Consider the following 72,089-nt stretch of genomic DNA (forward strand, 5'->3'; position numbering starts at 1 on the left):
CTCAAACATCCCCTTAGTAGAGATGACTATTTCTTTCGAATATATGCTTTCCTCCCCTAGAGGGTTCGCTGACGATCCCAACTTGAAGAGTGAAAAAATGACGAAAAACATAGTTTATACCGTCCTTTCTTCGCCAGAGGCATCCACTCAAGTTGTAAAAATGAACACGGGTGAAAGCTCCAAAGGTCCAGAACAAGAATATGTTAAACCGAAAAGAAAATTCAGAAGAAAGATTTTAGCACAATCGATTATTCTTCCTATTCAAATTCGGATTATCCGATACTGAATGAGAAATGCGCTGAGAGAAAATGAGCCAACAACTTTCCGAGAATTCTCGTCTGAAAAGAATCCAAATTCCGATTGTGGAAGATTCTTATTTTGCTGGGAACGTCCCAGGCCTATTGAGTGACCGACCTTCAAGAACCTGTTGCAAAAAAGCTGAAGAAATATAAAGAGGGAAGAGCTCGGATTGAGAGCAAGTCAAAAATATTCCTTGCCTCCTACAGTGAATCCAGAGATTATAAATCAAGTCACCGAAGTCGTTGATTCAGAAACATTAGAAAAGTTTGCCGAGTATGACAGGCCAGAGGTATAACCACCTGCCCTATTTTTTTTATCTTGGCACCTTGTGATTTGTATTTCATTTTCCTAACTTAAATTTTGATTATGCAATTGAGGGAAGCCATCTTTGGGGGTCATTTATCTCTTCGAATCTTAGGAATAACCGAAGACACCGCTCGTTTAGTAGTGATGCCAAATGATGCTAAATACTTCAACCACCTGAATGCCTACGAAGCTGCTCGAGAAACTCTCGAAAGAAAAGTTTTGTAAGTTTGACTCGTTGAGCCAATTTTCTCTTTTTGATTTATTCGCTTGCCCTTTAATCGAAGCTTCATGCTTTTCAAGACTAGTACCACCATAACCACGTTCCATGATTCTGCGATGTTTGTGGTCATAATGTTATATCGACGGGTATGAAACATGACCATTTCTAGATACCGGCTTACTCTAGATATTCTGTGGGACCATGTAGTTGCCGAAGTCGACAAAATACCTCATTAAAATAAAAAAAAAAACTCTATAAGCTTTAGTAGCTCTCCAATACACCTCATTTATCTTTCTAATTTTCTGGAATTTAGCTTTCATGTTCATTCTCGGATGTTGACAACAATATCCATGGATCGTATTTGGAAACACTAAATTCACGACATAATCAATTCCCTTGTGCCTATCCGAGATTATGGCAAAATTCTCTACATCCCCAATACATTCTTTAAGCTTGGTCATAAACCAAGTCCATGCCTCGTTGCTCTCGTTTGGTCCAACCCCAAAAAGCAATAGGATAAATCTGGTTATTACAATCTTTGCCACCTGCAATGTATAATTAGCCGGGATATTTACCTTTTAAAAATGCTCCGTCAACACAAAGAATAGGTTGAATATGTTCTTTAAATGCTCTAAGTGAAAGACCAAAAGTCAGAAAGAAGTACTTGAAGTGATCATCATCGTCAGTTTCAATATGTGTCACCATACCTGGATTGCATTTTTTTAAGGTCTCGCAGTAGTCCGATAACAACATAAATGACTCTTCCGGTGAACCCTCCCCCCCCCCCCCCCCGCACCTTCTAATGCCCAACATTTTTCTCCCCGCGCTTGCATGTAAGACATGTTGATTTTATACACTTTCTCAAAATATTTCACAATGTCTTTGGTCTATACACTCTATCCTCGAGATCAAACTTATCCACAAGTAGTGTGTCGGCAACTTGTTTCCCCGCTTACCTGTGATGTGGTAACATTTGATCTCTGGCACATGTGTGTTTGTTCATTTCATCCATTCTTCGGAGCCTGAACATATCAGAATTTGATATAACAATACCTCTAGTACGCCATTTACATGTCTTATTATGCTTACATATAACTTCAAACATGGACTGTTCTTAACTGCGTATTTTCCAAGAGCATCTTGCAGTTCTCGTTTGTTTGAGAATATATCATGCACCTTTAAACCAACAATCCCTTTTGATGCACTAGATTCAATAGGAGGAACATGTGCATCATGGACCTCTGGGATCCATCGAAATGGATTAGCCCTCTTTTTTCTTCTTTCTTCATCATCCGGCTCATAGATACTTACTGATTGTTTCCGGGGGATAGGTTGTTCATCATATACCGTTTTTTCATTTCTCGTTTCTTCGGGGTCAAAATGACCCCAAATATCTTCATTATAATTTGTTTCTTCCAGAATATAAAACAGATTCGAGCTAATATTATCTAAACCAGGGTTGGATGCGAGGTTGAAATCATTGTTTGGACAATGAGTTTCGACTTCAACGGTTGTGTCCACCTCAATAGTGACATCACAACTTGATTGAATAACATTCTCTATCATCATAGTTCGCGGTAGTTGTGGATTTATTATTCGTGATTCAAAATTAACATATAGTGGGATAACAATGCTTGGATTCATCCGGCAATACTCTATGAAGCATTCAATATCACTTGAATCAACAATCGGAACTACTAAGCCAAGAACTTTGTTTGGAATGTATGTAATTTGCATAGTCATATGTACGTCAAATGATGTTGAATCAATAAGGGCAGAAGTGTAGACTCTTTTTTGAAGCATTTCCAAGTTGATTTTCGTTGAAAGCCGAATCAACTTCGATCCACCCCCTACATATGTCATGGCTTTTTCCATAGTTTTCCATTGGTCGTTCCACATGATCACACACAAACAATGGTCGGTTAACATACCGCTACTGTTAACAAACAAGGACAACACAAGTTAGTGTAAATAATGTACTAAAAGAAGAAAGAAAATATGCTTCGCAGATCATGAAACTGCGAAGCAAAATACTAAACTGCAAATTTGCAGCTCTTCACAGATTATGAATCTGCGAAGTATGTGTGTGTTCTGGCTTCACGGTTTTATATGATCCCCGAAGCTTATAAGGCTTCGCAATTTGTGATTTTGTGAAGTAAAATCGCAAACTGCGAAGCTGTCGCGGAAAATCTTAAAACTCCAAATATAGGTTCAATACACAAAACTAACTTCAAATACATAAAACATATAGTTCCAAAATAATTTATGAATGTAAAATGAATATAATACTTACATGAAGACATTGAAGAGCTTAGATCTTGGATTGATGTATGAAAAATGAGGATTCCTAATGAATGGGGTCTCAATGAATAGTACTATTTTTTGAAGCTTGGATTTCTAATAAAGAAAGGAAGAGAATGTCTGAGTTGTTATATATGAAGGGTATTATGGATAATTTCTAAATGAAATAGTTTAGATATGTAATGTGTTTTATAATGAGTTTAAATATATAAATAGACCTCCAATTTGACTCACTTTTGTATTAGTCACCTGATGTCAATCAGCTTACACCAACATTAAATATCAAACAACTTAATCATACAACCCATTAAATATAGTGCAAGGGCCACAAGGCCCATCTTGAAGAAATTTGTAATTGCGAGGGATTAAATGCACCACTAGTCACACAACTTTAGGATTTGTTTCAAAAAGGTCATTCAAGTTTAATTCCTTTCCACAAAGTAATAAAGTTTTCTTTTTATCTCAATAAAGTTACTCGAATGACTTTATATGGATAGAGACACCAAAAATGTGACGTGACTTCCATATCAAGCAAAGTCAATTCTAACGTATGACACATGCTTGCTAACATGTGGTAGACATATTTTGAAAATTACAAAAAAAATCTTAACTCAACCTAACCCAATTGATAACAACCCAAATTATTCTAGAAGGAAAATTAATAGAAATAATGGCAAACCATTATTCCTTACAAAAGTGGGATTTATGCATGATTAATATGGAATTAATGATAATTAATGCAAGATTAATCCAAGGGTCTCTAAACCGTTATCAAGGAGAAACCTCCGACATTGATGATACTAACAACTCCATTAATACTGAAACCATCGAGTATAACTAAAGTAACATCGAACCCCACATTCAAAGACAATAAAGGGGATTAATGCGATTGTTACATAATTACATATAATACCCCAGCTTCCTGGGATCAAAGGTACACAATATTCTAACCCTACTTTATGATTACAGATTATTCTCTCAAGAATATTACTGACTTAGGCATCGGAGTGTCCCCGGCCGATCCCAACGGCGCCTCACAGGGAAGGGTTCCGATCAAGGATTTTTCACAAGTTATCAATTGGTGCGGTGAAGGTGGAATTCCTAAGATTAATAGGATTTACACGACGAACATAGAATGTCTGCGGAGTTTCACAAAGAACAAAACAATGGAATCAACGAAACAAAAATTCTAATCTCAAACTTTGGCTCAATCAGTACAAACAAATCTATCCAAAGATAGGGTTCTCTATATATTGGTGGGAAATAGTTTTCTACATTAAATCTGAAATTTCATGATAAACAAGATAAGTTTCCTCCCTTTACTTGTTCCATTTTTAATTAAAGAAGTTTGAGATTCCCCACCCTTATGAAGTGCTATGAATATCGTTACATATTATGATAAATCTAATAAACTATGAAAGATGAAGTCATAAAGATAGATCTTTCATTAAATCTTGCATGCTTAATATGTCACATATGTATCCTTAATTTTAATTATTATACCTTAATATCAGGTTATATTATAGTTAATTATTCATTGAAGAGTTAATTGAGCATAATGGATATAGTTTGGAGACTAATTTCATATTTTAAGTGTAAAATTAAAAATTTAGAGTAAGTTTTAAAAGAAGTTAAATTTTAGAGGGACCAAAATAGACTATTTCTCTTATTGGAAAGATCAATAACACAAATCAAGATTTGTGTTCTCTAAGTTAACTTACATGGTTGGAAATAATGGGAAAAATAATTACAAAAATGTCATATTACTTTTATAATACAAAAAAAAATGTAAAATAAAAATTCAATATGTACATAGACTTGACAAGTGTTTACCATGCATTTTTTCTAAGGAAAAGTACAAAAATAAACTTGTGATTTGGCCTATTTTCGAACTGCACCCCTGTGGTTTAAAAGTTTGCAAACTGATACCATTTACTTCAATCCGTTAGCAAACATAAGCATTTCTGTCTAACGGTGTTAAAAATGATGAGGTGGCAGTCAAAGTCAAAAAGTGTGAGGGGTAATTTTATCATCTCAAATACTTTATATTTTATAATTTATTCTACTTTTAAATTTTTAAAACTCCCCCAATCCACAATTAACACCTCATCTCCCCCCTTTCTCTGCTATCTCTCCTATTCCCCGTCTTCTGTTCTTTCTTCATCATCTTTCTTTCTCTCTTTTTTATTTTTTTACCAACTCCATACTCTCTCTCTCTCTCTCTCTCTTCTCTTGCTTTTTGGAGTTATCAATGGTGGGTAATGGAGGAACGGAAGAAATAGTTGCAGGGGACACGTTGAAGAAGAAGTTTCAATGGTGGGTAATGGAGGAAATCAACAGTAAACGTTGAAGAAGAAGTTTCAATGGTGGGTAATGGAGGAACGGAAGAAATAGTTGCAGAAGAATGAAGAAAACGTAATCGAATGCGAGGGAACGTATTTCTAATGAAATTAGTAGCCATTTTTTGAAGTTAATGAGAATTCAGAAGTGGATCGAAGGGGGAGAACATAGACTGGATGAGAATCGTACGGAATCCATAAATTAGGTCTTAGAAAAGGGCAAAATCTGGAATGTAAAATAAGAGATTAATCCTTATTCTTCTCAGCTGTGTTCATCTTCTCAGCAGTCTATGGAGTATGGAGTTGGTAAAAAAAAATAAGAAGAAAGAAAGAAAGAATTTCACCAGTGCTTTGCCATTGCAAGATAAATCAAAGGGTGAAGATGAAGAAGAGAAGATAAGGAAGACGTTGAGGAGAGAGATAAGAGAAAGAGGAGTGTTGAGTTGTCAATTGAGGATTGGAGGAGTTTTAAAATTTTAAAAAATATAATAATTATAAAATATAATAATAATGGAAGGACAAAAATACCCCTCTATTAATTTGACTTTGACTGCCAAGTCAGCTTTTTTAACACCGTTAGTGGTTTTAGACCATATTTGCTAACGGAATGAACCTCAATGTACCAGTTTGCAAACTTTTAAACCACAGGGGTGCAGTTCGAAAATGGGCCAAACCACAAGGTTTATTTTTGTACTTTCCCCTTTTTTCTATTATGCATGCTTTCCATATATGCCTAAAGTTGCCACATGTAAATAAGTGTCATTATTATTATCCATTTAAGTATTTAGTTACTTTTAATCTATTATTTATTTAATATATATATATATATTTATATTTATTTATTTATTTTCATTGAAATAGTGATTTTGATTTAAGATATTAGATTATGTTATTTTTCTCTAGCAATATTTTACTTTAGAATTTTATATTATGAAAATGAAAAGAAAATCTAGTAAGTTTTAATTTATATTTCAAAAATAAATAATTACTAAAAATGACTTTTCACAAATTGTTATTGTGAATATACATTTTAAATAAATGAGGTGCATGCATAATTTTTTAATAATAAGAATAAAATAAAAATAAATGTCATTCATAATGAAATGTGTCATGCATATGCAAATTTGGAAGAAAAAAAATATGTCATGCATGATGAGATGTGGCATTCATGCAAACATGGTATATATAGAAATCTATTTGAAAGAAAAAGGATATTCACATATCTAATTATTTCATCCAGGAACAAAAAGAAAAGAGAGAGAGAGAGAAATTAAGAGTGGGAATAAGAGAAAGTTAGTAGTAAATTGAGTTAAGTGAGAATGTCAAGACACTTCAATTCATAGTTTAAGTGATGAAGATTGGAGTGCAAAGTCTTTAAGACGAGTTTGGGTACATTAGACAGATTTTGAGACTCGGGTTGTGTCTTTCATCGATTAATTACCGAAGTAAGTAATTTATCAACTACCTTTTTATGATTTTGATTATCTATACATATATGTTAAGTGATCTTTATAAATTTTATGTCTTAAGCTAATATTTAATTTTAAGATGGTTAAAATATTGTTTTTGATAACTTATGATTTATGAATAAAGTTTTTATATAAGATGATTTATGTGCTTATTTTTAAGAAATTAAAGTTAGTATTCATAATATATTTTTAAATTATTTGTTGGTGATTTTAGTACAATTATGGTTTATGATTGAATATTTTGGAAATTGATTGAGAAAAGTACTTGGAAACTTTATGATGTTGATTTATGATATATTTCTGATTTTAAGCTATATTATGAAATTATAATGTTTTTAGTATCCATCAAGAGTAATCCGGATAGGTGGCATTAATTAAAGTCCGTATTTAGTGAGAAATACGGCCTGTGTACACAGTTGAAAGACCTATCGGGTATGGCAAAGAAGTGTTGAGTAAGACCATGCGGGCTAGGCAAATTATGAGATATCTCGATTCTATTATATTATGGGGGTTGATACATACGGGGATTATCTCTCGGATGGATACTGTTTATGAAATATTTATTGATCTACGGTTTCTGAAATATTTATTGATATACAGTTGATGAAGTATTTATTGAGATACAGTTTATGGAGTATTTATCAAAATACGATTTATCAAGTATTTATTGATTTACGGTTGATTTGAGCAAATGGTTAATTGCAAACCAAATTATTTTGTATAGTTGGGATTTTAAACAAATAAAATATATATAGCTATTTTGGATATGAGTTTTATATTAAGTGTTTTAATACAGTGATTTACGTTTTGACTATGTGTGGTATTTTGAGAAATGATAGCAAACTTGATATTTTAAATTGAATATTTGGTTAAAGGTACTATTTTGAGTATTTTCTTATGGTTTAATCCATAAAAAGATCATTTTTAAGAATATGAATTTTTTTTTTGATGCATTTTGAGAATTTAAAATATATATATAGTTATTTTGAGTATAAGTACTTTATGTAGTTGATAATTGCTTACTGAGATTTCTGTCTCACGTTTTCAAATGTTTTAATGTTTTTAGATAAGAAAGTACAGGATATAGAGAAGGTTACCCCCGATTAGGCGAGGATCGGAAGTTGTTGCTTATTGCTAGAATTATAATTAGAACTTTAGTATTTAATTGTAATATGATAAAGTTGGTAAATATGTTGAGGTTTTAATGTAATAGGAATATGAATTTGTTTAGAATATATCTAAGAGGAAGTTTTGGAAAATGTGATATTTATGACATTTTTTATAATTTGGAGACTATTAGGTGTTGATTGTGATCTTTCTATATCACGCCCGATGCCGATTGAGGTCGTTCTGGGTCGGGTGTGACATAATATGCCTCATATTTTTATGCATGACAAGTGTAATAGGCTATTATCATTGAATTAGTACAAAATATATGTATAAGATCCGTAATCTTGGGATTTTATAAAAAAAATCTCATCCATTCAAGATGATTTTGTCATTTGATATTAAAATATCATAAAAGGACTCGTGTAATTACAGATGATTTAGGTCTGATCAGTTTTTTGGATGAATATGCATATAATTATTAGAAGAAATTACAAAGAATATCATATTTGTTTTTTTTTTTTACAATTCATCATCATCTATTTATGGCTTTTATCATATATGGTATTTTTAATTTAAAATATCAGAAATTCATGTTTCTAATTATTGTTTTGTCAAACAGTTAATTCATCAATTTTTTACAAGGATATATCTATTCATATAAAAACTGTTTATTTGACATTGTTAGAATTTCTTTTACCAACATAAAGGGACTTATAAATATTGAGTCTATTTATGATTATCCTATAACTGTCCCTAACTATTAAGACCATTATGAGCTGATGAATTACCAAATTGGATAAACAAAACTTTCATGTAACTACAAAAGAGTGCAAGTGTCAGTTTCGAATTAGAACATTAATTGATACAAAGTTCTTAGGATATACATGAGAGTTCTTTAGAGATTGTTTGTATGATGGCATTTGAAGGTTGGTGATGGTGAATTTTGGGTAATTTTCTTTACACCCCGAATTGAAGGAGAATCATGGTACATGTCTTTTTCTTCCAAAATTACCATTTGTCTTTTATTTTATTTATACAAATAAAATAATATAAGAGTAATTTTATATATAAAGCTACATTATTAAACCATCACTTGTCTTACTTTAATTGCACTTCCTCCAAACGAGGCTTTAATGATCTATGAATTCCATTAATGCATGATAGCATAATATTAGTTACAAGTAAATAATAACTACATCTTACCCAATATTGCAGGTTATAATTCTTATGCTATTTAAAATAAATTTATTATCTCGAGTGATAATGTGCATTAAAATACAAAAAGACATTAATTTTTACCATTGTCATTTATGGTTATTCATTATTAAAAATTCATTATGATATTTATGTGCAATAGTAACCTTTATGGTTATGACTGTTATATATGGTATTATTAAAGCAAACACGATTAAAATTCTATTATGAATTTGTTTGGCATATAAAATTTACTTGGTTTTATCCTTTGACTAAGTTCATTCTAGAGTCAGGGACTAATGTGAAGGAATTATTAAGTTGATTCCAAGATGAACTAAAAATTTCATAAAGAGTCATTGCATCATACATGATATTTGCAAACAAGGCCAATGCAAACAGTCTTTCGCCATTAAGTCTGTTCCATGGATTAAGCCATTAACCCCTAAGGTAAGTGAATATAGCTTTTATGCCTTACCACAATCTTTTAATAATGGACAGGGTATGCCCCCACTTCTGGAGTTCTTTTAATACTAACCCACAAAGTACAAAGGAATCGCTAATACCAACGCCAGACACTGGCATGAAAAATAAAGCTCAATTCAGAGAAGTGTACATTCGGAGCCACTTTAGAAAAAATCATTGGCTATGTCATTAGCCAAAAAGGAGGTAGAGCAAATCCAGATAAAGTAAAAGTTGTGCTAGATATGAAAGCCTCACAAAATGCGAGAAAGATCCAGAGGTTGAACAGGCAGATCAGCCACCTCAAAGATAGGACAAAGTGATCCCCCATCTAGGACGGGTCCACTTACCACAAAGGACAAAGTGATCCCCCATCAAGGGCGGGTTTTAACGAGGCTCTCAGAAAGACCGGTATCCATTATAATAAAGGCAATACCATTGCCTTATTAAATAAACTAATCTTTGTTATCAAACGTGTTTATCATTTTGTTTGCAGAGTTCACAGACAGCATAAATGTCTCCATACATCGGGAGGGGAAACAACAAAGTAAAAGTCCCATCAAGGGCAGATTCTCTTTCCAGTGAAAGAAATCCATAAAGCTTATCATAAGCTTCTAGGGGACGGTTGACCACCTACCCTAGTAATTCAGAGAAAATCTAAGGTGAATTGAGAGCGTATCATATCATATATGATCCCATATAGGGTGGGTCTTATCCATAAGATCTTACATAAAAGTCCCACCACGGGCAACTTCCCTGAAAGCTCAAAACTCTTTTCATAAGAGAACACAAAGTCCTACCACGGGCAGCTTCTCTGAAAGCTTAAAAATACAAAGTCCCGTCAAGGGCAGACAAAGTCCCTTCAAATGGCAGATTTTCTTGCTCATTAAATAAATTACTCTTGATTATTAGTTTTGTATAACATTTCTTTTCGGAGTGCTAGCATACATAAATGTCTTCTTACTAAAACAAGGGGGCATGGATTCAGATTCTCTTTCCCATGAAGAAATCTTACACAAAGTCCCTTCGAAGGGCAGATTCTCTTCCCCGTGAAGAAATCTTACACAAAGTCCCTTCCAAATGGCGGATCTAAAATCAAAGGTCCCATTACGGATAGATTCACTTCCCAGAGAAGTGGTCAATAAAAATCCTATCAAGGGTCGATACATCTTTCTCAAAGAAAGAAACCCTTAAAGCTTATCGCAAGCTTCCTGGGGGACGGCTGGCCACCTACCTTAGTGATTTGGTGGAATGAGTTTAAACACTTAAAAAATATTCTCAAGTTCAAACATGCAAATAAAAGAAGAAACAACGAAACTCTTCACAAAATGCAAAATATGGCGAATGAAGGAAAAAGCCCCACAAGGCGAATGCCTAGATGGCAAAAGTAAAACCTATCGAATGGCTCAAAGAACGTCCAAATAAAGCTACAATTTGCGAATCTTCTTCATCAAAAGCAATGAAGCCTCGTCTTCATCCAAGATAATGAAGCCTCGTCTTCATCAAAGATAATGAAGTCTCGCTTTCATAAAAACAAAGTAAAAACACTTTGGAAAATAAGTAAAGACTAAAAAGGCAAGTGCCTAGAGTGCCAAAACCCTAAAAAAGCGAATAAAGCTTAAAATGGGGAACAAAGCTAGAGTGGTGAATGTCTAGAATGACGATAGAACTATTTGGCTTTGATTCCCAAAAATTAATGGGGTACATAGGAAGCTTGACAAAATAAGAAATTATCAAGTCCAAGCAAAAAAGATTGGTATATTTTGATAAGTCGAGAAAGGAATTTTTTGAGTTGCACTCCCGAGCACTTTCATTGGCTTATCTGATGCTTAGAAAATTTAAATGACGTGTCCCATTCCTATTGGTCTGGGAAAGTATGTTTAATGGAAAAGCATTAAATATAAAACACGCTTTAAACAACCCTAAAAAGCTTTTTATATCTTTAGGGGGCTTCTGATAACAACCCAATTTATTCTAGAATGAGGAATAAAGGGAAATTAATAGAAATAATGGCAAACCATTATTTCTTATAAAAGTAGGATTTATGCATGATTAATATGGAATTAATGATAATTAATACAAGATTAATCCAGGGGTCTCTAAACCGTTATCAACGAGAAACCTCCGACATTGATGATACTAACAACTCCATTAATACTGAAACCATCGAGTATAATAACATCGAAACCCACATTTAAGGACAATAAATGTGATTAATGCGATTGTTACAGAATTGCATACAAATACCACAGCTTCCTGGGATCAAAGGTACACAATATTCTAACCCTACTTTGTAATTACAGATTATTCTCTCAAGAATATTACTGACTTAGGCATCGGAGTGTCCTCCGGCCGATCCCAACGGCGCCTCACAAGGAATGGTTCCGATCAAGGATTTTTTCACAAGTTATCACCAATTTATCTAACCCTGGTTTGAAATTATTTCATAGATTTTCGATTTCAAATCACATTGTCGTATTTTATCTAATGCTATTCCATTTCCACATTTTCAATCTCAATTTAAGTGACCGTTTGTTTTCAATTTTTGGAACTGTTGGTTGTCTTCTAAATCTAAACATGAGACAAAAGGCTGTTTGGTAGAAATTTGAAACAACTGCTTACCAGTAACAGCAGCAGCAAACAGGAACAGATGAAACAAACAGGTCCTAAATTTCATTTTTGTTTTTTTTTTTCAATGGATAATGTGATTTGATTCAATTTATGTTAGTTTTTTCGGATTTGATTTTAGTTGATTTTTTGGTTATTGGGTTGGTTGGGCGAACTTTATTTTTGAATGGCCTAATACACAAATAACCCTCAAAAGTTGTCTAAATGTTGCAACTGCCCCCTCAACTTTTAATTGTAACAATTTACCCCTTAAACTTGTCCAATTGTAAAACATAACTCCAAATTGAGAATTTTTTTACCTCGTACTTGAAGCAATCGTAAAAACGTTTCCCTGGATTCGTATCACACCAAAGATCTGACTATCACACTTCACGAGGGTTGCAGATTTTGTATTTCATGTGTTTCTTCAATTGTAGTCCATGTCAGCAATTTGATGTTATGTTTTACAATTGGACAAATTTGAGGGGTTATGTTTTACAATTGGACAAGTTTGAGGGGTAAGTTGTTACAATTGAAAGTTTGAGGGGGCAGTTGCAACATTTGGACAAGTTCAGAGGGTTATTTGTTTATTATGCCTTTTTGAATTTGGAGGTTTTGCTTAATTTTTAGGGTTTGAAAGGATGGGTTGTTTAGTTGCTAAAGTTGCACTTCAGAGGGATGATATTGAAGTCATTATCGTTAACAATCCATTCATTTCTACAAAAAATGGGAAATCACCAGCATTCGAAAAAAATTAAGAAACTCAAACTTGAATTCGGACATAGTAGACAAAATTACTTTCTAGCAGTTCATTCTGCGTTGAGGTTTGAAGTTGTCATATGAATAGTGGGTTAAATTTAAACTAGGGTTAGATAATAAAGTTAAGTTATTAAAAAATTAATTTTTTATTTTTCAAAAACATCCACCACTTTAGACTTCAAGTTTCAGATGTCTCTATGCGTCTTTATTGAAAGAAATTGAAGTTGAGGGGATGAATACTCTTGCTAGATGTTCCAGAACAAAATAAGATCCTCATTTCTTCTAATTTAGGAGAATCCACCAAGAATCAAAATGAGGTTTGAACGATCACAAGGCCAAAATCAATATTTAAAAAGGTTTAAGTAAATGTTACATCCATCTCATGAAACCATAAAAAACTCATCATCAGTATTTGGGAACAGACATCAAGCAACTGATTGCACTGCTCTTTCAAAGCTATCTTCAGCAGATGACCCACGTCTAACAAGCATGTGCTCTGGATGAGAAAGTTTCAATTGGCTGCAAAAACACAAATGTATGCATGTGTCCCCAATTTCAAAACACAAATCATTGATTGCATTAATAATCAAATAACCTCAGCTTAAGCAACAAACGTCAACAACCTACTACTACCTGATGCAACCAGCTTCTCCTAATCTCATGCAAACTCGGGCTACTATTCTATTAGGTATGCAAAGAGCCTCCCATGATGCAAATTACAATTCATAGCTTAAAATGGGACCTTTATTTAGCATATGACCAAGACAACCAAAATTTTCCAACTCAAATAAAATATCACACTCCTTGTAACCCACATAAAAGAAAATTCCACCCTGTTCATTTCTACTTCTTAGATTATCTTTGCCTCCTTGCTATGCCCCAAACACCATTTTCAAATATATTTCTATCCCCAACTATTTATGTATTACTTTCAGAAAGCAGACGGCCAACTGATTTTATAATTCTTTGAACAAGTTACTGATTTTGCAGGAACAAAAAAATTCTAGAACTATAAACCATTCAACTTTCTGAGCATACAAATTTACCAGGCAACAGACATGCAAATGAGATAGATCTAGTGAAGAATAGCTAGCATAGTTGCCAAAGGCGACCCAGGCGTTCAAGCCCCCACCTTCCATACTGGAAGGCGGGCGATTTTCCAAAGGCGACCGCCGCAGGCGAGAGGCGGTCCCCTTCGGAACTAAGGCGGAAATTTGTTGATTTTGCGGGGTTAAAAAAAATAGAATAAATAAATATATATAAGAATAAGTTTTAGTTTTAGGTTAGAAATCAGACAGACGTTCGAAAAGCTTCTGCTGATAGAAAAGTTTCCTGTTCTGCAACTTCCTCTTCGACAACTTCCTTCCTGTTCTGTCATCGCCGATCTCCTCCACATCCACCCAACAGCACCACTGCCGATCACAGACTTCGTTCCTCCTCTCTGCCAATCGAACAGGTACGGTCTCTTCTCCGTTCTATTTCTCATCTTCATATTTTCTTCATTTGTCTCTTCTTCTGTTCTCATTTCTTTATAGGCCTCTTTTCTTCATCTGTCTCTTCTTCTCTTACTCTTTATTATGACTTGTTCTAAGTGTTATGCTGCCCAAATTTGTATGACTTGTTCGTTATGCTGCCCAAATTTTGTGATTCGTGTGCAAGTTATGGAAGTTTCAAGTTTATGAAAGTTTATTATTAGTTGTGTTGTTTGTGAAGTTTATGAAAGTTTATTATTAGTAATTAGTTCTAAGTTGTTATGCTGCCCAAATTTTGTAGGCTTTTGATCATGAGTATTAGTAATTCTAATACATCAAAAGCTACAAAAAAAAGTACAGATCCTTGTTGGAAGTATGTGCAAGAGGTCAAGGCACGGAACTCAAAATATCTTAGATGTACTTTTTGTGATTTTATCTCAAAAGGAGGGATATGTAGAGCTAAACATCATATTGAAGCACGTGAAATGTCCACCTCGTGTACGCCAAGAAATTCTAGATTATATGGCATCGAAAAAGGCAAGTAAGATTGTTGATGAGCATATTGATATTGATATTATTAATCCAGATAGTTTTGATGATGATGAGACTGAGGTTGATGATCTTGGAGAGTCTAATAGTGGAAGTACTAAATCAGCGCATATGCCAAAAAAAACAAAGCTAAAGGGCCCAATAGATGTGTTTTTTACTCCTGATGTTGAAAAAGCCCTCAAAGATAGAAAGTTGAGGCAAACAACCATCAATGAAGCATGCAAAAAAGAGCTTCGAGGAAAAGCTTGTGTGGATGTATGATGCAGCAATTCCATGAAGTTCGATTACCTCTTTTGAAACAAGAAGTTAATAAAGTGAAGGCTGAAATGAAATCATATGAAGAAGAATGGGGGATGGTTGGACAGACAAGAGGCAAAGAACTTTGATTAATTTCTTAGTTAATTCTCATAAAGAGACTATTTTTATTGAATCTGTTGATGTTTCTAAGTATTCTAAGACCGGTGAGAAATTGTATGTACTATTTGATCGGATGGTGCTCAAAGTTGGGGAGAAAAATGTGATTGAGTGCATCATCAAATGTGTTTGTATTGGACTCCATGTGCAGCTCACTGCATTGATTTGATGTTGAAAGATATTGGCAAGTTGGAAGTTGTTAGTAAAATGGTAAAGAGAGCCATTCAGTTGAATGGTTATATTTATACACGTCCCGATATAGTAAATTTGTTCAGAAGTTTCACTATGTGAACTAGAGCTTGTAAGGCCCGGCATCACAAGATTTGTTATTGCTTATCTCACACTTCAACGCATGCATAAGTTGAAGGCTAAATTGGAAGAATGTTTTTATTTGATGAGTGGACCAAAAGCAAGTGGTAAAAAGAAACTAGTGGGAAAAATGTGTCTAGTATGTGAGCTTCAATTGGTGGATGGTGAGAAAAACGGATATATCTATGAGACCATGAATAGACTAAAGAGGCGATAGCAAAAGCCTTCGACTTCAAGAAAGAAAGTTATGCAAATATATTATGATATCATTGATCATAGATGCGATAGGCAACTCCATCAGCCATTGCATGCAGCTGGATTCCTTTTAAATCCAGAATTCTTTGATACACAAGATGCAAATGATGAGATTAAAAAAAAAAAAGTCTATTTAAAAGCGCTAGAAAGATTGGTAGAAAGTGAAAATGAACAAGACAAGATCGGTGAGCAACTGATTTTGTAAATGAAGATGGTAGTTAGGCATAGAAAGACAACGAGTCCAAATATATAACTTTTAACTTTCTATGTTTAAGTTCCTAAGCATTTACACATTCATATTTATTACTCCCTCTGTCCCATATTATTAGACGCTTTAAGGTGCTTTTTATTTTCCAAATTAATAGACATTTTACAATATCAATGTAATTTTATCCATTTTTTTCCTTTTATACCCTTTACTCCATTAGCTGTTCAATTACCTTATTAAATGTAACTTTTAGTTTCCAAGTATACTTTCTTAATTAACCTTTCCATTTCCAATTAATTATAATTTTAAATTTTAGTTCCCAATGAATCTACTCCATTTATGCCCTTTATTTAGTTAGTATATTCGTATTTGACAAAAACAAGTCCATAAATGGAGTAGATCCATTTCCAATACTAAGATTAACAAAGCAAATGCATCAATGGCGTAGATCAAAAATTAAAAAGCAATTAATTCACAATAAATATTAATTAGAATTGATTAAAGGGTAATTTAGTCATTGTTGGCTCTATTGATAAATTTCTTAATTCGTGTGAAATCCTCAAAAACGTCTAATAATATGGAACGGAGGGAGTATTTAACAACTTGATTGCATTTTAATTCTTGTTTGTAATTTTCTTTGTACTCCACAATTACAAGAAAATGTTTAGTCTCACTTGTAGTGCATCGGCTTGTGAGAGAAATTTGAGTATCTTTGAACATGTAAGTTTTTAAATATACTTGTTCACTTATTTGATCACTTCAAATTTTCAGATTGATTAAGGTGTAGTTGTTAATAAAATGTTATTTTTTTAATTATTGTTTTGTTGTTCATAGCAAAAAGAGAAATCGACTAGCTCAAACACGCTTGAATGATTTAGTTTATATGAAGTATAATTGAGCGTTGAGACATCATCGAGGTCGCATTGATCCTATTTCTTTGGAAGATATTGATGCTAGTAATGAGTGGTTGATGGCATAGTTGTGAAAGGCGTTCGCCTGGGTCGCCTGAGGCGAGAGGCGACCCAGGCGATCCTTCCAGCGCCTCTGGTGCTGGAAGGCGGGCGATATACAAGAGGCGACTGCCTCTCCAACTCAGGCGAGGGGCGTTCGGAGGCGAGAGGCGGTCGCCTCTTGTCGTTAAGGCGGCAGGACCTCTTTTATCTCTGTTTGGTGGAAAAAAAATAGAAAAAAAATGTTGTTTTAGGTCAGATATGTAAGTTAAAGATAGAAAGAAAAGAAAAAGAAGGAAAGGAACTTCTCCTCGACAGAAATCTCACTCATCACCACAGCCACCGCCAATCTTCTTCAACCGGCCAACCATCAGCACCGATCTACTTCTTTGCACTCTAAGGTACTGTTCTTTTTTACTTTTCTCTACTCTTCTCCTTTGTTTTTTGTTTTTATTTTCTTCATCCTACTGATGCTTCCGTTATGCTCCCAAATTTCTACTCTTCTACTTTCTTCTTTATTTTTCTGTTATTATGACTGGCGATACTGTTATGCTGCCCAATTTTTGGGATTTTTTATGAAAGTTATGTTGATTATGCTACTGTTAGTGATGAAACTGTTTATGAAAGTTATGTGGATGATTTATGGAGGTTATAAGTTTATGCATGTTTATGAAAGTGTGTGAAATAGTATGAAAGTTTGTGAAATAGTGTCTTACTAGTGTCTAATTTTCCAAATTTTGCAGGCTTTTGGACATGAGTATTAGTAATACTAATTCTAATACATCGAAAGCGACAACAAGAACGGATCCTTGTTGGATGTATGTGCAAGAGGTCAAGGCAGGGAAGTATTAGTAATTCTGATGATGATTTTTGATATGTTATTAGGAATTAGGATCTTATTATTAGACTAGAAGTTTTATTTTGTTTCATAACTTTACAAGTTAAACTAGTCAATTTGAGTTATGGTTTTATTTTCTATGTTTTTCTAAGTTGTGTGTCGCCTCACATGCAAGAGGCGGTCACCTCGCCTTGAGGCGATATTTTGCCCTTATCGCCTCGGCTCGCCTTTCGCCTTTCACAACTATGGTTGATGGGTACAATGGAAGAAGAGGGTGGTGGTGGTGACGACTTTGTATTTAAGGATGATGATTTGAGATGGGTTGTCGTTGCTAGAGCTAGTGGAGTGGAAGAATATGCCTATAGTATTTTAGGGCAAAAGATAAAAGTGTTGTGTCTATATCCGCCCCAAGTACTAGACCTACAAAGACATGCGAGAGGAAACACATCTTCTAAGACAAAAAGAGTCAATCCTCCTCTAGTTATTAGAGATGAGAAAGAAAATGATGATAAGAAAATGATGATAAGAAAATGATGATAATGATTATGACGAGGAGTATGAGTATATAGATGAAGATGAATACAAGGATGAAGAAGTGGAAAACCTTGATGATGACATGAAGCTTAATGATGAGGATTTGGTTTAATGATGATGTTTGTTTGATATGTTATTAGAAATTAGGTTTTATTTTCGAATTAGGTGTTATTAGGATTAGCATTGATGATGATGTTTGTTTGATATGTTATTAGGATTTGGAGTTTTATTTTGTTTACAACTTTAGAAGTTAAACTAGTCAACTTGAGTTATGGTTTTATTTTTTGTGTTTTTCTAATTTTTGTCGCGATCGCCGCCTCAAGGCGATATTTTGCGCTTATCGTCTCGGCTCGCCTTTCGAATTTCACAACTATGATAGCTAGGGATCCCACCACAAACCTACAACATTACTTCCATAAACAGACGGACAAAGAACAATCATAAGTTTTACTCTCACCTCTTGAGGAAGCGACATTGACCCCCTTAAGGACAGTAGGCTAACAAGGAACAACTAATAAATAATAGTTTGTCATATTCAGTACTAATTGTAAGGTTTTTATAAGTACACGCAGACAAACATTAAACTATTATCTTTCTTGCCAATGTCATGAAATTATCTACCGTTACTAGCAAGAAAGGCAAAGCTAACTATGTTTCTAAATGCCTAACGTCAAATGCTAAATTTCACTCAGAAACACAATAAAGCTTAGGGAGTGAATATCTTTCTAATTTTTCTGCAGATAATCTCAGCTTAATTAAGAAGTAAGAAAAATGGTTAATGAAGCAGATACTTTACCTGAGATAACGTGAAGAGGGTTTACCAAGGTGAAGACTACATACTACCAGATTGGCTAAAGTCTCTGGATCCTTTGCATCCTGTGCCAATCACAAAATACAAATCTAGTCACTCAAATCATTAAAAAGAGTCTAACCAATCCAAAGCACATGCTTCATCATAAAATCAAGATTTAGAGATAGGTACCAAAGCAATGGAGAGTGAAGTTTCAAAAGCAGTTCAAAGGGATAGTTTAAGTATAAATATATGCTGTAATTTGATAAGGACCAGCTTAAATAAGCTTTCACATTTGCAGTACCTATTATGAAAACAAATAGTATGTGTATATTCTATAAAATCACAGCTAACAAGCAGCTTTCTCAAATGGGAGGAAAATAAACAAGACACAGAATTACCATCTATACTCTATAGCCTCAATAAGCAAAAGAAAGAAAGATTAATTTTAACTTGCCTTATTTAGTGCTTCGAGCAACAATGTTTCAGCTTCATCAAAGTTGCCCATGTGCATACAACATACAGCCCTCCCATTCAAGATCAAACTAGTCATTGGATATTTTTCAGCGAAATCTTGAAAGATGAGATAAGCTTCCTGAATCTTAGAACCACCCTGGTTTATGTAGCAACATGTAATTAACATATATTAAAAAAGACTTCTAATAGTAATAATAATATTAATATTAATATAAACAACACCACATACAACTGCCAGATTCAACCAGGCATTAGAAAGTTGGGTTAGTGTGTGGTCCTCATCAATCTGCTGCATGACTCTCAGCTGTTTCTCTGCAAAATCTGACCTGTGCATCTTGAGGAATATTTGAACATTCAATGCATGCCTGGAAAATCAGAAGCAATTTCTTTTATATTAAAAACAGAAGAAATTTCTGTAAAGGTTTTTCCAACCTAATTTATTTGTGAATAGTGCCAGAGAAATTAAAGGTTCTAACTCCACAAGTTATTCAACAACAATCCCATGTTCAACCTAAGCATCTTTTTGCATATTTTGGACATAGGCCAAATCCAATATCTCAACAAACTTATGCTAAAGCTGAAGAAAATGTCCTCCTAGTGTAGTTCTGTGCTGATGGTATTTTAGAACAAGGAAAGTGGGATGGAACCTCTGCTATTTTGAAGTTAGTATATACCACCAAGACATTGTAATTCAGAAATTTTATATGTGTATATATTGGTTGAGAGATGATGTTGTGAAAGTGATAGAGAATGGCCTGGCCCATTGGTAGGAATGTTCTGGAAGGGATAAGCTGCAAGGAACGAGCTAGCTGGCAGCAGAAGTTAGTTATTTGGGAATATGAGCTGGAGGATAATTTGGGTAGGCTGAGTATAAGTAGGTTTGGTTATTATGTTTTGGGGATTAATCATTTGTTAAGATTTCTGTTTGGCTGCTTTAGAAGAGGCTCTACCTTTTGGTACAGAAGGGGATTGAGCTAGAGCTAGAGCTCGATCCATTTATCCTATTTCCATTACTGCAATTCCTAAGTTCTATGGTTCTACTATGAATCCAGTATCACAGTCCATTCCTACTCTTCTTTGTGTGTTTGTGTTCATTTTCTGTTACTAACCCGTTGGGTGAGTTTTGGGTATCGATTCTCTATTAGAAAGCAAAACAACAAAATCATAATTGGAATCAGGAATAGGTCTTTTCTTTTCTGTACGACTACATGGTTGAGAAAATGATTTTCATGTATCTTTGTTTTCAGTTGGCGAGAAAATAACTTATGAATTCTTAAGAAGAAAAACCATTCAGCGTTTGTAGTTTAAAGTCCAAAGTTGACTCACTTACACATGCATTATAAATAGAACCATACAGGTACAAATGGAAGAAGAAATCTTCTGCCTTTGCACCTATGATCCAAGCAGTTTTATTTTACATTCATTGCCAGTATAAAATAACAAATCAAACAATCAACCACAGAAGAAACAATATTTAATGGACTCAAATCACAAATTACAACTTCTATGAATGAATAACCGAAGAGCAAGGTAAAATGTCGTAAGGAAATACCTGCAACAACTGCAGAATTACAAAATCTAAAAGTCACATTGCACTTACAATTCCATGGTTCCCCCAGCGTTGGTGTGTTTTAAAGCCTCATTGTAATCCTCTTCATGCATGAAAATGATCCCAGCAATAAGTCTCAAAGTAGCATTGTTTCCAACTGCTGAATCAGCAAGCCATTCTTTCAAGCTTGAAATAGTGGATTCCTGAATGATCCAAATAAAGAGAAGAATTTGTTCATGAAAAATTTAAAAGCATTTATTGGAGTGAAATTTTTTTGCATCTATCTGAATTTCAATTAAGTGAAAGTTCACAGTTGTAATTCAAGCTTCTTTTCTCTATCTTGAACGATGTACAATAAGAAAAAAAACAGCAGAGTAGCTTTCAGGCAGCAGCCACGCATTCATACATTAGAGCAAGCAAAACTAGAAAAGATTACAGATACACAGTTTAGTAATCAATTAGGTCGCATTTGGAAGGCAACATAAGTATGACAGATTTTTCAAAGTGACAAATCCAAACATCTTTGTATACAGTAAAGCAAAACCACGCCTCCAAAAAATTCTTTCAAAAGAGAATGCAACAATAAGCAATTTTTTCAAGCTCACACTCCCAAGCTATTATGCAGGAATGCCACTTGAATCCAAAGCCTCCAATTTCACAAACGCAAAGCCAATACCACTTTAAACCGATCATAGACCAGGGAACATCCACGGAAAACTATATCGAACTCAGATCGCACACAAACACGCAACTAATCTTAAATGAATCATCAAAGAAACTAATCACAGTACATAGGATCTAACGAATTAAACCTTGGTTTCAGGGCTGGAGAGATACAAGGCCAGCAATTTCACCGCCTGGAGAGGTGTGGGCGCCGAGTCATCGATCTCATTGATCACCAGCTATAACAATAAATCGGAATATAAGATAACGACATAATTGATAGTGAAAAACGATAAGCAAAGAAGAAATCAATTTTTTTTTTAAAAACGACGGGACCTGGTAGCTGCCGAGGGCAATGTAAGAGCGGTGGACGAGGCAATCACGCTCGACGGAGTCATCTGAAGAGAGATGAGGTAGATCGCTGTTGTTAATGGCAGCCTGATAAGCTCCCAAGTAGAAGTTGTTACGCAGAGTGAAGAGATGGTCTGGGGTTGCCATTGCTTTGCTTCTTCTTCTTCTTCTTCTTCCTTTCAATCCTCTGACTTGTAATCGATATTTGGTAGATCTCAAGATTCGGACTCTTTTCACAACAGAACGGTTCACAACAGAACGGTCGTTTTCACAGCAGTCTCGATCACAATGTAAAATTTGCTCATTCACTTTTGATCTAGGTTTATTAGATTTAAAATATATTGACGCTTAGATTTAATAAACAATGAACAATCAAATTCACTTATTCATTAAAATTTAAAACATATTAAGACTTAGATTTAATAAACTAACAAGCAAAAAATGCACGTGAAAATTCCTATTTCCACCATCATATTATTATTATATTTTATCATTTTTTTATAATTTGATTTCTCTATTAAAGTCTAATTGTCTCTCATCTTTACTATATATATATATATATATATAAAATAGCGGAAGCAGAAAGAATTTACAAGAAGTGTTTTAAAGTCTTTTTTAGCTTAGTTGGCATCGTAAGAACAAAAGCAAAAAGAATAAATGAGTTTTGTTTTAAAAAAAAGAATTAATGAATTAATGAACTTTTTTTTATCTCTATATTATAAGTATTTTATTATCAATTATTAGCACATTAAGCAAAGTAATAAAAAAAAGTATGAGTTACAAGAAGATGAAAAAACACTAAGCGAAAGAAATCCAAAAGTCACAAATAAACATATATATATATATAAAGCATGATATATAATATTTCATCATTATATTCATTTGCCACCGAAAATCAAAGATCTCCTTTAATTTTGATTATGTATTAGTTTTGTTCTTAATCTTATAAGTTTATTCTTATTTTAAATAATATAGTCTTATAATTTTTTCTTACTTCATTAAGAGATTCAGTTAATAGATTTTTTTCAGGAATTGGGAGAATTTAGACTTTGATATCTCCAATTGAAGAAATCAAATGGAAATAGAAGAGGCATAGACAACTGAAATCGAGAAAAGCAAATGTATCAGAAATTACAGGAAATCGTTATGTTTCCGAAGATAATTATTTGATTTTTTTCATGTGTAGTAGTTATTTTGTTCTCAATTGTGTTGTTCCACACCTCTCACTGCCTTATATATGTTTTCTTTTTTATTTGTCTTTTTTTTTCAAAATGACTAAATAAATATTTGTATTTTTTCATTTTTGTTAGTATAAGTTGCTAGGTGTAATCATTTCGATTGTGATCTCTAACTAAAATATGGATATGAACTCAATTGTTATGTTTAATTGGAGTTAGATTAATCTTCCAAATTCAGAACCTGGTAAAGTCCACTGATTTTTTTAATTTGGGTTTATCTAACTCATATTGATTGAATTTTTTATTTTTATGCATTTTTGGTATAAAAGATATAAAATTTCACAAAATAATTGTTTATTGAAGTTGGAGACATATTGAAGAAATTAATTAAAGAGGTATTGAAACATTATACTTATAATGAAATTTATTTCAATTATAAATCATGTTTTGTCATGATTACCATTATAAGTTTCTTTGCCATTTTCAGTGATGAATTTTATATCTATATCTATACTATATATATATATATATATATATATATAAAATAGCGGAAGTAGATAGAATTTGCAAGAAGTGTTTTAGAGACTTTTTGGCTTAGTTGGCACCGTAGGAGCAAAGAGAATAAATGATGTAATTATTCGATTTTTTTTCATATGTAATAGTTATTTTGTTCTCAATTGTGTTGTTTCGATTGTTAACTCTTAACTAAAATTGAGATTTTCGGCTTTATATGAACTCCATTGTTAGCTTTAATTGGAGTTAGATTAATTTTTTAAATTCAGAACATGGTGAAGTCCGCTGGTTTTTTTAATTTGGGTTTATCTAACTTATATGGAGTGAATTTTTTTTATTTTTATGTATTTTTTGTACGAATGGATATAAAGTTTCACACAATAGTTGTTTATTGAAGTTTAAGACATATTAACGAAAATAATTAAAGAGGTATTGAAACATTATAATTACAATGAAATTTATTTCAATTATAAGGAAATCATTATGTTTCCCAAGGTAATTATTCGATTTTTGTTTTCATATGTAGTAGTTATTTTGTTCTCAATTGTGTTGTTTCGATTGTTAACTCTTAACTAAAATTGAAATTTTCGGCTTTATATGAACTCAATTGTTAGCTTTAATTGGAGTTGGATGAATTTTTCAAATTCAGAACCTGGTGAAGTCACGCTGATTTTTTTTTCTTAATTTGGGTCTATCTAACTCATATGAATTGATTTTTTTTTATTTTTATGCATTTTTTGTACGAATAAATATAAAGTTTCACATAATAGTTGTTTATTGAAGTTTGAGACATATTGAAACATTATGCTTACAATGAAATTTATTTCAATTATAAGTCATGTTTTGCCATAATTACTATTCTAAGTTTCGTTCTCATTTTTAGCGATGGATTATATATCTATATCCATATTATATATAACAGTAGAAGCAGAGAGAAATTAATGAGAGTTTCATAGGCCTTTTTGATTAGTTACCAAAATAAATAACAAAAGAAAATTATAAATATTATATCTAATCTCATTTATATTTAATAGATATAATAAAATAACTTACAAAATATCGAAACGAAAAAAATTATATGATGCTTTTCAAAAAAAAAATTATATGATGACAAAATATATGTAAGAGTCCATTCAAATTTCATTCATTTAACTTTAATAAATAGCATTAAAACCAATATTACTGAAAAAATTTATATTTATATTTAATAAATATAATAAAATAATTAATAAAATATCTCAACGAAAAAATATAACGACAAAAAAAATATGTAAATCCATTTATTTTTTTATTTAACTTTAATAAATAACATTAGAACCAATATAACTGGAAAAAAATTATAACACATTGACAAAAAATATGTAAGGATCCATTCAAATTCAATTCATTTAACTTTAATAAATAACATTAAAACCAATATAACTGGAAAAAAAAATTATATTTATATTTAATAGATATAATAAATTCCCTTACCGTTCCCCCTATCGCTCTTTCTCCTCTTCTTTTAGTGGATAGGATTGGGGTTAGCTTTCCTAGGCTAATCCCGGTGTAGTTGCTTGTTTTGCTTTGCTTTCCTTTCCTTTTCTACCAAAAAAAAATAGATATAATAAATTACCTTACGAAGAGAAAATAAAGAGATATTTGGGTCAATTACGGAGAGATAGAGAAAAGAGAAAGGCAAATGGCGATCTAGGGTTTTCCGCCGCTGCTTCAATTTTCTGCCGCCACCGATCAATTCTGCCACCACCGATCACCGCTGATCTCTTCTAAGGTTGCTGCCGCCGCCAAACTTCGATCCTGATGGTGCCTTCGCGTTCGACCTAGAAAGAGAAAAGGGCATGTTTTGCTTTAATGGAGTTTCCGCCACCGCTGATAAGGGTTCCGCTGCTTGGGGTGCCATCGCCGATCTCTGCTAAGGCTTCCGTCACCTTCGATCCGCCGCCGATCTATGCTAAAGTGTTCCGCTGACCTAGAAAATTAAGAAAAAAATGAACAGAAATTATGCTATTATTTCTTTCCTAAATTTACAATTTAAATATTCAAAATTATAGAGTGAAAATTTAATTGAAATATTTCAGAAAAGAGAATGAAAGGGTGATTAATTAGGATCGATGATCTGAAATGCTCTTGTTAAGAGCCTACTCCATTTGAGAGTGTTTGGTTTTTATGCTGTTTGTGTCCGTTTGGAAGTGTGGGTGGTTTTGTGCGTTCTCTCGCCTCTGTTGTTTGATAAACTGCTGGGTTTTTTTCTTCTTTGTTTTGATCAGAAACTTCAATATACAAGAAGGCAACGGAAGACCAGTTCCAACAATTGAAGATTGTTGACGATGGGTTCGAGTTCGAAGTGACAGACACCGGAGGAGAAAAGATTGATTATAGGTGGTGTCTGGTTGGATCAGTTGTGACGAATAAAAACTTTAATTTTGAAATTTTCAAACATCGAATGGCTAGTATATGGAGACCGGGGAAAGGTTTAACAATTTCTGAGATTGGGGGAAGTTTGATTTTGTTTAGGTTTTATCATCCGTATGATCTGAAATGGGTTGGTGAAAATGGTCCTTGGACTTTTGATAATCAATTGTTGATTTTTTATACTCTGAAAGAGGGGGAAGATCCATCTGCAGCTCAATTGACACATACAAACTTCTGGATACAGATTCATGGTCTTACACAGAATTTGTTTACTGAGACAGTGGCACAGGCATTGGGAAATTTCATTGGGTCTTATGTATCTATGGATTCAAAAGCGAAATGGATAAATGAGCAAAGCTATCTCCGTGTGCGAGTTAGTGTGGATATCAGACAACCATTACAAATGGGAAAAAAGTAAGAAGGGCAGGAGGAGACTGGTTGAACTGTGTCTTTAAATATGAAAAATTGCCAACTATATGTTTTATATGTGGTCTAATTGGACATTTGGATAGACATTGTGAGATCTTTTTTTTTTGTAGTAAGGAATAGGACTTGGTGAGGGCTTGGGATGCTTCTATAAAGGCTCCCTTACGTCGTGCTAGTGTTCTGGGAGGAGAAAGATGGCTGAAGGAAGAGGCTAGGCCCGAAGGAAATATGGTATATGGCTCAAACAGAAATGTTGGTAGTAGTACAGCGGGATAGATGAAGGGACCAACTCCTAGACATAATCTCCGGCATCTATCAAAGAACTTTGGTGTAAGCTTTTATGATCATGAGGGTGTGGAAATCCCTCTAGTTAATCTCTTGCAATCAGAAACCGGATTAGAAGTAGGAGAGGAAAGGAAAAGACGAAGGGGAGAACTTGTTGCATTTCGACCAAAACCAATTGAGACTATACAAGAGGTAACCATTCAAACCATGGAAATTGATGATCTACCTCAAAACCAGGAAAATGATAATGATAATAAAGCTTGTGAGCAAGAACATAGAAACCAAGAAGTTCAAAACAAAGTTAAACAGCAAATAGGATAGGCAGGCCAAATGGTCTACCCAGAGCAATGAAAATCTTTAGTTGGAACTGCCAAGGTCTGGGCAACACTAGGGCAGTTCCCATTATGTATGAGCTCATCAAAGCTCATAGGCCTGATGTTATTTTCTTGTATGAAACTCTGGTTTGTCAATATCTCATTGAAGCTATCAGGGTACGTATTGGTTTTGAAGGGTGTTTTGTTGTTGATAGGATTGGGAGAAGTGGAGGAATATGTGCTTTTTGGAGGAAGGCCAGTATGTGCTCCTTAAGGTCATTTTCACCAAATTACATTGATTTAACTGTAAATGACCCTAGGGATGGAGACTGGCGCCTTACTGGTTTTTATGGGTACCCGGAGAGAGCTAGACGAAGGACTTCTTGGGATTTACTAAGGAGCCTTATTGCCGCCTCTTCTCTCCAATGGTCTATTTTGGGAGATTTTAATGATCTACTTGTTCATAGTGATAAACAGGGGATAAATGAGCATCCAGAGTGGTGCTATAAGGGATTTAGAGATACGCTGACTGATTGTGGCCTTACTAATATTCCCTTACAAGGTTATCCATATACATGGGTACGACATAGAGGTAAACCAAATGAAGTTCAAGAGAAGTTAGATCGAAGCCTTTGTACAGAAGCATGGGGAAGGTGTTTTCCTGGTAATTTTTGTGTTAATTCTATTGCTCCCACTTCAGATCACTCCCCAATAATATTGCATACATCAACCGACTTAGCTGTTCCGAGGCATAAGCAGTTCAGATTCGAGCAATGATGGCTAAGGGATGAGGAGATTTGGAATGTGATAAAGGAGGCATAGGGATCAGATAGGCGAATGGTACTGAGTTCGTGGTTAACACATGTGGCAGAAGTGCTTATAAGATGGAGCAGAAGTAGTAATGTCAATTTTCGTCAGAAAATTCAAAAATTAAAAGCGAAATTAATACAATTACGTGATGTGGGACGTCCAAATAATAGTGATGAGTATGAGTCGAACCGAGCTGAGTATATGAGAATTATGGTTCAAGAGGAAGACTACTGGAAACAGAGAGCAAAAGTCTTATGGCTTCAACAGGGAGATCTGAATACTCGTTCTTACCACTCTTTCGCTAATGGAAGACGGAAGCAGAATAGTTTAACAAGGCTCAGAAATAATGCAGAAGAATGGATTGATGATAAAGATGGGATGGGGCAGATTGCAATACAGTATTTTGAATCAGTTTTCTCTGACAGTAATAGCGAATGGAGTGAAGTAGTAGATTTAATGCAGCCACGCATCACTGATCGGGACAATGAGCAATTACTATGACCACTTACAAAACAGGAATTCAAGAGAGCATTATTTGTTATGCATTCTGATAAGGCTCCAGGACCTGATGGATTTAATCCAGGATTTTATCAAAAATTCTGGGACATAATTGGAGATGATATCTTCACTGCTAGGTCAACATGGTTTGATCAAGGTATGTTTCCCTCTGAGCTTAATAATACTATCATTACTCTCATTCCAAAGTGTGAGAATCCTGTTATTATGACTAAACTTCGTCCAATAGCATTGTGTAATGTTATACTCATAATTTTTTCCAAAGTCTTAGCGAATAGATTGAAAATGCTTTTGCCTGGGATTATCTCTGAAAATCAATCTGCTTTTATTAAAGGGAGGTCTATTCATGACAACGTTTTGATCGCATTTGAACTTATTCATAGCATTAACAATAATGTTGCTAAGAAAGTAGGAAATGTGGCACTAAAGGTTGATATGAGTAAAGCATATGACAGGGTGGATTGGAATTATCTAAGAGAATTGATGCTAAAGTTGGGTTTTGCAGATAAATGGGTAAATTTGATAATGCATTGTGTAACTTCTGTGCAATATATGGTTAGAATAAATGATCAGTTGGTTGGTCCTGTTTGCCCAAAAAGAGGACTTCGCCAAGGTGATCCACTATCACCATACCTATTCCTGCTTTGTGTTGAAGGGTTGACGTCTTTATTGGTGGCAGCTGAGAATAGGGGGTTATTGTATGGTTGCCGAGTTAAGCGAGGGGCGCCTGCAATTTCACGTTTGCTCTTTGCTGATGATGCATTCTTATTTTGCCAGGCTACTATATCTGAAATTAGAGTGTTAAAAAAATTACTCAGATCATATGAATTAGCTTCGGGGCAAGCTATAAATTTCCAAAAATCTGGAATCATGTTCAGTAGAAATGTGGCAAATGATCTGGCTATGGGAATTTCTAGCATTTTGGGTATTACTAGTCCGTTGAATACAGGAAGGTATCTGGGTCTTCCATCATTGGTGGGTAGAATGAAACGAGCAATCTTTGCACACTTCAGAGACAGATTATGGCAGCGGCTACAACGCTGGATAGGGAAAGGAATATCAAAAGCGGCTACACTTATTCGAGCAGCAGGGCAAGCCATACCAATCTATTTCATGAGTGTATTCTTGCTTCCTATATCAACGGCTGAGGAATTACAACGAATGCTGAATTCGTTTTGGTGGGGTAATAAAAAGTCAGGTGAGAGAGGACTGAATTGGATGGCATGGGATAGATTATGTGCTCCAAAATTGATGGGAGGACTGTGTTTTCGAAATTTCACAGCCTTTAATCTTGCTATGTTGGTAAAACAGGGATGGTGGTTATTTACCAATCCATCTTCGCTTGTTAGTAAAGTTTTCAAAGCTAAATATTATCCAAGAGGGGATTTTATGGGGGCCTCATTGGGGCATTCACCAAGTTTTATATGGCGAAGTATCTGAAGTTCTCAACTAATCATTAAAGAAGGAATCAGATGGAAAATTGGAAACGGTCAATCAATAAATGTGTGGAATGAGAGATGGTTGCGTGATGAAGAGGATGGCTATATACGAACCCCTATGGTAGAAGGGTTGGAGTATTTAAAAGTTAATGATTTGTTTATCCATAATTCCAAGGATTGGGATGAAGAGCTGTTGGAGGAAATTTTTGAGCATAGAGATATTACAAAGATTCATAAACTGTCCGTTGGTACTTTGAGTAGTGAGGATCGGTTAATATGGAAATTCCATTCTTCAGGACGTTACACAGTAAAAAGTGCTTACAGATTGGCTACAACGTTGGAAGGAGGTGTGAGATTTCATGTTCAGGGAGCATGGAAAAAATTGTGGTATGCTGAAATTCCATACAAGGTCCGACATTTTGGTTAGCAACTAGCACGCAATTGTCTCCCAACGCGAGTGAATTTTCAATTTCATGGGTTACAGGTATGTAATACTTGTGTGATATGTAACGAACCTTGGGAGGATGGATGGCATCTTTTTTATTGAATGTGCAGGAGCTATAAGAGTGTGGCAGAAGGCGGGACTTCTGGATCGAATTAATGCAGAGGCGGTGGTGGCTGAGAACCTGACAGCGTGGTTTCATAATATGATTAGAGCAGCACCGGAACAAAGTGTGAAAACATTTTTGATGCACCTCTGGAGTTTATGGCAGGCTAGAAATACTCGTCTTTGGTAGTATGAGATTCGCACAATAGATCAAATAGTGGCTCATGCTTGCACGGTACTTAATGATTGGTCAGAAGCAAATGCCTTGAGAAATCGGACTGGTACGGGAGAACATCAAATCAGAAATACAGTAGTAGGAAATAGTTCATCTGCTGGTTGCATGGCTTGGCACCCGCCATCAGAAGGATTTCTCTCGTGTTGTGTTGATGCTGCATGTTTTAACGTTGATAGTCGTGCAGGGATGGGAGCAGCAGTACGAGATGCAAATGGGCAGTTTGTAATGGGGAGACTTGGGGAGATGTGCAGGTCTGTTATGTTGTCCAACAACTCGAGAATGTGAGGCCGAAGCTCTATTACGGGCTATGCAATAGCTAGAAGCTGATGGAATAAGGAATGTGGTTTTCGAATCTGATGTTAAACAAGTAATTGATGCAATAAATTCTAGTTATGTTGATGATTCTGAATTTGGGGATAGAATTATTCAAATACGATCGATTCTAACATCAAATGACTCTTACTCAGTCAAATGGATACGGCGGCAAGCGAATGGGATGGCACATGTGTTAGCACAGTCTTCTCGTTTATCCACTTGCCCTTCTTTTTTTAATTTATTACCGAGTTATGTTTCTGATTCATTATTACAATTTTACCATGATTTGGCTCATTAATTCATTGTTCTTTTGATTCAAAAAAAAAATACCTTACAAAATATTCCAACGAAAACAAATTATATAACGATAAAAAATATGTAAGGATCCGTTCAAATTCCATTCATTTAACTTTAATAAATAGTTTTTATAAAAAAAAACTTTAATAAATAGCATTAAAATCAATATAACTAAAAAAAATTATAACACGTTTAATTTTTCGTTATAATAATTAGCACAATATTAAAACCTCCAAACTACTATAAACTAAATAAATTTTAAAACGAAAAACATACTTATTTCAAATTCATGGATTTATCAAAGATTTCAGATAGCACGAGAAATTTTTTTTAGGAAAGCCAGAATTTGATTGAAAAAACATCGCCACAAAATGTAGTAAATATTTTCAAATTGCAAGATTATATAGAAAAATTATTATACAAGAACGGAAAGGAATGGCCCTTGCAAACATATCAACATGGTCAATAGATTATGACTTCAACAATTTCCAAAAACTATTATAAGCAATTATAAAGGGTTGTTTGTTAATTAATTTACAATTTATAAATTTAAATTATTTTAAAACAAAATATTAATATCACTATAGGTAAATGATATAAAATTTTAAAAATATTAAAATGTTAAATTTATGTACAAAAACTTTATCACTCACGCAACGCGCGGGCACAATACTAGTATATTATAACAGCGGAAGCTGAGAAAATTTAAGTGTTTTAGAGGTTTTTTAGTAGGGAAAAGAAGGAAAAAACAAAACACCACAACAAGTTAGTTCGAGATTAGCCTAGGAAAGCTAACTCCCACATTATCTTCTGAAAGCAAAGACAAGAGGTTTTTTGGTTTAATTTGCATTGTAGTAGCAAAACAGAATAAATGAATTAATAAGTTTTAATTATCTCTATATCATGAATACTATATTAATATCTTATTTATTATCAATTATTACCATATTAATTAAAGTAATAAAAGAAATATGATGGAAATAGAAGAGACATAGACAACTGAAATCAGAAAAAGCAAATGTGCCAAAAATTATAGGAAATCGTTATGTTCCAGAAGGTAATTGTTCGATTTTTTTTCATATGTAATAGTTATTTTGTTCTCAATTTTGTTGTTCCTCGTCTCTCGCTGTTTTATCTATGTTTTCTTTTTTATTTATTTTTTTTTATCAAAATGACTAAATAAAGATATTGTATATTTTCATTCTTTTTTAGTATAAGTTGTTAGTTGTAGTCATTTCGATTGTTAACTTTTAATTAAAATTTGGATTTTCGGCTTTATATGAACTCAATTGTTAGGTTGAATTAGAGTTAATTTTGCAAATCCAGAACTTGGCGAAGTCTACTGATTTTTTCAATTTAGGTTTATCTAACTCATATAATTGAATTTTTTATTTTTATGTATTTTTTGTAGGAATAGATTTGAAGTTTCACATAAGATTTTTTTTTTATTTTTATGTATTTTTTGTACGGATAGTTGTTTATTGAAATATGAGACATATTGAAGAAAATAATTAAAGAGGTATTGAAACATTATACTTACAATGAAATTTATTTCAATTATAAATCATGTTTTGTCATGATTACCATTCTAAGTTTCTTTCTCATTTTTAGTAATGGATTCTATAGGTATATCTATATATCTATATAACAGTGATAAATTATCAAAAGAAATATATATATATATATATATATAACAGTGAAAGCAGATATAAATTAATGAGAAGAGTTATAGAGGTCTTTTTTATGAGCTGTCAAAATAGTAACAAAGAAAAATTTAAATAATCTAATTTATATTTAATAGATAGAATAAAATAAATTATAAAATATCACAACGAAAAAAAAATATGTAAGGACTAATGTAAATTCCAGTCTATCAACTGCGCTGCTCCAAATCACATCATGCAAGCCTGTAAGCTCCCTGAGCCGGTCCTCAACGACCTTGATAAAATTAATCGGCGTTTTCTGTGGGGAGAGTCTGGGGATGGGAGGAAGATTCACCTGGTCCCTTGGAAGGAAGCCTGCCAGCCTAAGAGCAGGGGGGGTCTTGGTATAAGGCAAGCTAAGGACAATAATAAAGTCCTGTTAATGAAGCTTCTTTGGAGAATGTGGCAATCCCCCTCCTCCCTTTGGGTTCGTCTTTTGTGCGGCAAGTATAGGAAAGATAGAATCTTTGGTGGCCCGAAGGAGAGGGTTGTCAGCTGTTCCTTCCTCTGGAAAGGGCTTAGTGCTGTTTTTGCTGAGTTCTGTACGGGGATTGGCTTGGAGGTGGGTAATGGGAGATCCATTAGTTTCTGGTATGACACCTGGATTGGTGACAAACCGTTGATTGAGGTGTGCATCGCCCCTCCGCCGAATGATCTCCTCTCCTGTAGAATTGCTGATGTGGTGGACTCGGAGGGAGACTGGATCTGGTCTAAGTTCGACTCCTTTCTTAGCCTGGAGACCCTCCTTAATATTAGAGGTGTGAAGATTAGTAATCAGGAGGAGGATAAGGACAGACACTGCTGGGCCTTGACTAATAATGGTTCTTATTCTTGCAAATCGGCCTATGAAGCTTTTACCCCTAATAGGGCTGATCCTCCTTTGGAAATTTGGAAGTCCATTTGGGCCCTCAAAGTCCCCTACCGCATTAGGAGTTTCCTATGGCTGGGAGTCAAAGACAGGCTCCTCACGAATGCAGATAGACACAGAAGGCACTTGGCTGTATCTGGTGCCTGTAGCAGATGCAGCGGCCATGTGGAAACCTTGTGCCATGCTTTGAGGGATTGCCCGAATAGTAGAAAGGTTTGGGAAGGGGTCCTTCCTCACCACATCCTTCCTTCCTTTATGGGGTTCTCTGATATTGACTGGTTCTCTGAAGGCGTTAATGGGAATTTGTTGGCCAGTATGGAGCACGGGGCTATTCTCTTCGCTATTATTTGTCACCAAATGTGGAAATGGAGGAATGAAGAGTTATTTGCTGAGAAGACTGTCTTTATTCCTGACCTCCGGTTTTACTTCTCGAAAAAACTCTCTGTTATTACAAAGAGTTTTGAAGGAGAGCCCCTGGTTCACCCCTCCCCGGTTAAAGAGGTCCAGTTAGTTGGTTGGAGGAAGCCCATGGAAGGGGTTGTCAAGTTGAATACGGATGGCTCCTGCCTTAGTAATGACAGAATTACTGCTGGTGGAGTTCTTCGGGATGCTGGTGGCGCCTGGCTGGCTGGGTTTACCCATAACTTAGGTACGGGCTCCTCCTTTACTGCAGAGCTCTGGGGGATCTTGTCTGGCATTAAACTCGCCATTCGCATGGGTGTTAAAAGACTTTCGGTGGAGTCTGACAATTTGAAGGCTATCAACAGGATTTCGGATAGACAGGTTGTTTGTCTTAAGAGTCAGAATCTCATTAAAGCCATCTTGAGGCTTCGTCCTGCCTTCGATTCTCTTACCTTCTCCCATATTTATAGGGAGCAAAACCGCGTGGCAGCTGCTGGGCATGGGGGGATGTTAGGTGTTTCTACCCTTTCCGTTCCTCCTTCTTTTCTGTTACCTTCTCTTCTTGAGGATAGGATTGGGGTCAGTCTTCCTAGACTGATCCCGGGTTAGGTTTTTGTTTGTTTGTTTTTTTTTCTTCCCTTCTTACCAAAAAAAAAAAAAAAAAAAGTAAATTTCATTCATTTAACTTTAATAAATAGCATTAAAACCAACATTACTAAAAAAAATTTATATTTATATTTAATGGATATAATAAAATAACTTACAAAATATCTGAACGAAAAAAATTTATATAACGACAAAAAAATATGTAAGGATCCATTCAAATTCCCTTTATTTAACTTTAATAAATAGCATTAAAACCAATTTAATTAAAACCAATATAAATGAAAAAAATTATAACACAATGACAAAAAAAACATATAAAGATTCATTCAAATTCCATTCATTTAACTTAATTGAAAAAAAATATATTTATATTTAATATATATAATAAAATAACTTACAAAATATCCCAACGAAAGCAAATTATGTAACGATAATATCTGAGGATCCATTCAAATTACATTCATTTAACTTTAATAAATAGAATTAAAACCAATATAAAAAAATGGGTCAATTATAAATAACTAGCTTGTGGTTTGGTCGATTTGCAGACCAGTAAATGTGGTATTTGTTTTTTGCAATACAACCATGTGGTTCAAAATTTTACATGTTTACCAAATTTGGCCGGTAACGACCTTAAAATGAAAATTTTCAACAGTTAAAGTTGTTTAGTATCATATTTATTATGGAACCATATTTTTAATTTTTCAAAATCATCATTTTTAGAGTTTTCTCTCACTAAACATTATCTTTCCCTCTTGTAAAAAACAACACTTAAATGACATCAACCCTAAAAAGTTAAAGAATTAAAGTTGCTTAAAATATCATTTAACTTTTGAAAAGTTTCATTTCGAGGTTGTTATCGACCAAATTCTGACAAAGTGAACTCAAATGCAGAATTTTGCAAACCACAGAATTGCGTTTGCAAAATTTCGCAAACCACATGGTTGCGTTTGTAAAAACAATAGATTGAGTCAATTAACTTGGGTGAGAAAGGGTATTTAAGAAGGCTAAGGGCTTGTAGCAAAGCTAATCAAAGAAAAAGGGTATATGTAGGCTCAAAGGGGCTTATCTAGTGGATTTATCAAGGGTTTTTGGCTAAACAAAAAATAGGCTTAAGTTTGCAAATGGTTATACCTAGGTTGCCTAATCACTTCAAGTTCAATTATAATACAACATTCAACCAGTATTGGATGCAATTCCTATGAGCATAATGACAATAAATGTAATCCCACACCTAAGAGATCAATTGTTCCTAAAAATGAGTCTAAAATATTGATCTTTACGGCTCTAGCTCACAATTTAGGGTTTATTTGTACCAATCCTAGCCTCAGCTAACGTCTCATTCCATGTCAATCTTAGGCAAATAATACTCTTTGGAGACTCAAATGTTGTTCAAAAATTTTTGCTTGCATGCATCAATTTCAACTGAGCGTTCAGACTTTTCAAGCACAATTTCAACTGTAATGTCAGGATTGCTAGATGCATCAAATTCAACTTCCTAGGATTCTTTTTCTTCCTAAAAGCTAAAAGCAAAAACAAGCAAAAACAAAAACTCTGAAATCCTAAGAATTGAAAACAAACAGGCAAAGATTCTAAAAATAAACACACACACACAGCCAAGCAAAGTACATTAAAAGTAAAAACATGCAACTCACACAAAATGGCAGAAATCCACAGTTTTCTATCCTATTGCACTCCTCCCCACACTTACGACATGCATTTATTCTAGAAAGGCAAAAAGCAAAGCATAAAGTAAAGTGCAAGAAAGAAAATAGGATAAAAATACTCCCTAGGGGCGGCGATCCATCCAACCCCGAATATCACTCGCCAAGCTATTGAAATACAAGCGGAAATCCTAAAATTATAATTGAGCGCCTGGATATCCGCTCTATCTGCTCGCCAACAGCAATGGCCTGCTCCAACCATTCCTCTAAATCACCAGTATAACCCGGTTGGTAATCCTCGTCTTCCTCCTCAGAACTCGTCTGCAGCAGATTTGCTGAACCTGCACCAGAAGAACTGGCTCCAACTGTACCTGCAGCTGCCTTAAAATCTCTAGTCCACACACCAGAGTTGTGAATAATACCAGCTCTATGCAGATAAGATGGACTAAGTAATGAGAATGGAATGCTGGCCTTTTGGGCCAACTCCTCTGTACGCCTCTCACAAAACGCTATGCGTGTAATGATAGCGCCGAATGGGAATGCAGCCCGCTTAGTGAATCAGAAATTAGCCATTTGGCTACAAATGATGTGGGCCATCCGGGCAGGGTGGCCCTTTTTCATACACCACAAAAGAAGGAGGTCCATTTTAATGACCTTGTCAGCATCCCTCTGACCACACAAATTAAATGATATCCATTTGTGCATTAGACGGTCCATTGGGTCCGCCAGACTCTTATTCGTGGCAGTGGATTTACTGTAACGAGCCTCCCTAGATATTTTAGTGAAGTACTGTTTGTGGGATAAATCCTTTTCCCATTTAGTAACATCGGCCTCCTTAAATTCGAAGGCCGTGTTCATTGTTTCCTCATCCTAAGCATACTGATTGTTATTAAAACGGAAATGTAAAATTTTATCCCCGTCATCGTTTGTCTCATATCTAAGAGTTGTGTAGAACTCTAAGATATAACAATGAGACAAAGGACGACGACGTCTGTCAATCACATGTCAACCCATAGTATGTAAAAGAGCGTTAACACGCTCGTGTAACCCACATTTTTCTAACCAGTCCCAATAAAAAAAGCGAGGGATCAAACATTGATAATTTTTTATTTTCTTATACAGTTTACCCTCGTCGACAGAAAGTAATAAGAAAGGACATTTATACCTTTGTGAAAGCGCGCATGGGTGACATCGGTTGGCATTTTGTGCGGGGATAGTAGGAGGGTGGGGTGGATCATCACAACTCAGGCACAAACCGATCCCAGGATTGGTTCCAACTTCTCGGGGAGTGTATCAATTCGGCGGCGAAGGCATCTTCCGGTCTGATAAGTCATTTTCATCTACAAAAGAAGAAAATACAAGCAACCAAAAATAACAAAATCAACTAAAGTCAATCTATACAATTAAACAAAAACTCCTAAAAGGGGAAATTAGTGAAATTGTTTAATACAAGCTATTAATCAACAAAAACTTAATTGAAACAATAAACAAGCAATAATAACCCTTAACACAATTAGCACAAAACAAAAACAAAATGAAAAATGAGTTAGAAGAATTAGCAAAGTTGAACTCCTAAACATGCAAATCCCTAATTTTCCCAAAATCAAATCAAGAGACTAACAATCAAATTCAATCAAAATCACAAAAATTAAACCAAAATAAAGCTTACCAGCTCAAATCCTTGAAGAAAGTAGAATGAAATGAAGATTGAGAATGAGGAGAGGTGGTGAAGGTGTGAAGGAGTGGAAGGTTTAAATAGGTAAAAAGGGAAGGGATTTGTGAAGTATTAATTGTTGGAAGTTGAGAAGATGGGAGTTGGGGAGTTATTTGGGTAGGTGGAAGATGAGGAGATGAGAGTTATGGAAGAGGGAAGAAGGTAAGGGTTTAGAGAGAGAGAGAGAATTCATCTTGGATTCGGCTCCTTGTTCGGTGGCAGTTGCCCTGTTGCTCGCTCAAAATTCATCTTCGCCAGCTGGCCGATCTGAGTCTCTAGGCCCTTGCAGAAGGCCTCGTTGTTGGCTAACCTGCCTTCCATAGTTCCAAGAATTTTCACCATTTCATCAATCTTTTCCTCCATACCACTCTTGGGTCTCGGCCCCTGATTTTGGTTCTGGTTCTGCTGAGGTGGTGGAGCTGCAAATCCTGGTGTCCCAAGGTTGCTTGATTGTTGGACCAACTGAATCCTGGATGGTTTTGCCTCCAGGGGGTGTTGTAGGGTCCAAACTGCATGATGTAATTAACATGCTCGATGACCATCGGGCACTCTACGTTCTTGTGTCCGCCACTGCAAACCTCACACTTTGCCACTACTTCTGGTGTCTTCAGCTGAGCTACCAAGAGATCCATCTTTTCTGTCAGTGCTGCAATCTGTGGATCAGGTTCTGCAGGTGTACTCGGGGCAGCAATAGAAAACACGCCCCTCCTCTGACTTGGCTTCTCTATCTGCCAATGTGCACTCCTCTCGGCCAGCTCCTTCACCAAACTGTAAGCTTGAGCTGACGTCTTGTTGAAAAGGTTACCTCCCGCTGCTGCATCAAGTGAAGCTCGGCTAGCTAAAGGAATGCCTGAGTAGAATAGGTCAACAAGATGGTGCACCTCAAATCTGTGGTGGGGGCACCTCCTCAACAGTTTCTAGAATCTCTCCCAGACCAAATGCAAGTTCTCACTCTCAAACTGCCGGAACGATGTGATGTCGATCTTACGGAGGGAAAAATTTCACCAGAAATGCAGCCACTGTGGTTTCCCAATCCGTGAGAGAGCCTGGTGCAAGTGAGCTCAGCCAGTCTGCAGTATATCCTTCAAAGAAAATCTGAACAGCTTCAAGAAAACCTGTTCGGGTGTCACATCTTTGTACTTGAAGGTGCCGCAGTACTCCATAAACTTGTTGAGGTGTGCGTTGGAATCTTCATGGTAATCCCCACCAAACTGACCCGAATTCTGGATCATCTATATCATTGTCGGTGTTATCTCGAAGGAAGCCGCGGTGATCTCGGGATCAAGGATGCTCGAGATAGCAGTAGGCCTCTTCGCCTTAAGCAACTCCATTATAGACCGGTCTGCCATTGATTCTTCTTCACAACTTTCCTCAGGGATTGCTGTGTTAAAATCCTTATTGGCTCTCTGTCTGATCAAGGCTGCCTTGCGTTCTTTCCTTAACCTGCGAGAAATACGATCAATGTCAGGATCAAACCACAATGGAGAATGACTCCGAGAACGTCGGTTCATAGCAAGCTAAATAAACAAATATACCAATCTAAATTAAACTAATTACAATTACAATAGTCCCCGGCAACGGCGCCAAAAACTTAATGCTCGTAAAGTATATAGCAGTTAATAGGATAAGTGTATCCTATCGCAACAAGTAATATTGTGCTAAGCACGAGATCGAACCACAAAGACTATTATTCTAATTAGTTAATTCGAAGGGTAAATCTATCTATTTAGCGGAATTGAATAACAATTGGGTTGTAAAACAAATAAAATAAATGCCTATCTAAAGAAAGCTATAAACAGAACAAGTCGCAGGGTGGATTGTGGTTTATCGTAGGTTACAACCTAGGACATGGAATTCATTGGTCAATTCCTAAGTATGGGTTTAAAGGACTTCAGGTTTAAGTTCTACTAGCGATTGATGGTAATTGTCCTAACAAGAAAGACGAATGTGATCAAGATTCATCTAACCTATTCACATGCATTCGGGTGACGGCTTGATTATGCATATACCCTAGGAAGCATTAGGTCTTTTGACAACTAAGACTAAAGCCGTAGTCCAGTCACGTAGCCACACTCCTAGTGGTCTCTAGCGAGGTCATATTATCACAGATTCCATATAGACGATTCCGTGGTCATGTTCTCATCTATCTATAATCCTATCTATATCAGGTTTATAGGCATTAGTCACAATTATATACAAAGCAGGCTAGTTGATCGTCATCGAGTCTCATTCTAGCATTAATCCTATTCCTGACATTATCTAGGCATTAAGCATGCATAATCTGATCAATCAAGAGCGAATACAATAAACCCTAAGTCCTAATCATACACATCCATTCAACCAATTTCATCCCCATCCTAGATTGGATGGGGATTAGCTCATAGACAAACTAATCATATCAATCATGCAAATAAGAATAATGGAAGACATTCTTGATTAAATGTAAATAAAGATAAAAGGGAAGGAGAAAGAAATTCTAAAACCCGTTTGTCTGATTACAATGTAAACAAGGTAGATCCTCCACCTGTTGAGCTTGTTCTTCAATTAAAGAAAGCTAATCTAGAACTAAACTGAAATTAAAGCTGGAAAATATATTGAAAGTAGCTAACAAATAATTAATTGTCTAATCTCCCCAAAGAACTGAGAATAGCTCCCTATTTATAGAGATAGGGCGAAACCCTAGGTCTCCCGGGGGTACAATCGGCATTTCCTACCATTAAAAATGGGTTTTTAGGCTTAGGATTCGAGATTTCAGCAAGGGAAAGGCGTTTTTGCGCCTTTCCCCGCCTCGTCTCGTCGAGACAGGCAATGTCTCGTCAAGACGAGGACCTGTCTCGATGAGACAGCTGGTGTCTCGACGAGACAGGCGCCAGAAAAGGGCAGAACTTCCGGTTTTTATTCGTTTTGGTCTTTGGTCTTCCGAAATACGCTCTAATGGTCCCTGACGAATCCCAAAAATGCTCTGATGGTCCCTGAATAGTCCGAAAATGCTCCAAAAGGCTTGGGTCTGGTTCGGAAATGCTCAAAAAATCCTGAAAATCCCTGAAAATACAGAAATTTCCATAAATAACGGAAAATGCTGAATTTAACTAAAAACTAACCAAACGATAGCGGAATCGAATGAAAATAAAGAAAACAATCCTAAAAACAATCTAAAATAGGGAGCTATCAACCGCCCTCGTTTGGACTTTTTTTTTTATCTTTTTTCATAATTTTGATAAAAAACTGAAAATTCTGTCTCCAAAATCACGAACCCGGACAACAATAATTAAAATTATGAAAATAATTGATATGTGACAACCTGAACACCGAAAATAGATGATTATAAGTCGGAAACATTAAAATTTATATTTTTTTTCAAAAAAATCATGAACATAATGCATAACATTTTCCGTCACTAAAAATATTAAATTTGTGCCTTGGCCCAATTTTGGCCTAGGCGGGTGTCGGATCCGCACAGCCATAGAGCTGGGCGGATCCACCACCCGCCCAACCAATGGCTTGGGCGGGTGAAACACTCGCCCAGCCAATGGTTTGGGCGGATGCTATATCTGCCCAAGCCATTGGCTGGGCAAGTGTTTCACCCGCCCAGCCCTATGGCTGCGCGGATCCGACACTCGCCTAGGCCAAAATTGGCTTTTTTTAATCAAAAATTCAATTTTTTATCATTAAAAAGGTAAAATTGTCCAAATAAGGGCGGTAAAAGCAAAAAGGGATGGTAAATAGCAACACCCATTATTAATGATTAAAAAGACATGTAGATAACATGTCATTGCCAAATAATAACTAAGATCTAAATTTTACAAGTTCATATACTAATAAATCGAAATTGGTGTTACTCTCTCAATACACTGCAAAAATGTTGTCACTAACAGAGCAGGAGCTGGAAAAAAAGCAGTAGAAAAAATTAGGGTTAGGACTCCTTGGATTGGAGGGTACATATATGAGGGAAATAAATATTATATATAATTTATAAATGTGTATATAGATAACAGGCCGGGCCGAGCCAGGCCTGACGATATTTATATAGCCCAAGTCCGTTCATTTTCTAGGCGGGTTTATTCGGACTTAGACCGAACCGAGCCTAACACTAATTTTATGTGTCCAGACCCGACTAAATGGGCCTGGGCTCGGGCCGGACGAGCTCATCGGCCCATGCCGAGGTCTATTAGTACATCTCTAAAATCAGGAAAGGAAGATTGTGGGTTTGAACCCATCCTCTTAAAAAAATAAAAATAAAGCTAAAAGCATAACACTGCCAAGTTAACTTTTAAGAGGCAGAAATATTTATGCAAAAGCGAAATAAAAAATAATCTCCAAGGCACTTAAGCCCTGTTAGATAACAATAAAAATCACTTAAATTAATAGATTCACTTTTTTTTAGTTTAAATGTGTTTGCTCATGGTTTTTTTATTAACCACTTAAATTATTCAATTAAGCTACATATCACTTATTCTGTTAAGTCAAAATATTTAAATTTTGACTTAAACATTATCAACTAATATTTTAATATTCAACATTTATTTTTAATATTTATCAAACACTCATATCATTTAATAATTTCAGCACGTATAATATTCAACACTTAAAATTCAGTACTTATTTTTTCAGCACTTAATTTTAATTTTATCAAACGTCACCTTAGTTTTGTTGCTTTCTCAATTTACAGTTAACCCATATTACAAAATGTGGGAGGCCTTCCGTTATTAAACCTACCTGCATGGGGGTAAGTAAGCCTCCTATATTATATATAGCTCAAAGTTTGAGGACAAAATTGGAATAAAGTCCAAATAATTATTTCCTTGTCAGACGAAAGCAGAATACAGCAGCAGCTGAAAGAATCAGGAAAACAATTCTATTCTAAGAAGCAACTCGTCAGTCCGATGGGCCAATCATTCTTTCAGGCACCACAAGAGTATCAAATTCTTCACCCGTAAGCACTCCAAGCTTCAATGCAGCTTCCTACAGAGTCAAATGTTGTCAAACAAACAAACAAACCTACATCCTCACGTACATACATAGGTCTAAGAAGAAATTATCACCTTTAAACTACTTCCCTCCTTGTGAGCAAGCTTTGCAACCGCTGCAGCATTGTCATATCCAATTTTCTGGAGAAAAATAAAAACAGTAATTTAAGTAGTTAACCAACACAAAACAAAGTGATAACACACATGAGACAACAACTTACAGGATTCAAGGACGTTACCAGCATTAGTGACTGCAAGGGAATAATGCATCTTCAATTACTTTTGGAAATCCATCAACATAAATATTTTTATTATCATTTAATAACAAACTAACCTCATGAAGTAATTTAGAAATTCTTTCCCTGTTAGCTTGAATTCCCCTCACACAGTTCTTCTCGAAGGAAGCAGATGCATCCCCAAGCAATCTTACTGACTGTCACCACAAAGTCAAACCACTAGTTTGGTAAACCAAGCACCTATGCTATCAGTGTGGAATAATGCATATTCTATAATAAGGTAAGAATCTGCTACTTCGTATTCTCAACTCTAAAAGCCAAAACTTGATATTATACAAATAAATAACGGGATAACAGCCAAGTGATATTTGAAAATGCCACGTACATGCAAGAGATTACTGGCAATCATAGGTTTGAAAACATTTAGTTCAAAATGGCCATTGGATCCCCCCACTGTAATAGCTACATGATTTCCCATAACCTGCAAAATTAAGTGCACATAAAAAAAAAAAAGAGCATCAAACATCTAAATTCTAAACTTCTTGTAATCGATTTATTCCATTGATTAAATGACTTTTTGAAACAGAACCGATGAACAAAAATTTACCTGAGCACAAACCATAGTGAGTGCTTCACACTGGGTAGGATTTACCTTTCCCTGCAAAAATAAAGATTATACAAGATAAAATTACTATTAGCTACAAAGGAAAGCGACCAATTTCTGATCCCAGATGAACAAGAGAGAGAGTTATACTGGCATAATACTGCTGCCTGGCTCATTTTCAGGAAGTATGAGTTCACCAAGGCCACACCGCGGACCACTGAACAATGAAAAGAGTGTGAACCCAAATAGATTAGAGCAAGTATTGACTAAATGGATGTAGAGACAGGACTTCCAAGTTCCAAGCAGTGCACCAACCTTCCTAATAAGCGTATATCATTAGCCACCTTCATCAAAGACGCAGCAATAGTGTTAAGTGCCCCACTACTTTCAACAAATGCATCATGTGCAGCCTGTCATAGTTTCATAATAAGTCAAATCAAAACAAAAAATATGCCTATTTACAACCTTAGCCAAAACGGAAGAACAAAAGAAAACCAAAGCCATACATAGTAGGGAACTAACCAAAGCTTCAAACTTATTTTCTGCTGTGACAAATGGTAGGTTTGTTTCCTCAGCCACTGCTGCAGCTATTTTAACATCAAACCTAGATGGATATATAACATTTGTAACTGTTAAATCTTATTCTTCTTTCAGTATAGACTAATTGAAATGCTGCAATTTTTCACCATCAGATTCCAGCAGGAGAGATGACTTCCCAACTCAAACCAATTATTTCATGGCCCAGACCTCAAATATGAATGCAGGCAACATTTCTCCTTTCATTTGGATGAAAAAATTGAAACCTAGATCAATCTTTCCACCTACCCTTGTCTAAATATATGCAAGCAACTAAAAATATATGCATACCTTTTACTAGTTTTTTTAACAAATATAGAAATGTAATATGAATTTGCATAGCAAATGACACCTACATAAAATTTTAACAAGGATTGTGTTCTTACATACAAGTATCATGCTAAAAAAAAGTACTAGAAAAATAACTTTTCAACTTAGTGCTTTGTTATGCCTTCTTGAGTTGTGTCTAACATTATTATCGGTCAAAAGTAAAGAAAGAAGAAAAATGAAAAGGTAAAAGAAATTTACAATCAGGGTTTGTATTTTGGAGTTGGAAAGATGATGCGAATACACTTACAGTCACAGATAGGTTCCACAGTACAACAAACAAAATGCAACAGAACAGAAGAGCTAAAACTAAGGCAACATACCCCTTCTTTGTGTTCAATCCAGTTCCAACAGCAGTCCCACCTTGTGCAAGCTGCATAAATATTGTATGAAGTCTTGTAAAAGTCGTCAAGAGGATAGGATAGGAAAAGAATACAAATAGGGAAGGTTAATACTCTCTGTGGCCAACCTGATACATGCGAGGTAGGGTACACATGATCCTATCAATTGCATACTTTACCTGCAAACAATTTCAAAACAACTGAAAGTGAGCATACACTATAACCAAAAAAAAAAAAAAAAAAAAAAAAAGGAACAGATGAACGATATCTGACTTGTGTGGTGTAGCCACTAAACTCTTGCCCAAGTGTCAAAGGCGTCGCATCTTGAGTGTGCGTGCGCCCAATTTTGACAATATCTTTGAATTCAGTGGACTGATAAAAAAGAATGAGCAAAATCAATCCTGATATATCACTCACAGCAATGCAATTACATTTATGCACGAAGTGCAGAAGTCATAGCATGCCAAAAATAGAAAGAATATCAAATGTATGTTGTCTGCCGCATGGACAAATCAAGGGATCATTCGCCAACGCAGAGCCAGATCTAGAACCAAAATATCTAGGAGATATTAAAATGACCTCGACAATAAGGCAACAATAATTTAAAGAGATCCAGCTGAATGAAAAGTCTAAAATAAAGCTCAAGGCTTTTCCCACTTTTATTGATGCTGGGTGAACCCATAAATAGTACACAAACCTCAAAGAGAAGAAAGAATACACTAAAAGGGCGGCCCGGTCGCACTACGCGTCCCCGCTGAGCGAGGGTCCGGGGAGGGGTCCCACCACAAGGGTGTACTGGGGGCAAGCCTTCCCCTGCCAATTTATTTGGCAAGAGGCCGCTCCTAAGGCTCGAACCCGACAACAAAAATACACTATTTCAAAAAAATGAATCCACAAAAATACATCAAACTAAGAGTTAATTAGTAAATCATACTTAAACTACACAATGGTTAAGCCACATCTTTCGATCAAATGATGCTCTAGATGGCTTGTAAACTAACATACACGAATGGACTCAAGAACTTTTATGCCAACAAATGACTAATTCACAGATGATGAATGAAAATGCTTTTTGGAAATTATCTCAAAGTCTTGATCAATGGCATATAGTAGCATCTCAATTCAGGACCAAGCAAGGGTACTCTATTTCTATTTCGACTAAACAATAATGAATCAAACCTTAGAATGTAGTGTAGTGTGCAAATTTCTCAATTTTGGTATTAATCTTGTGTTTACTTCTGTTGCTGCTGCAATGTGCATTACCTGCAAAAGAACAAGACATAACTGCTAGAAACTGCAGAAAAAACCAAAAATTTCAACTTCAAAAAGGAAAATGCACATAGAATTAATTCATAGTGAAATATGGTAGTTTCATAATCCAAGAGAAATAGAGATCAACAAAGAGACTTATTCATCATTTGCAAGCTACAAATTAACTTACAGTAGGGAAGGTGTCATTGGAGGACTGTGATCTATTAACATGATCATTTGGGTGAACATACTTTTCACCACGCTTGTGCCCAAGGATCTCAGCTGCTCTATTGGCAATAACCTGGAAAGTCCATGACAGAAGTAACCCCATATGAGATATCATATCGAATTCCACAGTTCTCCACTTAAAATTTTATTAAAAGATATCTAACTTTGCAGAAAAACATAAATGTCCAACACATACAGGTCATAGGACTCTGGAACTTCTTATGAAAGGGAAAAGATCCAGAAATCTTCCACAATTAGACAGAAATGAGAAAGTAACTGACAAAAGGAATGATCTGATAGAAAAAAGGAATGAATTGTTATTAATCCGAAAAGAGAAAACAGTACAAGGTATTGCTACCCCTCTCAACCCAAACGGGAGAGCCCTTCTAAGCAGAAAAGACAAACAAAATCAGCATACCTCACACCTTTCCCCACCCACAGTATATAACCAACTCATTCCCTAAAACACCCTTGTAAATAACTAACTCTTTCCAGATATCCATTTCTGCCCCTGTATATTTCCCTTTTTCCTAACATATACCTGTAGAGGTTTAGGCCCATGATCTGGTTGCAAAATAGCCCGACTAATATCTTGTTCTCTATCATTGCCGCCCCCTTGAGAAAGTGTCTTGTCCACAAGACAAAACGAAGGGAACTCACTCTTGATAACGAACTCATCTTCCCAAGTGGCGTCTTCAACTCCTTTAGATTGCCACTGTATCAGCCATTGAGAAACAGAATCCCCATGTTTCTGTGTAGTTCGGGTAGCCAACACTTTTGCAGGAGTAAGTGTGTCAGAGGGATCAATAGCCAATTCTTGGGGAAGGTCAGTAGAAGCAGAATGGGCGCCAATGGCCTTTTTTAGCAAGGATACATGAAATACGGGGTGAATACGAGAGGTGTCCGGCAATTGTAAGCGGTAAGCCACTGAACCAATACGGGCAGTAACCGGATAAGGCCCATAAAAACGAGCAGACAACTTCGGGTAAACTCGACGAGCAACTGACTGTTGCCTATGAGGCTTAAGCTTAATATACACCCAGTCCCCCACAGAAAATTGCACATCTCGCCTGTGCTTGTCTGCCTGAGTCTTCATCTGTTGTTGAGCACGCAACAAATGTTGCTTAAGCTGTCGCAAGGCCTCGTCGCGATCTCGTAAAGCATGAGCCACAGCCTCCACCTGAATCTCTTGGGAACTAAAGCGGAACACGGAAGGAGGAGGTCTGCCATATAGGGCTTCGAAAGGAGTGGTGCCAGTAGAAATATGAAATGAAGTATTATACCAAAATTCCGCCCACGGCAGCCATTGGAGCCAGAATTTAGGCTGATCAGACGCGAAGCATCGCAAATAGGAACAGCGATTCACCACCTCTGTTTGCCCGTCGGTTTCGGGGTGATAAGCGGAACTGTATTTGAACTGAGTGCCCTGCAAACGAAATAATTCACGCCAAAAGTGACTCATAAATACCGGATCTCTATCACTGATGATGGTGGAGGGAAAGCCATGTAACCGAACTACTTCCTTCACAAAAATTTCTGCCAAGGACTTAGCTGTATACGGGTGCTTGAGGGCTATAAAGTGGCTGTACTTTGTAAGACGATCGACCACCACCATGATCGCTTCGTAGCCTTTAGACTTAGGCATACCCACAATGAAGTCCATAGATATGTCGGTCCATACCTCCTGGGGAATAGGGAGGGGTTGAAGCAGTCCTCCGGGGGCTAAGGTTGAAGCCTTAAATTGTTGGCAAACAGCACACTGTTGAACAAATTCCCGGACCCGTTGCACCATTCCCTTCCAATAGAAAATGCCCAAAATCAGTCTATAGGTGCGATAATAGCCTGAATGGCCCCCTGTTTTTGAATTGTGAAATTCAGCTAAAATTACTGGAATCCAAGCAAATTGAGCAGGGAGGATGATACTGCCCCGTACATCATTCTTCAATTGATAAGAGGAGAGGGCTGTCGAGTCTTTCTTCAAAGTATCCACAAGCATTCAAGTGGGGGTCTGCTTTAATTTCAGCCAAGAGCTGCTGCTCATCCAACCAACTAGGGAATGAAATAAGAGAAAAATAATCACCCGTATCATGTTGCCGAGAAAGAGCATCAGCAGCGCGGTTCTGTTTTCCTGGTTTGTAAACCACTTCAAACGAATAGCCCATGAGCTTGGCCAACCAATTCTGCTGGTCCATTGTAGTGATTCGCTGTTGGAGAAGATGGCGTAAGCTTTTTTGATCCGAGTAAACTAAGAATTTGCGCCCTAAGAGGTAAGGTCGCCAATGCTGAATCGAGAGGACAAGAGCCATCAGCTCCTTTTCATAAGCGGACTTGGCCAAATTATTTGGTGATAGGGCCTTACTATAATACGCAATTGGCTGTCCCCCTTGCATCAACACTGCTCCTAGTCCCCCACCCGAGGCATCACACTCAATACAAAAGTCCTTAGAGAAGTCAGGAAGAGCCAAGAGTGGAGTCGAACTCAAACGCTCCTTGAGTGTATCAAAGGCTAACTGAGCTTCCTCTTGCCATGAGAAATTGTTCTTCTTGGTAAGTTCAGTAAGCGGTTTTGCGAGTTTTCCATAATCCTTAACGAATTTTCGGTAATAACCGGTGAGACCCAAGAAACCCCGTACCCCCTTCACGTTCTTGGGAATAGGCCAGTTTTGGATAGCTGAAACTTTACTAGGATCCACAGAGACTCCTTGGCCCGAAATACAGTGCCCCAAATACTCCACTATGGTCAGCCCGAAGGAGCATTTCTTCTGATTAACTCTAAAAGAATCATTAGTAAGGACCTGTAAAATTAAAGCCAAATGATGTAGATGTTCCTCCCATGAAGCACTGTAAATGAGTATATCATCGAAGAAAACCAAAACAAATTTCCGCAGCTAAGGACGGAATAAGTCATTCATCATGCTTTGAAATGTTGACGGAGCATTAGTAAGGCCGAACGGCATCACTAGAAACTCGTAATGTCCATCGTGCGTTCGGAACGCTGTTTTGTCCTCATCCCCCTCACGCATTCTGATTTGATTAAATCCCGATTTGAGATCAATTTTTGAGAAGTACTACTTGGCTCCATTCAACTCATCCAAAAGCTCATCAACAACCGGAATGGGGAATTTATCCGGAACAGTGACTTTATTAAGCGCCCTAAAGTCGATACACATTCGCCATGAAGCGTCTTTCTTCTTAACGAGCAAAACCGGACTGGAGAAAGCACTCTGACTTGGCCTGATCAACCCAATTCCCAATAACTCAGCCACCTGCCTTTCAATTTCTTCTTTCTGTATGTGAGGGTAGCGACAAGGGCGGACACTCACAGCCCCTTGGCCTGGAAAAAGAGTTATGGCATGATCGTGCTTTCGTCTCGGCGGTAAGCCAGTAAGGGGCTCAAAGACTTCCCGATTTTGGAAAAGCAGGTGCTGCAAATCATTCATTTGCACAGAAGATAGTGAGCTATCAGTATCAATAGTGGAACCAGCGCTACCAACAACGGTCATAGCCAAAGATTCACCTCCAAGCCAGACCTGCAAAGCAGTCAATTCAGATTGAGTACCCCTAGTTCCTTGTAATTCAATTGCCTCACCTTCATACACAAACTTCATCCACCTCTGATCCCAATTATGCAGCACATCCCCCAAAGGCTGCAACCAGGCCATTCCTAAGACCATGTCAAGATGCCCCAATTCAAAAAGGAGAGCCGTAAGAGTGAACATTCCTGAGCCCAATTTAATACAGACCAAGCACTGCTCCTGGACGAAAACATTGTGTCCATCACCCAAACGGATAGAAAGAGGATTGATGAATTCTGTGGATAGTCCCAAAGAATGGACCAATTTGGGAGAAATAAAATTGTGGGTTGCCCCAGAATCAACAAGTAGGACTACAGGGATACCCAAAATCGCACCTGTCAGTTTCAAAGTATGGGGGCTTGACCGTGGTTCAGATCCGGCAGAAAGGAATTCAAGCACTGCGCATTCACCGTCAGTTTCAAGTTCATTGGTTATTGCAGACACTTCTGACTCTAGAAAAGAAGCATCAGATTCAAAGAACAAATCGTTCTCAGTCACCGTCAAACGTAGTTCACCAATTTTGCACCGGTGTTGAGGACTATAAGGCAGAGCACACTTGAAACATAAGCCTTTTCGCCGACGTTCTTCTAATTCTTTGGCTGAGAGGTTGGAACGAATCCGATTGCGATTAGGATTTGGTGTTTGAAAAGGGGGAGTTGGGCGATCTATGTGGGTATCATGGGTTTTTAGGGATCCAGGTTTATAGTCGGGTCGGGTCGGGTTTGTGGGTGGTTTGGGTAAAGTGGGTTTCCATGTGTGAGAGGTCACGTGAGAGTCTATCATTCCCACGGAGCTTCCTCCTTTCTCCTTCCCAAAAGTGCGATTCCCCTGTAACCCACATGATAATTCAACATCCCTTGCAAATTCCATCGCATCATCGCAGGTCCGCGGTCTCAGAGTGCGCACCCATGGTCGGATAACTTCCTTCAATCCTCCAATGAAGTGTCCCAAAAACTGATCCTCTGATGATTTTGGGATGAACGCAGTTACCTTTTCAAAGGCTTCAATGTATTCATCGACCGTTCCTGTTTGGCGGAGCGTAGAGAGTTCCTCGTATGCATTCTGTACTCTTCGTTCACTGAACCGCTGCTGCATCTTCAATCGGAAAACTTCCCAGGACAATTGCGGATCATCTCGGAACAACCGTGCAAACCAAGTTAACGCCGTGCCGGACATACACATCTGTGCTAACATGATTTTCATAGCCGGCTGAGTCCGGTGGACTCTGAAATATAAATCGGCTTGAGTGAGCCATGAACGGGGATCCTCAGATCCATCAAACGCCGGTATCCGCACCTTAGGCATAGCCATCACAGCACCATCGAAATGGTTGGGATGGATGTGAGAATTAAGATTAGGACCTCCTCCCTTAGACCCATTTTCTCCACCACCCTTAAAGCCAGATTCAAAGAGCTGGTGATCGGGTTTGATACCTGATTCAGGTTCAGAGGTGTCCTCTGATTCCGGGAAGGAGAAAGACGGACCTTCCAGTGGCCGTTTGGGGTTGTTGTGAATCTGTACAGCCAAGTTCTCCACTAACTTCTGTAATCCTTCCATGGTCTTCCTCATGCCTCCCAGAGATTGTTGAACGAGCTCAAACTGTGCTTCATGGCCTTCCAACTTAGTTTGAACATCCAGCAAAGATTGAGTCCTTGTTTGAATCGGATCGTTTCCCATCGAGAAAGCAATTTCCCACAGACGGCGCCAATTGAAAGGGAAACGATCCAGAAATCTTCCACAATTAGACAGAAATGAGAAAGTAACTGACAAAAGGAATGATCTGATAGAAAAAAGGAATGAATTGTTATTAATCCGAAAAGAGAAAACAGTACAAGGTATTGCTACCCCTCTCAACCCAAACGGGAGAGCCCTTCTAAGCAGAAAAGACAAACAAAATCAGCATACCTCACACCTTTCCCCACCCACAGTATATAACCAACTCATTCCCTAAAACACCCTTGTAAATAACTAACTCTTTCCAGATATCCATTTCTGCCCCTGTATATTTCCCTTTTTCCTAACATATACCTGTAGAGGTTTAGGCCCATGATCTGGTTGCAAAATAGCCCGACTAATATCTTGTTCTCTATCATCTTATAATTGTCGTGATTAACTTTAAATGTCTGGAGCACAAAAGTTAAGCTTTTAAACATTAAAAAACAGAGCTGACTTTCATTTATCAGTAATATAAGGGCATGAACTTGGTGAGCGTAAGTCAGTATAGCATATGCCATGCCCTATATATGAAAAGACAACTTCATGCACTCAATTGTTGCACCACCATCATACGATTTATTTAATTGTCTGTGTGCCCTTAATGAAACACCAAAATAAGAGTGCAACATGTAACCTCATTGGCGTTCATGTTACTCTGCGTGCCACTGCCAGTCTGCCATACAACAAGCGGAAAATGGTCATTTAGCTTTCCTTCAGCAACTTCTTGCGCAGCTTGCATAATCGCCTTACCTATGGATGAATCAAGACCATATTCCATGTTCACCTACAACAACAACAAAAAAAAATTAATCATTTTACTCGCTGAAAACAGAAAAAGTTGAAGAAAAGAAGCATGACATCACACACTAATATAGATGTTCATCAATAAGCTACTATAATCAACATTTCGGTAAAAAAAAAAAAAAAAGGGCGGCCCGGTCGCACTACGCGTCCCCGCTGAGCGAGGGTCCGGGGAGGGGTCCCACCACAAGGGTGTACTGGGGGCAAGCCTTCCCCTGCCAATTTATTTGGCAAGAGGCCGCTCCTAAGACTCGTAAGAGAGAAAAATTAAAGCATGAAATTGGCAGAAATAGGTAGATCAATAAACCTTAGCAGCACATTTCTTAAGAGTGCCAAAGGCACGAATAATCGGTTCCGGCATCCGCTCACAATCACCGCCTATATCAAAATTTTGCAATGATCGTTGGGTTTGTGCACCCCACAACCTACAGCAAAATATATATAATTAACCACACATTATACTCCATGAAATTAAGAAAAGGGAAGAAAGGCTAACTTATCAGTGGGGACTTGAATAGGACCAAAAGTATCTCTCTCTTCCCTGAATTTAGTAGAATACAATCTCCAACTAGCATAATGCAACGACCCTACAGCCTGAGAAGTCATTGATCCACGCGAGAGGCGCCGAGCTACAATCCCTATCACCATTTTGCTGATCCTACAAAAACCAAAAGCTTCAGCACAAATGCAGACATAAAGCCAACCAATTAAGCCAAATGCAGTTAAAAACTAAAGAAGGGAAACATAAACTGTGTTATATAAACTAAGTTCCATGTTGCCTCTCTACAATTCAGCTAAAGCTGAAAACTTAAACAGAAAATGTAAGACATGGTAAATTGGCTGCAGAGGTACGGGCACCAGCAATTCCTCTCTCTTAAACAGAATAAATAAATCGGTTAGCTCTCATCTCTCTCATTGTGAAAAGAATTCTAGTTCTGTCTGCTGCACACACTATGACACAGAGGAAGCGACCCGACTAGGTTTCAGAAATATCACTAAAAGTTTAAAATAGTGTTTTTTAAAAATATATCAGAACTAGGGAAAAAAAAATATCAGCTCTTTCAACATGAAACCGGAGAAGTAAGAGTGTAGTCTAACAATAACCAGACAAATCTAATTGAATCAAACAGCCCCAATCATTTACCTGAAAATGATTTCAACGGACGACATCCATGTATAAGATCAAAGGGAATTGCAAATAGGAATTCCTTAAATTTTGCACTGCAGAAGTCATCAAAATAAAAGATAGGTTTGGCCATTCAAATCCTTAATGAATTGGGGATGCATTTCCCGCAAACTATAAAGTATTTAGGATGCACAGAGAAGACCATTAAATCCCAATTTTGCAATATAAAAATAATCCATTGACAACGCCTCCTATTACTGCCACAAATAAGTCCTTTCCAGAGAGGAAAAATCAAACAAACATCATTGGATCAGTAATCATAAAATCGATTTATGGTACTGTCAATTGGAGCAACAGGGAGAACGACTAATAGATCAAAAAACAATAATGAACTAGAAGCAGCGTGGGCTGGGGTAGAAGTAGATAATACCTGTTACGGGAGAAGAAACGACGCGTCGAAGATTGCTATTGAAGCGCCGGAGAGGAGTATCAACCACCGGTAATGATCAGTCCGGCGAGGGAAAAGAAGGTTGTGACAGAGATAGATGGGGGAAACTTGACTGGAAGCTTGCGGCGGCGAGGAAAAGTAAAGGTTGACAGAAATTTTTCTCTGCTTGGATTTTTTTTAATGTATCGTCACCACCAAATCAGTACTTCAACTTTTTCTACTTTTGGCCCTGCTTTACTAACTTGTGCACTTGTATCCACTAGTCTACTTGTCTCTAATTCACTTATATTTTTATTTTTTTACTAGTAGACACGGGTATGAAACTTTTATATTTTTTGATTAAAGATTGGTTAGCGAGGAAGGGTAAGCGGCGGACATCCCAGCTATGCTGGCACCCCCACCACAGACCCAAAAAAGCCCCGAACCAAATTTATTAAAAGAGTAAATAAATGTCATAATACAAAAAGAAAAAAGAATAAAATGAAGCTAAAGAATTAGGAAAAGCGATAAACGCAACGTCCTACACGATCATGAAAAAAGACCGATCCACAAAAATCTGGGACAACATCCCACCAAGTCGAAGCTGTTGCCGTCCGTCCATAATTTGCAAGCGAATCCGCAACATGATTTCCTTCACGAAAAATATGAGAGACCACAAAAGCCACAGAATCGGTCTGATTTAAACAATTGAACCATTTTTGTCTAAGCAACCAGGGGACCAAACAAGATTTAGATTTAAACATCTGCACAACATACATTGAGTCGCTTTCAAGCCAAATTTTCCGCCAACCTTTGCTGATAGCCATGTCAATGGCGTAAATAGCAGCAGATAGTTCAGCAAGATAAGCAAAGGAACTTTCAATCGGAAAGGCAAACGCACCAAGGCACATGCCAGTATGCGAGCGATAAATACCTCCGCAACCCGCAGGACCAGGAGCACCCATGACAGACGCATCAGTATTGATCTTAATCCAATCCCTCGGAGGTGGTTGCCAAAAAATAGGAGTAATGTGCGGAGCCTTAGCAAGACGCTTTTCAATCCCGAGCTCACCTAAGATTTGAAGTTCAACTAGCGAATTCCAAACGGAGCCCCGTCCAGTGTGAGCAGATTCACGAACAGCTCCCCAAATCCGTCTCAGCGTGATGGAAGTATCAACCCTCTCATCCTCAAAAATGGACCTATTACGAGCAAGCCATAGAGCCCAAATTGTATTAACAATTGCAGCCGCCCATAAATCAGCGATTTGAGTACTGAAACGTTGAATAACAGCATGATCAACTAGATTCTTAAGAGTCGAGTCTGTGTTAATTCGTCTTCCAAACAATGAGCTAACACCATGCCAAATAAATTTGGAAAACCGACAGGAGACAAAAAGGTGGTCCAACGTTTCAGAATCTAACAAGCACAAACTGCAACGAGAAACAACTTGACAGCCACGCAACTGAAGCTGATCATGTGTTGGCAAATACCCAAGATAAGCCCGCCATCCAATAAGCGAGTGTGCAGGAGGAACACTCTGGCACCTTAAAAAATGACTCCAAGCCTGTTGAGTAGGAGGAAATCTAAGCCAAGTGTACAAGAGCTTAACAGTTAAAACCCCACTCGTAGCAGGCTTCCAAACACAAATATCAACATCGTCCCTACCCCGCCTAATATTCCGCAATCTATTCTCCACATCCGCAGGTAACACGGGCAGATTGTGCCAATTATTACCATCCAAATAATCCTCCACCAAATCAAAACAACGATGCTGTTGACTAGCAGATAGGCCAACCTGTGCAGCCAGTGAAGGACGCATCCAGGCCCCATTCCAAAAATTAAGTTCAGAGTGCTGACCAATCCACCAAAAACAGTGATGCTCAACTTCAGAATAAATGGATTTTATCGAGCCCCAAATAGAAGAATTCATGATATAATGTCGTGACTGTCCCGCTTTATTGAGAAAACGAGTTCTAAGTAAGTTAAAGCAGAGAGACTTTTCTTGAAGAAGACCCCAAGCCATCTTTCCATTCAACGCTTTGTTTAGAATAGATAGATTCTTGATTCCAAGACCTCCATTCTTGAAGTTTTGACAACAAATTTTCCAAGGGACAATGACAAGCTTCTTGCAATTAATGGACCCAGACCAAATAAAATTCCTCATATGCCTAGTCATACGTGTAAGCAGCGCAGAGGGCCACTTATAAATGCTAAAAGAGTGAATGAAGCTACCAGTAATTACAGAATTTACCAGAGCCACTCTCCCAGCCATAGACAAACAATGCCCTTTCCATTTAGCAAAGTGAGCAAGCACCCTATCCATCAAACTAGTCAGATGTCGTGTCTTTGGTAAACCAAAAAACAAAGGGACTCCAAGATAGCGAAATGGAACAGACCCTTGACGAATACCAATAATATCAGCAAGACGATTACCACGTCCAGAAGAAACAAAGGAGCCAGAAATAATTCAGATTTGTTCCAACTAACACACTGACCCGAGATAGATCCATACAACTCAAATACACCTTTAATAACAGCTAGATTACTCGAAGAGGCTCTGCAAAAGAGAAGAATGTCATCGGCATAAAATAAATGAGTCGGAAACACCTTTGCAGAAGTATATTGCATTGGAGCAAGTCGCCCAGTATCCACGAGGTGAAGCAACCAACGACTAAGAAAGTCTTCGGCAATACCAAACAATATAGGAGACAGCGGATCGCCTTGTCGAACCCCTCTTGAACATCTGAAATATCCACTAATGGCTCCATTGTTCAAAATTGAAATCCGAGATGCAGATAAAACATTAAGAATCCAGTCTCTGAATTGAATAGAGAAACCAAAAGCGTCCATCACGGCAAGTAAAAAATTCCAATTTAAAGTGTCAAAAACTTTCCTGATGTCAACCTTCAAGGCTAAGTTCCCTCCAAAACACTTTTTACGAAGCATATTAGTACCTTCAGAAGCAAGTGAAATGCATTGGTGAATACTTCGTCCAGGAATAAATCCAAATTGATTCTGAGAAACAATGCGAGATGCAATAGAAGCGAGTCTATCAGCCAAAAATTTTGCAATTATTTTATAACTAAAGTTGCTCATTGCAATAGGCCTATACTGATCAAGAGATATCGCACCCTCCACCTTCGGGATAAGGACCATAATACTGGAGCACAGGCCAGGATGTATCATGCCACTCATAAAGAAGCTTTTGACAACAGCAAACACATCAGCACCAATAATATCCCAAAAAGACTGAAAAAAGACCCCAGAAAACCCATCAGGTCCAGGAGAACTACTGCTATCCATGGCAAAGACTGCCATACGAACTTCATTCATATCTGGACAACGAGTAAGCAAATCATTATCCAAGTCAGAGACAAGATGTGGAACAACCTCATAAACTAGATCATAATTCTGCGGTAAGACCTCGTCATTTTTAAAAAGACTTGAATAAAATTCAGCAATATGCGTCCTAATTTGATTCGGATTAAAGACCAGCTCATCCTCAATTTGAAGCACCGAAATCCCAGAGGCAGCAGCTCGAATAGATGCCATACGATGGAAGAAGCTGGTATTTCGATCTCCCTCCTTAAGCCATCTAACTCTGCTCTTGTCACGCAAAAAAGCCTCCTTTCTATGCAAAATATTATCCAAGTGTGCATGAGCATTCATCTCCTCATGATGTAGTTCAGGAGTAAACCCATTCTCAGAGATTTCTGCCTGCACACGGGCCAGATCCGTCTCAGCATCAGTGAGACACATATCAATGTTACCAAAAACCACTTTATTCCAGTGACGAAGCACCGGCCGAAGTCGCCTGAGTTTATCGCATAAAGCTTGCATAGGAGGTAAGCTAGGATGCATTCCATTCCAAAAATCAGCAATCACCTCCCTAATCCCCGGATGCAGAATCCACATAGACTGAAATCTGAATCTAGAGATAGGGCGATTCCCCTTGGAGCAGCTAAACATCAAAGGGCAATGGTCAGAGTGATGTCGCGGCAAAGCCAAACTGCAAATCGATTCCCAGAATTCCGAGAATAAAGCAGATAATAAAACTCTATCCAGACGACATTCAACCCGCGCAGAGCCAGACCTACCATTAGACCAAGTAAAGAAGGCCCCATGAGTAGGACCATCAACAAAAGAACCAGAATCAATAAAATCATGAAACTCCCTACAAGGACGCAAAGCAGGAGCCCGTCCTGATTTCTCATGAGATCCAAGGACAGAATTAAAATCTCCAAGAAGCACCCAATGCCCATTCAACCTATTTTGATGAGCCAAAATATCATCAAACATAGTGACACGTCTATTTGCCCAAATGCTCCCGTAAACAAAGCAGACAAAAGTATTTAAATTAGACAAACTCAGAATAACAAATTGTTCATGTCTGAAACAAATATTGGTAACCATGGAAGAATTAATCTTTGCAAAAACCCATAGAGTTGGAAGCTCCTTATTGTTCATAGCAATTAAAGACAAACCAAGCCTTCTCCAGAAGGCCTCATTAACAGAACTGAACTCCACCATAGGCTCAGCTAAACAAAGAAAATCCGGTTTATGAAGAGAACACAAATGATGCAAGTAACCCTGAGTATCCCTATTAAGAATACCCCTACAATTCCAGTAAAGAAAGATCATTTAAAACGGACCGGAGGTTTACTGGCTCGTTTGTTTCGAGCTGGCAAATTCTCCGTTGTTGTCATAATTTTTTCCCTCCGCCTTACTTTCTTAGTGCTAACTGTGTTCCAGCTATTGTCATCATCCTCTGCCATATCAGCCCAGGATTTAGTACGGGATGATGATTCAGATGCTGAATCAGCTCCCTCATATCTAGTGAGAATATTGTCCATTCCAGGTGAATCTGGCCTATCAGTTTTATCACAACTGAATTCATCCTCCTTCCTAAGTTGCGGGCTGCCAGGTAGAACAACCTCCACCACACAACCAGTATCAACAGGAGGCCTAAGCTCAGAAATAATCCGTGAAGTGGCATGTTGAACAGGCACCTCGGTCTGAATTGCATTAGGCTTTTTCACAAACTTCCTCTCCTGTGAAACCATTGTACGTTTTTTTTCAATAACCGGAGCCTCTAGAACCTTTTCCAATGGTTTTTTATTTTTCATGCAGTCATAAGCCATGTGGCCAATGTTTGAACAAACTTTACAGAAGCTTGGTAATCTCTCATACACCACATTAATCCAAATTTGTTTTCCTTCTCTCTCAATACCCATTTTAATAGGAAGCTCATTCATCAAATCCACATCAATTAACATTCTAGCATAATGACCAAACTCACCTTCAAGAGTGGTATTATCAAATCGTATAAGCCCTCCAATACCCTTTGAAATATCTGAAAGAATTTGAGGATCCCAATACTCCCATGGAAGAGAATATAATCTAACCCAAACCTGAGCATTTGTAGACTTCTCAGCATAGGGGTCAAAGTCCGGAACCCATGGTTGCAAACGGAAAGTACCTGGCTTAGTATTGATAATGCCCCGTGCTAACAACTGATTCTTGATCTCTTGGGATCCCAAAACCACATGAAAAAAGCCTCTCCCGATAGATATCAGTCGCCAAGAATCCTTCAAACCCCAAACCTTTGTTAAAGTTTCCTTAAGAGAAAGAACCTTCCATGGGGCATCTCCTTTGTTTAAGATTAACCTGCCAATCAGAGATGAGGAGCAAAGGGCCGCACGCCTATCATAGGCAGATTGAGAAATTCTAACCGACCGAAGACCGCCAATATCAGAAATCACAGCAGACGAGCAAGGAGTCGGATCCAGATTCCCAGCAAGGACCTTCGCAAATGACCTGCCCTGCACCGCCAAATTAGGCTTTCTCAAAGGATCCTGTGAAATCGAAGCAATCTGTGGTTGCGGGATACACGATTGCGAATTATGAAAAGGGGCCTTTGGATTAAAGAGAACCTCTATACCGAGGTAGTTATCTAGATAATCCATGGTGGAAACTTTTATATAATTTAGATAAATAAATAAATTGATATAGTTACTTTTAAATAATTTTATATTATGTATATTTGAAATTAATATATATTTTTTAATGATAATTCAAATTAAATTAATTTTAAAAATAATTGACTATTTTTTTTATAGAATTTTAACTAAAGATGATTGATTTATTTTACAAAATTCAATGATTTGTACTTTTTTTAGGAATTTTAATACATTTTCATATTCCAAATATTCTGTGAAACAATAATAATAAAATAGCAGATTAATTAAGAAATATATTAGAATATAATAAAAAACCAAAAATTGAATTAAACTATAATTAAAATTAAATATTATATTTACGATACAAAAGAATTACAATATAGTTTCAAAAAAAAAAGAATTACAATATAGGTTAAACAAAAATTGAATTAAACTATAATTAAAATTAAATATTATATCTACGATACAAAAGAATTACAATCTATGTTAAAATGGAAGCAACATCAATATATTATTCTATAAACTATTACAATCAATACTTTTCTAATGTTGCATATGAAGAAACTTTATCAATTCAATATGTTACATATAAAAAAATAAAATCCGTAAGAATTAATCACAAATTCATCTTGATGATAATTATTTTGGTTGATGGAATTTCATGATCACCAAGTATTCGAATTCAATTATTCATTCTGCTACAATAACCTAATATATCTAATTGAATCAGTTTAAGATGATGATTTCTCCTATTTTCATCTCGTAATATCTCATCAAGACATTCGATCAATTTGTTCTTCATTCTTTCAGTATATAGAATATCAGCCATATTCGTAGATATCACTTATTTGACTTCATTAATATTTTCTAATAATTATATATTCTTGAATTTTGTAAATAAGAAAAACAAACAAAAGAATTGAAAAAAAATGAAGGGACGAAAAAGATAATTAGGAGAGAACCATCTTCCTCTTGGTTTTTTTTAAAAAAAATAAGAGAGAATATCGAGACATAAGCGTATAAAGAGGAGAGTGAAAATATTTTTTGCCCATTAATTAAACATTTTATTTTTTTCTTAATGAAGTATTAAGTCCATAAATTAATTTTAGTTAAATAGAATTAAATCGCAATTGTAACCACTCAGTACAAAAAAAAAACGTTTTATAATTAATATGTGAAATTAATTATATTAATTAGAATCATTATGCTCAACATTTGAGAATTTGAAGAGATTCAAATAATAATATTTTCTTAATTAATATTTTTCAATAATTTGTCCTATGATCATATTTCATTTTCATCTGTTAAAAACTCTTGAAATACTAACAATTTTGTATGAACCATAATATAATAGTTAAAAATTATATAAGCCAGTGTTGCAAAAGCAATTATCTCAATATCTATAATTAATGTACATTTTTAGGATTTTGAGCATCAAAATTTATTTTTATTTACCTTGATTTTGAATTCGTATCTAGCACACATTCTCCAAGAATAAACATCTTATCAAGCGTATTAGATGCTTACAATCTCCTTGTCTAGAAAATTGTGAAAAAATAACTTCTTGATAATAATAATAATATAACATAATTTATATTAAAATAAACTTAATTGTAAGTATAATATTTCAATATCTCTTTAATATTTTATTTAATATGTCTCAAACTTCAATGAACAACTATCATGTGAAACTTTATATCTATTTGTACCAAAATGCATAAAAGTAAAAAATACAATCCATATCAATTAGCTAAACTCAAACTAAAAAAATGAGTGGATTTCAACATGTTCCGAATTAGAAAAATTAATCTAACTTCAACTAAAACTCAAAATTGAGTTGCATAAAAAGCCGAAAATCTAAATTTTAGTTAGAGTTAACAATCAAAACGATAACACCTAGGAACATATACTAAAAAAGAATGCAAATATACAAAATCTTTATTTTAGTCATTTTGAAAAATAAATAAATAAATAAGAAAACATGGATAAGGTAGCGAGAGGTATGGAATCTGGATAATGACAGAAATGGAATTTCATCTCTGAAAGATGAAACTATAACAACAATTGTTTAATAAAAATAAAACAACAGCACAATTGAGAAAGCCAAAAATTGAGTTCATATAAAGCCGAAAATCTAAATTTTAGTTAAGAGCTAGCAATCAAAACGATAACACCTAGCAACATATACTAAAAAAGAATACAAATTTACAAAATCTTTATTTTAGTAATTTTGAAAAAAAAAAGAAAACATGGATAAGGTAGCGAGAGTTATGAAACCTGGGTAACGGCAAAAATGGAATTTCATCTCTGAAAAATGAAACTATAACAACTATTGTTTAATAAAAAGAAAACAACAACACAATTGAGAATAAAAATAACTACAACATATGAAAAAAATCGAATAATTACCTTGAGAAACATAAGAATTTCTTGTAATTTTTGACACTTTTGTGTTTTTCGGTTTTAGTTGTTCATGAATCTTCTATTTCTGTCGGATTTCTTCAATTGAAGCTATCAGTTTGGCAAAAAAAAAAGACAAATAAAAAAGAAAACATGGATAAGATAGCGAGATGTATAGAACATGTGTAACAACAGAAATGAATCTGAAAGATGAAACTATAACAACTATTGTTTAATAAAAATAAAACAACATAATTGAGAACAAAATAACTATAACATATGAAAAAAATCGAATATTTACCTTCAGAAATATAATACTATCTATCATGACCAATGAATATAATGGTGGAATACTATCTATCATGCTTTATATAGAAGTTTATTTGTGACTTTTGGATTTCCTTTGCTTTGTGTTTTTTCATCTTCCCGTAACTCTTGCTTTCTTTTATTATTTTAATTAATAGGCTAGTAATTATTTAATATATTATAAATATAAATTTTTAATTTTTAATTAATTAAATATTTATTTTTAATTAATTAAATATTTTTAATCTGATTTTTTACTACGTTGACAACTCATCAAAAAGACCTCTAAAACACTTCTTCTCATTTCTCTCTGCTTCCGTAATTATATATAGTATAGATTCCGCTAATTATAAATCTGGGTGAATTTGAAAACTTATTTAAATATGTAGCCTAATTTTCCAACTTCTTATATATCTGGACACTTTAACTTTATTTGGATAAAAATATCATCACCTTTCTCATTCTCCATTTACTGCAGTCGGAGGAAATCGAAGAACTAGTTCTAGTTTCCCTCTTCCCTTCTTCTCGGTTTCCCTCTTCCATTTTTTTCTTTCTTTTCATTTTCTACAACAATCGACATACGAGTCGCAGTCAATCGAAGCTTTGTTCATCAAACATTCCAATTCAAAAATCATGTAAGTCTTGTGTTGATCCTTACCTACATTTCAATTTCAAGTTCATACAATATTATAAGATGATGGATACTTGATGTATATGTCAAATGCAAATGAAAATAGCTTAGTTAACAGTAATGTCAAACCCAGAAAAACCATTGGAACTTGTATTGTCGTTGAAAATGGCGTAAACCAGTACGTCTCTGCAATTCCCGACACTTGTCACGATGTCACGTTGAAATGTCGTGACCTAACACGACAATGGAGAAGTGATTTCAATATTATCGCATTATCGCGTTATATTATAACGCGACAAACTCCAGGAGCCAACAGACTATCGTGTTGTCGCATTATATCATAACGCGAAAATACCTGCTATTTAAAATATTGTCGTGTTGTTGCGTTATATAATAACGCGACAATACCTGCTATTTAAAATATTGTCGTGTTCTTATGTTATATCATAACGCGACAATGCCTGCTATTTAAAATATTATCGTGTTGTCGCATTATATTATAACGCGACAATACCTGTTGTTTAAAATATTGTCACATTGTCGCATTTTGTTTGTTAATTTGTTTTTTTTTATGAAATTCAGAAGTATGTCTACTGGAACTGTTCTATGTATGCTATCATGGCACAGACATTGGAAAATAGTTTGAGATATTATGGCATATGTGGACGATCAATCGAAGTTGTTCTGTTTTGCAACTAACACCGATTTGCAAAAGTTAAAAGAGAAACTTTACACTTCAGTAGGTATTGATGCAACCTCATTTGATCTACATATATGTCCATGCAGTCGGTATACGGTCCAAACAAAATTCTTAGAAGAGTAGCACCAATTGAAGATGACGATGATGTTATGTGTTTTATAGACTATTGCCATATGAATCCGACTGATTTGATTCCTCTATATGCTACCTTTATACCACGAAGAAATGATAAAGAAAAAGACATACAACATAAGGAGATGAGGAAGCCCCAAGAAGAAGAGACACTACCATGGGTGTTAAAAATGTCAAGTTGGGTGACTTTTATGCTAAGTTTTAAAATTTAGTAGTCATACCATAAAAAAAAAGCAAAGTTCAGTGACCATTGGTGTAATTTACCCATTAATTTTTAAACAAATGGTTCATCTACCTTAGTTTGTTTAATGGTGATCAACTATTCAATCAAAATCAAAATTTTCAATCCTCAACCGTTAACATTTTCTAAAATATTATTTTTCATATTACTCAAGAAATGAAAAAAAAATCATTGGGTGTTCATGAAGAATTCAAATTTTTAAAGAACGAGAATGGAGGTTTTCTCTTTATCATAAAACAAAAAACAAAAAATATTATTGAATTAACTAGTGACAGACATAAGAAAAGAGAATTAAGTATTTTTTTTAGATTAAAATAGAATAAGTATTATTTATTAGATAAACATTCAAATATTATAAACTTGTAATCCTAACTCTTGATGTATAAAGAAGGGTTAGGATTTAGTAAACACGTCCTCTCTTGTTTTTCATGAACGAGAGAGGATCCAAATCTCTAAACTTTCTTAAAGTAACCTTCTTTCAAAATTTGTTTACAATGATCTATTAGCTCCAAAGCTTCCTTAAAATTTGTGCATTTCTTCTCCACCGAAATTCATGTGGATTTTAATTTTTTTCCAGTCTCTTATCATCCTCGGTGCCAGAAGGGATGGTTTTCTCTGGCGACATTCTGCTATCAGTGACCGGAAGATCTGCTGATGCACTCACATCTTGACATGAATTTTCTTCGTGTTTCTTCGGGACCATATGTAGATCAAATGAGGTTGCATCAACACCTATTGAAGTGTAAAGTTTCGCTTTTAACTTTTGCAAATTAGTGTTAGTTGCAAAATGGAACAACTTCGACTGCCTGCTCACGTATGTCATAATATCTCGAACAATTTTCCAATGTCCGTGCCACGATAGCATACATGGAATAGTCGACATACTTCTGCATTTCACAAAAAAAACACAAATTAACAAACAAATTTAAAACAACAGGTATTGTCGCGTTATGATATAACGTGACAACGCAACATTATTTTAATTAGCAGGATAACGCGACAACGTGATAATATTTTAATCAGCATGTATTGTCGCATTATGATATAACGCGACAGTCTCTTGGCTACTGATGTTTGTCACGTTATAATATAACATGACAACACGACAATATTGAAATCACTTCTCCATTGCGGTGTTAGGTCACAGCATTTCAACGCGACAAGTGTCGGAAATTGTAGAGACGTACTGATATATGCCATTTTCAACGACAATGTGAGTTCCAATGGGGTTTTTGGATTCGACATTACTATTAACTAAGCTAATTTCATTTGCATTTGATATATACATCTAGTATCCATCATCTTACAATAATTTATGAACTTGAAATTGGAATGTAAGTAAAGATCAACACAAGACTTACATGATTTTTGAATTGGAATGTTGGATGAACAAAGCTTTGATTGATTGCAACTCGTATGTCGATTGTTGTAGAAAATGAAGAAAAAGAAAAAAAGGAAAAGGGAAACCGAGAAGAAGAATGGAAGAGGGAGACCAGAACCAGTTCTGCGATTTTCTCCAACTACAGTAATAGGGAGAATGAGAAAGGTGAGGGCATTTTTGTCTGAATGAGGTTAAAGTGTCTAGATATGTAAGAAATTGGGGAAGTAGACTAAATATATAAATGGGCTTTCAAATTGGTCCAGATTTGTAATTTTTCTATTTTTTATTTTAATCTAATTTCACTATTATACTTAAGTTTATTTATTTTTATTTTTTCTTAAAAAATAATTTTGCACAATTTTTTTATTGTATTTATTAGTATTATTCCATTTTAATATTTATTTTTAAAAAAGACAATGTTTATGCATTCTTTTATTAATTTTATTTCAGTTTTTTCTGTTTTATCGTCTTTTGATTTTAATGGTTGAAATAATTGATATTAATTCATATATTTACATATGACTAATTCATTAATGCAAATATGTATAAAAATGGTCTAATACATCTCTAGCCCCCAAGTCGTCGAAAAACTGCAATTGACCCCTGAATTTCAAAACGTTACAACTAACTCTATCAACTACAATTTTTTTTTTTGGTAAGAAGGGAAGAAAAAAAAAACAAACAAACAAAAACCTAACCCGGGATCAGTCTAGGAAGACTGACCCCAATCCTATCCTCAAGAAGAGAAGGTAACAGAAAAGAAGGAGGAACGGAAAGGGTAGAAACACCTAACATCCCCCCATGCCCAGCAGCTGCCACGCGGTTTTGCTCCCTATAAATATGGGAGAAGGTAAGAGAATCGAAGGCAGGACGAAGCCTCAAGATGGCTTTAATGAGATTCTGACTCTTAAGACAAACAGCATGTCTATCCGAAATCCTGTTGATAGCCTTCAAATTGTCAGACTCCACCGAAAGTCTTTTAACACCCATGCGAATGGCGAGTTTAATGCCAGACAAGATCCCCCAGAGCTCTGCAGTAAAGGAGGAGCCCGTACCTAAGTTATGGGTAAACCCAGCCAGCCAGGCGCCACCAGCATCCCGAAGAACTCCACCAGCAGCAATTCTGCCATTACTAAGGCAGGAGCCATCCGTATTCAACTTGACAACCCCTTCTCTGGGCTTCCTCCAACCAACTAACTGGACCTCTTTAACCGGGGAGGGGTGAACCAGGGGCTCTCCTTCAAAACTCTTTGTAATAACAGAGAGTTTTTTCGAGAAGTAAAACTGGAGGTCAGGAATAAAGACAGTCTTCTCAGCAAATAACTCTTCATTCCTCCATTTCCACATTTGGTGACAAATAATAGCGAAGAGAATAGCCCCGTGCTCCATACTGGCCAACAAATTCCCATTAACGCCTTCAGAGAACCAGTCAATATCAGAGAACCCCATAAAGGAAGGAAGGATGTGGTGAGGAAGGACCCCTTCCCAAACCTTTCTACTATTCGGGCAATCCCTCAAAGCATGGCACAATGTTTCCACATGGTCGTTGCATCTGCTACAGGCACCAGATACAGCCAAGTGCCTTCTGTGTCTATCTGCATTCGTGAGGAGCCTGTCTTTGATTCCCAGCCATAGGAAACTCCTAATGCGGTAGGGGACTTTGAGGGCCCAAATGGAATTCCAAATTTCCAAAGGAGGATCATCCCTATTAGGGGTAAAAGCTTCATAGGCCGATTTGCAAGAATAAGAACCATTATCTATCAACTACAATTGATATGTATAAAAAATGGTTTAACAGCAAGTTGATGGGGTTAGTTGTAACGTTTTGAAGTTTAAGGGCCAGTTGCAGTTTTTGGACGACTTGGGGAGCTATGGATGTATTAGGCCTATAAAAATTGTTGTTAAAAACAATACATAACTCTAGTTTATTATCTCTTTTAAACCAAACAACCACAAAAGGAATTAGATGAATAGCCGCAAAAGGAATGAGATATATACCATTCTCTTTCTGGAATCGAAACAAATAAATAAGGGAATTTAGGGGTATTTCATTTCTTTCTCCTTGTTTCCTTTCCAGATTTTATTTCGTTACCCCTATGCAAACCAAACGTCCACTAACCCTTTTAGGGTAAATTACATTTATGGTATCCAACCTTTCGTATGTTTCTTCTTTTGATATATAACTTTCTATTTTGCAAAACATCTAAACTTACTAGTGATATAGGTGGTGATACGGTACTGATACGGTACTAAGTTAATTGTGCTTGTGGCAGTGAGGCCCTGACATAGTCCGAAGCCATCAAATGGGTCCAATTCCACCAAAGCTCATTACTGCGTTATTCTTGGTCGAAGTCATGGCTTCGGCCACCTTATATCCGAAGAGTTATCTTCGGGAGCTGCTTGAGGAAACACGTGGACCAATGAGCACGCTCCCCATATTCAGATATATTGCAGCACTGAAAGATAGGGTCTGAAGACCTATCAGGTGCTACCACGAGTCCAGGCATGGGTGTGCATCGGTGCGGTTCGAACCGAACCGAACCGAATTCAGTTTTTCAGTTCAATTTTTTGACACTTTGGTTCAACATCATTTTTTTTAGTGCATTTCGGTTTGACAAAAAATGTAAAAAACCCAAACTGCACTGAAGTACACATATTCTATATTATTTTTTATATATATATACACATATATTTAAATTTACAAGTTTAATTTTGTTTATTATTGTTGAGATAATAAGCTAATATGAATATATTTTGAAAGTATTACAAATTTTTTATTCTTGATGTAAAATTAATGATGAAATATAGTGATTTGTATTTTTTATTTTTATTTTTTAATGAAATTCGGTTTGTTCGGTTTAAAACCAAACCGAATATTTTGGTTCGGTTATACTTCGGTTTTATATGTTATTCGGTTCGATGTCAGTGTGAATTATTTTGGTAACTTCGGTATTCAGTTTTGAACCGATGCACACCCCTAAGTCCAGGTACACTTTATTTTTATCTATAAACAACAGAGACATCTACAAGCTCATGTATCTTACTTCAACTGTATTCCATACTTCCTTTTTTGTTACTTGTTAGCTAGATATTATCTTTAATATCTTCTGGCTTTATCAATGGAGAGGGTTCGCTCGAACTCTGATCCTATTTTTTGACATCTTTTGTGATCTCAGATCATCGAAGTGTCATCGGAAGTGATGTTTGCAAAAAGTGCGATATCATTTGGTGTGGTGAGCATGGACGTTCTTCATGAAATATGGTTCAAGTTCATAGTTCAGTTGTTAACCCCGCAAATCAACCCTTAGAGCAGTCTGTAGTTCAGTCTGGAATTCAATATAAGTAATGGGTTACAGACATTCTTAGTACTTCAGTCGCTCCTCATCGTGGCTTGGTGGATTCTTGCAACAATCAATTTTCACCTTTAATGGTTACACCATCTTTAGACCAACATATTGATGCTTGTTTGGGATCTTTGGAGCCAAAACAACACAGTTTCATGGATTGTTTAACAAGACAACTGATCTACAACATGGGGTCTGTTCAAGAATCGATGTTCATGCGGAACATACCACACAAATGGAGGTGATGCGCCAAGAGTTAAAAAAGCCAAAGATGATGCCATACATAACGGAAGAAAGAGTTATGTTGCTTGTTCTACGGGAGATCATGTTGCTCAAACATGTCCCAGGAAGCGAGGGATTTTAGAGGAGTCTCAACCTAAAATCTCGAGGAAAGATCTAAGAAGAGACCTAAGAGTCCCTCCCAGCACAGACATAATCACTCACCTTTGCCGAAAAGGTATATTCCAAAACAATAAGGGTCTAGATCCCTGAAGCGGTGAAAGGGTGCTCATAATGATTCAACCGAGTCCTTAATTCGTCATTATGAGGCTCACAAAGAAAAGTTAAGAGTGTTGATTCTCCCAAATACATCAACTGTAGGCAATCAAAGCTGAAGGAAAATGAATCTTCGTTGAAGGATGGGGTTTAAAATCTCATCAGGAGTGAGCTTCGACATGTAACGAAGGATGAAGGCTTGGAGTCAAGAATGCCAGAAACAATAGACATAAATACACCACTGAGTGCTGAAATTATGAGTCAGTCGATGCCATGATGATTCAAGTATCCATTACTCAAAGTCTATAACGACATGACTGATCCAACTTTGCATGTGAAAATTTTCTTGAGAGCTCTACAAACCACAACAGCAACTGGTTCCTTGATGTGTCGTTTATTTTCAACCATATTAAGGGATTTGGCTGCCTACTGGTATGATCAGTAGTTACCAGGATCAATTCGGTCTTTCAAGCAAATGCCAAAATAATTTGTTGACCATTTTATCACCTCAATTCTAGAAAAGCAAGACAATGCAAGCCCTCAAGTATCTGGTACAGGAACCTAGTGAATCTCTCAAAGAGTGGTTTGAGCGATTTCAGAGAGTAGTAATTCAAATCAAGTATCTTAATGTTGACGGGACAATGGAGGCCATAGCAAGAAATTGCCAAAGGCAAGGACTTGTCAAAGAAGCTTACTACCCGACAACCAAAAAAATTTCCTGACCTAATGAAAAGAGCTCGTGACTTTGTTAAGTGGGACAGTCACAAATTGAATCCATTATTGAAGGATATGCTGAGTTCGGTTCATCAACCGAAAGATGTTGAAACACCTTTCCACACGATTTTGATTTGACAAAATTATTTAAGTAATTGATAAAAAATATTCTAACACATTAAATTTAAATGCTTTGATTTATTCACACTAACGTGTTTGTTCAATGTTGAGTTTATTGATTTATAAGACATTAAGATGTAAAGTCTAAAAGCCCATAAGTGGAAATCAAGCCTAAGTCAACACATCAAGACCTCACGGCCCAAGAAGATAAAACGCAGCCGTATTAAGTGAACTGATGACTCAGCATCAAGAAGGATCGAGAAGCCTTCTAACAAAAGCTTCAAGAGGAAGCTGCTGAGTTGAACGACAAGAAGTACAAGTCAGCGGCAGACAAAAACCAACTTCTAGACAAAGTATTTCTACTTTGGGTAAAGTTCAGAAGGCGCAAGAAGCTGTCTGGAAGACTTTGCCAAATATGTCGAAACATTCTGTTTATCGGATGAAAAGCTGCCGAGAGCTGCCATGGACAGAAGATGCAAGAATCTCATTGGCCAACGACACTGAGCATGTCCTGAGTGACAATGACAGGAAGCCGTTTGCCTTCAACGGTTATTTCGAAATTCGAAATCACCGGTGCCTCAAGTGTCACTATAAATAGGCCTCTCAATTGCTTCATTCGATGCAGATCTTCAATTAGTCGAAACGCTGTCCAAATTCATACTTGAAGTTCTGTGAGAAAAGCAAAGCAAAATCTTACACCAATTTCCAATCATTGTGTAAAAGTCTAGAGTGATTTTCAATCATCTAAAGTGTCTTAGCAATTGTTGTTTAGGACAAACACTTTATCATTTCTAGAAGAATAGAAAGGAGAGGCTGAGTACT

The 72,089-nt window shown here is 36.1% G+C and overlaps 2 protein-coding genes across 2 annotated transcripts; both read right to left on the minus strand.

The window, feature by feature from the left end:
- Positions 1-13,321: 13,321 nt before the first annotated feature.
- Positions 13,322-22,699, minus strand: LOC136200968 (coatomer subunit epsilon-1). Its single transcript, XM_065991483.1, has 7 exons — positions 22,409-22,699; positions 22,222-22,311; positions 21,461-21,612; positions 20,090-20,225; positions 19,841-19,996; positions 19,390-19,469; positions 13,322-13,583 (listed from the first exon to the last, which is right to left on the minus strand). The coding sequence occupies exons 1-7, from the start codon at positions 22,568-22,570 to the stop codon at positions 13,490-13,492; spliced, it is 870 nt and encodes a 289-aa protein (XP_065847555.1). The 5' UTR covers positions 22,571-22,699; the 3' UTR covers positions 13,322-13,489.
- Positions 22,700-50,259: 27,560 nt separating this feature from the next.
- On the minus strand, positions 50,260-53,106 carry LOC136200976 (uncharacterized). The gene has a single exon (XM_065991491.1). The coding sequence runs from the start codon at positions 52,447-52,449 to the stop codon at positions 50,266-50,268; it is 2,184 nt and encodes a 727-aa protein (XP_065847563.1). The 5' UTR covers positions 52,450-53,106; the 3' UTR covers positions 50,260-50,265.
- Between the last annotated feature and the right edge of the window lie 18,983 nt (positions 53,107-72,089).

Source organism: Euphorbia lathyris, chromosome 1, assembly GCF_963576675.1.
Source record: "Euphorbia lathyris chromosome 1, ddEupLath1.1, whole genome shotgun sequence".
Taxonomy (NCBI): Eukaryota; Viridiplantae; Streptophyta; class Magnoliopsida; order Malpighiales; family Euphorbiaceae; genus Euphorbia; species Euphorbia lathyris.

Bases quoted from the DNA above. Each gene is read 5' to 3' on its own strand.
- LOC136200976 (XM_065991491.1), bottom strand. From the start codon at position 52,449: ATGGGAAACGATCCGATTCAAACAAGGACTCAATCTTTGCTGGATGTT.
- LOC136200968 (XM_065991483.1), bottom strand. From the start codon at position 22,570: ATGGCAACCCCAGACCATCTCTTCACTCTGCGTAACAACTTCTACTTG. The intron at 19,997-20,089 runs GTATGTGGTGTT...TACATAAACCAG, and splicing joins CCTGGTTGAATCTGGCAGTT to GGTGGTTCTAAGATTCAGGA. The intron at 13,584-19,389 runs GTAAAGTATCTG...GTGTTTTTGCAG, and splicing joins CCCTCTTCACGTTATCTCAG to CCAATTGAAACTTTCTCATC.